This window comes from Lactuca serriola, chromosome 1 (genome assembly GCF_051521515.1).
Source record: "Lactuca serriola cultivar US96UC23 chromosome 1, Lser_US96UC23_V15, whole genome shotgun sequence".
NCBI lineage: Eukaryota > Viridiplantae > Streptophyta > Magnoliopsida > Asterales > Asteraceae > Lactuca > Lactuca serriola.
The window spans coordinates 192,688,865-192,760,953 of NC_136408.1; the positions used below are offsets into that span (position 1 = coordinate 192,688,865).

General features: G+C 41.4%; 1 protein-coding gene and 1 long non-coding RNA gene across 2 annotated transcripts; both read right to left on the minus strand.

The window, feature by feature from the left end:
* Positions 1 to 24,401: 24,401 nt before the first annotated feature.
* Positions 24,402 to 25,414, minus strand: LOC145072317 (uncharacterized). Its single transcript, XR_013690974.1, has 3 exons — positions 25,193 to 25,414; positions 25,034 to 25,109; positions 24,402 to 24,937 (listed from the first exon to the last, which is right to left on the minus strand). It is a non-coding gene; the product is annotated as an uncharacterized LOC145072317 (long non-coding RNA).
* A 13,375-nt stretch (positions 25,415 to 38,789) lies between these two features.
* On the minus strand, positions 38,790 to 48,362 carry LOC145102250 (GDSL esterase/lipase At5g45670-like). The gene is made up of 5 exons (XM_079039634.1): positions 48,063 to 48,362; positions 47,828 to 47,952; positions 47,292 to 47,543; positions 46,987 to 47,212; positions 38,790 to 39,207 (listed from the first exon to the last, which is right to left on the minus strand). The coding sequence occupies exons 1-5, from the start codon at positions 48,298 to 48,300 to the stop codon at positions 38,981 to 38,983; spliced, it is 1,068 nt and encodes a 355-aa protein (XP_078895760.1). The 5' UTR covers positions 48,301 to 48,362; the 3' UTR covers positions 38,790 to 38,980.
* Between the last annotated feature and the right edge of the window lie 23,727 nt (positions 48,363 to 72,089).

Below are 72,089 nucleotides of genomic sequence, written 5' to 3' on the forward strand. Positions count from 1 at the left end.
AGGTTTAGAGGAAACATTTCGCCTTTACGCTCCGATTTGAGAATAACTCTTTTCATCTTCTTCTCAATTATTTCAGAACCCTCATCTTCAAATGAGACTTTGAGACCGGTACCTCCAACAAGCTGAGATACACTGATGAGGTTGTGTTGTAGTCCTTCCACGTATGCAACCTTCCTTATCGTGAAATCACCGTTTGTAATCATTCCATAGCCTTTTATGGTGCCGAAGGAGTTGTTCCCGAATGTGACGTTTCTACCATTTGAAAGAGACCTGTATTCCCTTAGCTCTTCCTTCCTTCCTGTCATGTGACGCGAGCAGCCACTATCAATGTACCATTCTTCGTCAAACTGCTCGTCACTGATAACCTACAAAAATTAAGCAGATTTAGGAACCCAAAGTTTCTTGGGTCCTCGTGAGCCTTTCACAGGAACAGGAATAGTAAGAGAGATGTCAACAAGGGATGTTCTTTTTATTAGTGTTGTTTCATCTTTCCTTTTGATGGTGAAAACTTTAATTTTATTGGGATTTGTTACTTTTGGTTTGGACTCTGGTTTAACTGATGAAACCTTTGATTTTCCTTTCGGTTCAGTTGATGATTGAGGTTTTTGAGAGTGAACAGAATGGGATTTAGAACGAGGTGGAGAGGAATTAGAAGCATTTGAAGAATTAGAGGACCTAGATTGAGATGACTTCTTGGCTGGAGATTCTAGGTGACCCTTTTGCTTTTGATCATTAATGGGACCGACCCTAGAATTTTGATCTCTTTTGTTCTCAGAACCGAACCTCTGCTTTTGGTTGAAGTCATTCTTTGAACCGAACCTTTGCTTTCGGTTGATGTTTTTCTCTGAACCGAACTTCTGCTTTCGGTTGAAGTCATTCTCTGAACCGAACCTCTGCTTTCGGTTGTTATTGCTCTCTTGTGATTCTACAGGATTTTTCTCTGACTTTAAGTTCCTATCTTGATGTGAGAAATAGGCATTCTGAGATTGCCAAAACTGTTTTCTTTCAGAGAGATTCTTCTTGTATCTCTGATTTCTTTGTTGTTTTTGATTTCTCATCTGCTTCGGTTGATGATGGATGTTAGCTTTCGGTTTTTGTTTTTCTTTAGCTGGTTCACTCTGAACTGATGAAGTTTCACTTGGGGATGTGACTTCTTTTGTAGGAATTTCTTTTTCCTGAGGAACATCTTTCGTACCACTAGTACTTGGCACATTGAAGCTATCAGGTTTATTCAAAGGTTCTGGCACATATCTGCCTTTGCTTTTCCATGAAGTCCTTTCAGATAGACCTACCGTTTCATCAGCATTATCAATGGGAGCTGACCAGAAGAACTCGTCACAGCCATCAGCATTGTCTTCGTTTACTATTGCTGTGAGTTCAGCAGTCTGATGTTCGGTTACACCTGTGACCTTGTACACTTGATTTGGAGTGGTTCTTACTTTTTGATATACTACTGCTTTCTCAGCAAGAATCGGGGACTTTTGTTGGGACATACGAGCGAACTCCACTGAATTTTCTGAAATAAGATTCATGTGGTTTCCGGGTTCGCTATTGACAAATTCTGAACAGTCAACTGTATCCTCTACAGAAATTTCACTCATATTGTCGTCCTCATTAAGCTCAGATGCATTTTCAACATCAATTTTATTTTCTGAGCTCAAGTTGGCATTTAAAGAGTCATATTTTTGTATGGTTTCGGTTCTTAGTTTCAGTTTATCATTTTCATCCAAAAGGTTTTTAAGCATGTCCTTATGGTCCTTGGACTTAATAAAAGATTCGATTTTGTCCAGTCCATACATATACGTTGGATTAACATCCTCAGATGAAATAACACTCTCATAATTATACGCTTCAGCATCAATTTCATCCTCCTTAAACTCAAGGAAGGGTAAAATCATGCGATGAATCTTTTGTCCTATTTCACAATCCAAATGAAGCTGAGTAATATTAGTGTAAAGACGTTTGGCAATCAAACAAAAAACATTTCGCTGTTTCAAAAGCTTTAAATTGTCTCTTTGCAAATAAATGTTTTCATCTTTTGTTTTGATTAATTCCGACTCCTTCAGTTCGATCCATATCCGCCTTTCCTCACTCTTCGAAGACACCCTGCTTAATTGGTCAGTTAGGTTAGAATTAGTGACTCGAGTTTGAGTTAAACTACTATCTAGATGAGAGATTCTTGAATTAACACTTTTTAATTCTTTTTCATATGAGCATTGTGGGACTTTAAATGAGACAAAAACTGATTGTACCTTCTTGATCAGTTCATCAAGCTCGTTGAACTGCACACTGAGCGGTTTGGCTGTAAAGCACAAGTTCTGTTGCTCCTTCGTGTCATCATTCCCACCATCAATGTTGTATCCCCTCATCTGAGATACGTCGGACACCATCAAGCATCTTCCTCCACTGCTCTCTTCTTTCGCCACATAAGCCTTTCCATGAGAAGGCTTCCTCACTTCATCATCTTCAGAGTCGGTTGACCAGACCTCCACGCCACCAAACTCATCATCAGCTACCGAACCCTGCACAATTAACGCATTCATAAGAGGGTTAGCAGTAGAATTCTTCTTCCTGATTTCATCTAGCTTTTTCTGCAACAAAGCTTCTTCATCCTTTTCCTCATCCTTTTCTGCCATCTTTTTGAGGACGCAATCTTTTGCATAGTGGTTCTTTCCTCCACAATAATAGCAGCTCACTCCCGAATCTCCTTCAGCTTTCGGTTCCTTCCTTGATTCTTCTGCCTTCGGTTCATCTTTGACCTTTTCAGAACTATAACTCCCCTGCCAATTTCGGTTCTTGTTTGTGGGGAATCTCTTCTTGATGAACCTCTTGGGGTTTGACACCATCATAGCATAGTCCTCAGAAGTGAGGTCATAGTCATCCAAGTTGAGGTCTTCGTCCTCCATCACCGCTTTGCTTTTGGACAGGAGGGCCAACGAACCTAGGCTTGAAACCACATTTTTCTCCTGTAACACGATCTTTTCTTGAGATTTTAGGATGCCCACCAGTTTCGCCAAAGAATAGGATTTGAATTGCTCGTGCGCTTTAACTGTGGACACAACTGCTCTCCACTCAGATCTGAGTCCGTTCAAAAACGTAACCTTCTGCTCAATAAGCTTCCTTTCGATGTCGTGTTTGATCATCTTGCTAAGAAGATGATTGAAGCGATCGAACGTTTGAGTCACTGTTTATTCGGCTCCTTGCTTGAATTCACCAAACTCGGACAAGAGTAAGGTTTGAATGGAGTGTTCAAGATCTTCGTCTATAGAGTACAATTCACGTAGCCTGTCCCATATCTCTTTTGCAGTCATGCATGAACTCACCAGCCTAAAAGTATCGGATTGAAGAGCGAATCTGATCAATCTTAACGCTTTGATATTGCACTGAAATTTATCTTTTTCGTCTTGAGCAATATCTTTAACGTCTTTCAAAAGATCATTATACTCCTTTTGAGTTTTAATAATCCTTGAAGTTGCTGAATGAGAAAAGGGTCCATATATGATTGCTTCCCAGATGAGGTATCCATTGTCCTCAGATCCTATAACATAGTCTTCAAAGTGATGTGCCCAGACTTCATAATCATGGGTGTACAGGATGGGAATCTTCGTTGTTGATCCAATGTTGTTCGAAATATTAATGGGATTGGATTGCGACTCGTCCATAATTGATCGAATAACCTGTTCAAAGATCAGACTTGTAATATATCAAATTAGGGCAAAACAATAAATATCGAGATACGTCAATTATGAGATGACGGCTCAATAAATATCAATAAATGTGGAATAACCCTAATCGAAACCTTTTTCACAGAAAAGAAGTGTATCGATTACACAGCATCCTGCTCTGATACCAATTGATGAGTTAAAAACTAACTTGAAGATCGATTAGATCTTTAAAACAGGTAAAATAATAAACGAGTAAACAGCAAGAACACAACAATGGATCAAAGAGTGTCGAATGATTAATCAATAATCCTCAACAGAGCTCGATAAAGAACTTCTGCTGTAGAGGATTTAGGGTTTACAAGAACGATGAAGAAAATCTGTAAAAACTATCGTAATTGCTATCGTCTTCTAGATCGTTATCTAAATCGTTTTTTTTAATATGCATGCAAGCACATTAATTTATACTAAACCCTATCAGCTCATGGTTGGACAGGCCCAAACCGGAGTACAAAACATGGACTATTAACCGAGCCCAATAGACGCAATACTTCAAAAATGCTACGCTACGCTACCCAACAAACTGACCGTCAAAAATCGTTATCCGTTGCCTCGTATCGATGATTTATTTAACCAACTTCAAGGGGCGAACTTCTTTTCAAAAATCAACTTGAGATCCGGATATCACCAACTACGTGTGCTAGGAGAGGATGTTCCGAAGACAACCTTCCGAACTCGTTATGGGCACTACAAATTCGTAGTGATGCCGTTCGGATTAACAAACGCGTCCGTTGTATTCATGGACTTAATGAATAGTGTGTGTCGTCCTTACTTGGATCAGTTCGTCATCGTCTTCATCGATGACATACTTATCTACTCTCGTAGTAAGGAGGAGCATAGCCAACATCTGCGACAAGTCCTAGAAACATTACGTTCGGAGAAGCTCTATGCAAAGTTCTCGAAATGCGAATTTTGGATCCGAGGAGTCGAGTTCTTAGGGCATGTGGTTAGCGAAGAGGGAATACACGTGGACACTTCCAAAATCAAAGCTATTGAGAACTGGTCAGCACCGAAGATACCTACATAAATTCGTCAATTTCTAGGCCTCGCTGGCTACTATCGTAGGTTCATTCAGAACTTCTCCCGCATTGCGAAACCTCTTACAACACTGACCCAAAAGGGCGTGGCCTTTGACTGGGAAGAGAAACAAGAGAGAGCGTTCCAAACGCTCAAGCGAGCCTTGTATACCGCACCAATACTATCCCTCCCTGAAGGGATAAAGGACTTCGTAGTCTATTGCGATGCGTCGAACCGAGGGCTCGGATGTGTTCTGATGCATCGAGGAAAGGTTATCGCCTATACCCCGAGACAGCTGAAGACACATGAGGTCAACTACACCACCCACGATCTTGAGCTAGGAGCAGCTGTGTTTGCTCTGAAGATCTGGAGACACTACCTGTATGGTACAAAAAGCACAATCTTTACAGACCACAAAAGCCTGCAACACATATTCGACCAGAAGGAGCTCAACATGAGACAACGACGGTGGGTCGAGCTACTCAGTGATTACGAATGCAAAATTCGTTATCATCCGGGTAAAGCCAATGTAGTAGCTGACGCCCTAAGTCGGAAAGAATATTCTGGTCGTCGAGTCAAATCATTGACTATGACTATCCATTCACACTTGCCCACATAAATTAAGGCGACTCAGCTCGACGCTTTGAAACCTGAAAATGTGGCGGGTGAATCCCTGAAGGGGATGGATAAGAACTTGGAGGTTAAGGGTGGCAGAGCTTATTATTTCATGGATCAGATCTGGACCCCGAAACTCGGTGGTTTCAGAGACTTGGTCATGAACAAGGCGCACAACACTCGTTATTCCGTGCACCCGGGTTAAGATAAAATGTATCTGGATCTTAAAAAGTTATAATGGTGGCCTAACATGAAAGCAGAGATTTCTACCTTCATGAGTAAATGCCTTACCTGCGCCAAGGTCAATGTCGAATACCAGAAACCCTCCGGTCTTCTACAACAGCCGGAGATACTGGAATGGAAGTGGGAGCAGATCACTATGGATTTCATAACCAAGTTGCTCAAGACAGCGGGTGGACTTGATACCATATGGGTCATCGTCGATAGATTGACCAAGTCGGCACACTTCCTGCCGATCAAAGAAACAGACATGATGGAGAAGCTTACAAGAACTTACATACGAGAGATTGTATGACTGCACGGTATTCCCATATCCATTATCTCGGACAGAGATAGTAGGTTCACTTCAAGGTTCTGGCAGTCACTACGAAGTTCCTTAGGAACTAGGCTGGACATGAGTACCACCTACCATCCACAGACCGACGGACAAAGTGAGAGAACTATCCAAACCTAAGAAGATATGTTGCGAGCCTGTGTGATCGACTTTGGGAAAGCATGGGATAATCATTTACCCCTTGTAGAATTTTCTTACAACAATAGTTATCACACAAGCATAAAGGCAGCTCCATTCGAGGCCCTCTATGGCCGAAAGTGCAGATCCCCTCTGTGCTGGGCTGAGGTGGGTGATGCCCAGTTAGCTAAAGGATGAGTTCCTGACAGCACTCTCAAAGGTCCGGAGATCATACGGGAAATGACAGAGAAGATCGTTCAGATTCGTGAACGATAGAAAGCCTCTAGAGACCGACAGAAAAGCTACGGTGATAAACGAAGGAAACCGTTGAAATTCTAGGTAGGCGACCGCGTTCTATTGAAGGTCTCACCCTGGAAGGGCTTGATACGCTTTGGAAAGCGTGGAAATCTAAATCTAAGGTACATTGGGCCTTTCGAGATTCTTGCCAGAATCGGCCTTGTAGCTTACAAACTTAACTTGTAACGCCCGTAGATCCGGGCTAGTCAATTTAGAGGCAATAAGTGTCGAAAACGACTTTTCGGCAAAAGATTATTTATAATAAATAGTCTTAACCAAGTTTTAGAATATGTTACAAGGTTTCCGTACATATAAAGAACGCCGAAATCCGAGTTATAACAAAGAAGTTATGACCCGTTGAAGTCTCGCGACGGAACCGGCACGATACCGGGAAGCGTAAATAGTGAATTTACGATAGAGAGAGATTTAGCCTTAGCAATCTAAAAGAAATTCGTATAGTATGTTAAAATAAGAACATCGATAAAAAGAACGCCCAAACCTGACTTCGTATGAAGAAGTTATATTTTTTCAAGTTTCGGATTAGCGGTGTACAGCCCGAAATTCGAATATTAGATCGAGTGATTTTTAACCGACACGACCTAAATGAGAATCGAAGATCTCCATAATAGTAGCGTAACGAGAAAAAAAATGGGCGAAAACGGACGTCGGATGAAGAAGTTATGAGGGTTTAACGGACCAATCCTGTCCCGGCCTGTTAATAATATAAAATTTAAAATCGAATCAAAATTAGCCGACGAAGTCTAAACGAAAGTTGTAGAGTACGTTCCCGCCTTCGCGTGGATATAAAGAACGTCGAAAATGGACCTCGTATGCGAAAGTTACGAATTTTTAAAGATTAAACTTGAATTTGCGAAGCTGTTGCTAGATGCGATGACATGGTGCGATCTAGACCGTCCATCGCTGATGAAGAAACGCGCTTCGGATTCGGACACGTCTCCCTTCGCATTACACCCTGCGTACGAAATCCGGTACACCCAGCGTACCTTCGGCCCTATCCTTCCGAGATGAGTGCGAGACAGCTGGCTTCGGCTGGCGTCCATATCCGAGGAGTACGCCCAGCGTACCCTCGATACGCCCAGCGTAATCCGAGCAGCTCCAACACTATAAATACCATGCGAACCCCCTCGGAAATCTCACACCTTTCTCCACACTTTCTCTCACTACTTTCTCTCTCTAAGGGTTTTAACCCTCCCTAAAGTCTAGGTGAACCCCTAGCACCCGAAGGAAGCCCCGAGGCTCCCGGAGTCCCGAGAAAAAGTGTCTTTCGGTTTCGGAAACACTGCTCCGAGCAAAGCCCAGTTTTCTTTAAAATCCGCTGTAAGTGAGCTACGTTTACGCAATTCTTAATAAAGCTTCCAAATAATTATAGTAATGTTATTAGGTCCTTAAAATAATTATTTGGGCTATTATTATGAGTTATATTGAGTGTTATTTAACACTTATATAATAAAAATAATAGCTAGGCTATTAATTTGTCGTGGTTATCGTTAGACTAAACCCTAGTGGTATTGATACTAGGTTTTATCGAAGAAATCGTTTTGAGAGTATCAAAGCGCTGTCCGAGTGCTGAGTCACCACCTTTCAAGTGAGTGCATAGTCCCTTTCATCTTACACATAGATATGAAGTATTTTATATAAACTACGTGCTATGTGTGCATATTATCTGAATACTTGCTGTCTATGCTGGATGAATGTTTTATATATGTTTTAAATTATTTAAACTGTATACGTATTTTATATGAATATGTTGGGTATGACATGGGTAGATGAATGATGAGAGATAAAAGATGATGTGAGTAAACATTGGCAGCTATGGACTTAGTGCCTAACAAACATCGGCAACTATGGACTTAGTGGCTATTGGACAAACACCGGTAGCTACGGATTTAGTACATGTTAGGAGTTGGTAGCTATGGACTTAGTACCTATTAGATAAACACTGGTAGCTATGGATTTAGTACCCGATGAATAGACTATAGCAACTATGGAATTAGTGCTTTACGAACGAACATTGGCAGCTATGGATTTAGTGCCAGTCCTATAACCCTGGAAGTAAGGGACTTCGGAATAAACGAATGTAGGATAAATGACTCTTAGGTTAAATCCTTAAGAGTAAAGAAGATAATGGGGATTGGTAATTGGGTTGATTGTTTGATTGTTTAAACATAATAATTATATTATTGTGGGTTGAAAACCCTATGTACTCACCAGGTTTCCCAACCTGACCCACTCAGTTTATTTATATCACAGGTGTTGATACGAAGTCACGTTACACTGAGAGATTAAAGAGATTTAGATCACCAGTGTAAATAAATGTAAGTTCCGTTTATGCTTATATTTCTGTACTGACGATGACATCCTAAACATTTTAAAATGAATAAAATACGTTTCTTTGAAAATGTTTTGATAACGTATTTATCGTGTTTTTCTGGGAACAAATTCCGCAACATTTTTATGATATGAAGTACTCTGATTTTTATAAAGCATAAAAAAAATCGGTCTTTTCTGGCCATGAAAATTGGGGATGTCACAGTTGGTATCAGAGCATTAGTTTAAGCGAACTAGGAATATGGATTTATTTCTAGACTTAAACTTAGAATGTAAGCGATGATTGTGAGGTGTGAGCACTAGCTTATTTTAGGGATTGTGCCTAAAATGCTTTTATGTGCTAAATGCTTGTGCCTGATATGCTGTTAATTGTTTGGATCTATGGTCTATTGCCGACCGGATGTGGAAACCTTATGTGTTTAGGATTTTAAGCGTTTAACTACGATATTAGAACTAGCATGTAAACATTTCGGAGTGATAAGGATGATTTAAACGTCAATCCTAAGTAAAGGTCTAGATTCACCTTATTCGGTGTATAGATCAAGATGGAAAGGACCCGTAGCGGAAATGTGAATGCAAATGAGAACAGGAACCAACCCCCAGTGGTTCAGCAAATACTTGTTGTAGAAGAAGTTGCACCTGAGCCAATCACCATGGCTGGAGTTCAAGCCATGATTCGGGCTATGCTAGCTGAACAAAGGGAAGAAATGAGGAGGATGTCAAATAGGGACGAACCTACTATGCCCACTGAGCAGCCCAAGCTAATTCCTGAGCAATCGGAGGAAGGGAACTACAGTCGCCAAGTGAGTCAAGTGGGGACTCAAGATGGCTCGGAGAGGAGAAACGCAAGGATGGCGAATGCACAAGAATTTATTGGGTGCGAAACCACCAAGTCTCTCAGGATGCCAAAAGCCTGTTGAGATTATGGATTGGATCTCCGAGATGGAAATGGTGTTTGAGTCCTGCGACTGTAGCGAGAAATAGAAGAGCGTCTTCGCCGTAAGACAACTGAAAACTGGAGTCTTGAGCTGGTGGAAGCTATTGGCAAATATGATGCCATGAGGAGAAGCCTTAAGGATGTCATGGGAAGAGTTCTTGGAACAGTTGAAAATGCAGTACTGCTCGGAGATAGATCTGATAGACCTAAACAACGAGTTTCAGAACCTGAAGAAATGGAAGATGAGTGTTGATGAGTATGCCACCGCATTCACCGAGAGGATGAAGCTATTCCCCTACTTGGTGCCTACTAAACTCTCCAAGATTGATAGGTTTGCTAATGGACTGCCCACTGACTTTGGCCCAATGGTCAAAATGGCAACTACCTTGAAAACAGCTGTTAGGGCAGCTAAGAACGTAGAGGCCCAGATAAGAGAAAAGGGTCTAGAAAAAGATAAGGCTGGAGCGAAGCGGAAGTTTGAAGGATCTTCAAGGTCCAACAAGGAAAGAAAATTCTCAAAGCTTGGAGGAGGAGATGGAGGTGAAACGAGATGGTGTGATAAATGCAAGAAGAAGCATTGTGGGAAGTGCAACGAAGAAGTGACTTGTTACAAGTATGGAAGGACTAGTCACTATTCCAAGGACTGCACACATAATGATAAAGTATGCTACGGATGTGGAGGCAAGGGGCACATGTCCAGAGACTGCCCAAGGAAAAATAAAGCAGCAAGACCAGAAACGCCGCCAGTCCAAGGGCATTTCACATGATCCTTGACGAAGCAGAAAACCATGCGAGGAATCAAGGATGAGGACTTTATACCCGAAGATCAAGATATGCAGTATCCATAGTATCATGTAGCCCATTAGAGGCATAGTCCAGGGTGAACTTGAACACATATGTAATAGTTTCAAGAAATAATAAAATCTTCGTTTTGTTATCTGGTGTGTTAAATTGTTATGTGATTTTTTTGTATGGTGACTTGGAAAACTGCGAGACGATACTTGGGACGAGTATGAGTAGGTGTGAATGGTAGTAGAGGCCTATACTACCGGAAGCACGAGACTCACACTTGGATCAAGGAAAGTCACAAGGTTACCAAGAAGCTAGTAATTAATTTCATTTTATTCAAGTATGTCGTTACCATTGTTTCGGTAATGACTAAGAAGAGTGTTGTTTTCCCGACCCTAGTAGTCATATCGCATTGAGTCCGACTACGATGAGTAGGTTACGTGGTTCAGAGAACCAAGTTTGATGTAGCGTCCGACTTAAACCAGACAATTGAAATCAAAGCGATCAATAGAAGTATCGCGCTCGTTGTTAAAGAAGTTGGTAGCTAGAAATGCTACATGTTAAAATGTGATTATATCACATTAGATCATGAAGGAAGGCATATTCCATTCCGGGATTTGACTCTAAGAGACCTGAGTCTAAGCGTTGTTACATACGATGATAGGTCATTAGAATATGACACAACGATCAATTGTAGTAATCAAATTAACTTATCCTAAGTTTGTTAAGAAGAAGAAGGAGTCTTTGATAAAGAATGAGGTTGTGACACGAAGGTCATGATTGAAAGTATAACGAGCAGGTGCAAGATCGAGCACCGCTTGCAGTCAAGGAGTCCAAGAGTTAGATACCCATTCGAAACAACATAGAAGTTACAGTTATTCCCTAGAATGAAGAGATAACGTATGGAGTCATCATGTGAGCCCTGTTTCGTTGATGATTTTGGGATGTAATCATCCTAAGGGGGAGATAATTGTAACGCCCGTAGATCCGGGCTAGTCAATTTAGAGGCAATAAGTGTCGAAAACGACTTTTTGGCAAAAGATTATTTATAATAAATAATCTTAACCAAGTTGTAGAATATGTTACAAGGTTTCCGTACATATAAAGAACGCCGAAATCCGAGTTATAACGAAGAAGTTATGACCCGTTGAAGTTTCGCGACGGAACCAGCACGATACTGGGAAGCGTAAATAGTGAATTTACGATAGAGCGAGATTTAGCCTTATCAATCTAAACGAAAATCGTAGAGTATGTTAAACTAAGAACATCGATAAAAAGAACGCCCAAATTTGACTTCGTATGAAGAAGTTATGATTTTTCGAAGTTTCGGATTAGCGGTGTACAGCCCGAAATTCGAATATTAGATCGAGTGATTTTTAACCGACACGACCTAAATGAGAATCGAAGATCTCCATAATAGTAGCGTAACGAGAAAAAAAATGGGCGAAAACGGACGTCGGATGAAGAAGTTATGAGGGTTTAACGGACCAATCCTGTCCCGGCCTGTTAATAATATAAAATTTAAAATCGAATCAAAATTAGCCGACGAAGTCTAAACGAAAGTTGTAGAGTACGTTCCCGCCTTCTCATGGATATAAACAACGTCGAAAACGGAGCTCGTATGCGAAAGTTACGAATTTTTAAAGATTAAACTTGAATTTACGAAGCTGTTGCTAGATGCGATGACGTGGCGCGATCTAGACCGTCCATCGCTGATGAAGAAACGCGCTTCAGATTTGGACACGTCTCCCTTCGCATTACGCCCCGCGTACGAAATCCGGTATGCCCAGCGTACCTTCGGCCCTATCCTTCCGAGATGAGTGCGAGACAGGTGGCTTCGGCTGGCGTCCATATCCGAGGAGTACGCCCAGCATAATCCGAGCAGCTCCAACACTATAAATACCATGCAAACCCCCTCGGAAATCTCACACCTTTCTCCACACTTTCTCTCACTACTTTCTCTCTCTAAGGATTTTAACCCTCCCTAAAGTCTAGGTGAACCCCTAGCACCCGAAGGAAGCCCCGAGGCTCCCGGAGTCCCGAGAAAAAGTGTCTTTCGGTTTCGGAAACGCTGCTCCGAGCAAAGCCCGGTTTTCTTTAAAATCCGCTGTAAGTGAGCTACGCTTAAGCAATATTTAATATAGCTTCCAAATAATTATAGTAATGTTATTAGGTCCTTAAAATAATTATTTGGGCTATTATTATGAGTTATATTGAGTGTTATTTAACACTTATATAATAAAAATAATAGCTAGGCTATTAATTTGTCGTGGTTATCGTTAGACTAAACCCTAGTGGTATTGATACTTGGTTTTATCGAAGGAAATCGTTTTGAGAGTATCAAAGCGTTGTCCGAGTGCTGAGTCACCACCTTTCAGGTGAGTGCATAGTCTCTTTCATCTTACACATAGATATGAAGTATTTTATATAAACTACATGCTATGTGTGCATATTATCTGAATACTTGTTGTCTATGCTGGATGAACGTTTTATACATGTTTTAAATTATTTAAACTGTATACGTATTTTATACGAATATGTTGGGTATGACATGGGTAGATGAATGATGTGAGTAAACATTGGCAGCTATGGACTTAGTGCCTAATAAACATCGGCAACTATGGAATTAGTGCCTATTGGACAAACACCGGTAGCTACGGATTTAGTACCTGTTAGGAGTTGGTAGCTATAGACTTAGTACCTATTAGATAAACACTGGTAGCTATGGATTTAGTACCCGATGAATAGACTATAACAGCTATGGAATTAGTGCTTTACGAACGAACATTGGCAGCTATGGATTTAGTGCCAGTCCTATAACCCTGGAAGTAAGGGACTTCGAAATAAACAAATGCAGGATAGATGACTCTTAGGTTAAATCCTTAAGAGTAAATAAGATAATGGGGATGGGTAATTGGGTTGATTTTTTGATTGTTTAAACATAATAATTATATTATTGTGGGTTGAAAACCCTATGTACTCACCAGGTTTCCTAACCTGACCCACTCAGTTTATTTATATCATAGGTGTTGATACGAAGTCACATTACACAGAGAGATTAAAGAGATGTAGATCACTAGTGTAAATAAATGTAAGTTCCGTTTATGCTTATGTTTCTGTACTGATGATGACATCCCAAACATTTTAAAATGAATAAAATACGTTTCTTTGAAAATGTTTTGATAACGTATTTATCGTGTTTTTCTGGGAACAAATTCCGCAACATTTTTATGAAATGAAGTACTCTGATTTTTATAAAGCATAAACAAAATCGGTCTTTTCTGGCCGTGAAAATTGGGGAAGTCACATAACTTACCATGCGAGCTCAGTAACGTACATTCTACTTTCCACGTCTCGAACTTGAAAAAGTGTCTGTCCGACGAGACTCTTGTAATCCCACTCGACAAGATCGAGATCAACGAGAGCCTCAACTTCGTGGAAAAACCTATAGAGATCATGGACCGAGAGGTCAATCAAATGAAACAAAGCCGTATCCCGGTAGTGAAGATCTGCTGGAACGCCAAGTGAGGACCTGAATTCACTTGGGAGCGAGAGGATCAGATGAAACTGAAATACCCTCGTCTTTTTACTTAGTTATTTGTAACTGCTTAATTGCTTAAACTCTAATTTTGGGACGAAATTCTCTCTAACGGGGGGATGATGTGACAATCCGAAAATTTTATCTTATACTCTTATTCAAATCAATGAAGGTTGGACTCGTTTTTGCTATTTTCTAGCACTATTTAGAGTCAATTAGAGTGTTCTAAACCCAGTACAATTAATGTGAGAAACTAGAAATGGGATAACAGGATGCATATCAAGCAAAATCGGGCCAAACACTCCAACACATGGAGTGTGCGGCCGTACACCCATCCCCAGCCGCACACTCTCCCATATATATATATATATATATATATATATATATATATATATATATATATATATATATATATATATATATACTACACTTGTCATTTTTGAACACTTTTTCACTTCTTCAAAGCTAGAACACATTTTCTCTCAAGTACCATCCAAAGTTTCACGCCAAACTTCAATCAAGTGAGTGATTCATCCTTTGTTTAGTTAATATGTGACCTTAACTAGCATTTCCCCTTGCCTTGATCCATGAAAACATCCATTTTTAGTCAAGAACACCAAGAACACGAAGAACACACACTAGTTTTGGACCTTAATCACCCTTTCAAGCATCTATAACATGTATACACTTATCATAAATTGTTATATGCTAAGAACACTTGATGATATGCTAGAAAAACATGATTTTATCATGTTCATAAAGGGTGTGTGGCCGCACACATCATGCTGGCCGCACGTACCCTTTTCAGGTCCAAAAGTGGTAATAAACTTCATATAAGGCTAAAGCATGAAGTAAGAAACCTTCCTAGATGAGTCCTAAATCCTTAAAATACATTTTGGCACATTCCATAGGGAGTGTGCGGCCGCACACACCCCCTGGCCACACCCCCTGGCCGCACACACACAAATGGTGTGTATTTTGACCATACACTCCCTTGTATAGCCGTATACCCCTTATATACAATCATATATGGTTGTAACACTTCAAAATAAGTGTTTACTAGCCTCTAAGGTAGCTTCAATTCAATAATTAGATGTTATAAACACTAATTATATTCATATATGTATCATTATATGTTAAATAGGATTCGTGTGTGTGCTCAAGTCTTCACTTGGCACTTAGCATCCTATACAATCCGTTCATCCAAAGCACTCACTACAGGTGAGTTCATACCCCTTAATTAACCTTTTAAATGCTTTTAAATGCATTTATGGGGTGGGGATACAAGTTGAACAATTATAGTTATTATATCAATCACACGTGATTAATAACTACCAAACAAGTGGTCTTCTTACTTTTCAAACTGTGTTATCAAACTGTTTTACAAACTCTTTTACATATCAAATGCTCTTATCAACTCTTTCACATGCCATTACTGTTTCTTAAACTCTTTTAAACTTATGTTATGTTAAAATGTATATCTATATATATATATATATATATATATATATATATATATATATATTATATAAGTAGGATTGAAAGGACTTAGGACTGATAGTTCACTTTACCTCCTGTTCCTTGTTTGGTTGTGGACTTAGGGTATCAGGGTTATCTTGTCCGAGGGTCGTTTGAATCCTAGTTATATATTATGTATATGTATATAGATATAAAAGGTTATGTAACGACCGAAAAATTCCAACCAATTTAAATTTTTTAAAAACAACCCGATTCCATTAAAGTTATTACAAAAAGGTTTTCAATACAATTTATTTAAAGTATTCCCAGAATCACATCACGACAACAACATGAGGAGCGGTACGATCATGCCTTCGCCTTGCCACGGTCTCCTGAAGAACCTGAAAAACATTAACCACAACTGTAAGCCCGAAAGCTTAGCGAGATATCCCCAAAATACCAACCACATATACCATACACGCATAACATGCCATAACATATCCGATCACAGAACAGCCATGCACTTCGGGCCTACTGTGTGACTGGTCCGCCGCACCGGCCAACAGTCCACCTGGTCCACCCTCCGAGTCTAGCCATATACCTCGAGTCTGCAGTGTGATTGGTCCACCCGCACCGGGCCTTCAATCCACCTGGTCCACTCGCTGAGTCTACAATATGACTGGTCCGCCTGCACCGGGCCTTCAGTCGGCCTGGTCCACTCTCCGAGCCTCTGCACGTCTGGTCCGCCCTCTTGAGGCCTACAGTCTATCCGGACCGCTCGCTGGGCCTTTGGGACAACTGGTCCGCCCTGGGTATCTTGGCCTACAGCACAAAGCAGGACCCGCCTCAAGCCAACTCCAGTCCAAACAACCATGTGCACATAAACATACAAACATATAACAATTCACAGTCAACAAACCGATCAACAGATCACATAACATATCATCATCCTAACCAGGATACCGACTTAACCGGTCACTAGCATAGCATCACCCTACATCTCAGGATATCGATCTCAGCCAGGTCTCTAGCATATACCATCCTAGCTACCAGGATGCAACATATCAAAGCAATAACATACAACAAATACCCGAATCTAAATCCGATAAAGGGCTGGCCTTGGTGCCTTAGACCCTGTTGATATAGTGAGGATAACTCACCTTGAAACTGCCGATTGAACAGATAAGATCCCGTTGCTCCAAACTCCGACACGAACTCCTCCACTGAACAACACCAAAGCACTGAACTCAATAATTACCAAAATACCCCTGGAAGACAACTGGTCAACCCTTGGTCAAAGTCAAAGTCAACCCCTGACTGACTCTACTCGCCGAGTCAACCCAATGACTCGCCGAGTCCCCATGCTCAGAACTTTCCTCAATCCGCGGCTCAACTCGCCGAGGCACCCCGAGACTCGCCGAGTCCAACAACTCTGAGTCCACTCACACACAACTCACCGAGTCATCCCTTGACTCACCGATTTCTCGGCTCAACCAGAAAAGATTGGGACTCTTCGACAAGACTCGCCGAGTCTAAGAACAGACTCATCGAGTCTAAGGCTATCTTCAACTTACTCGCCGAGTTGTTCTTCCAACTCGCCGAGTTCCAGGCCATCTTCATCCAAGTCGCCGAGTTTTTCCTCCAACTCGCCGAGTTCCAGCGTATCTTCAAGCAACTCGCCGAGTCCACCCATGTGACTCGTCGAGTACCACCGGGTCTGAATCCATACCGAGGCTTTCCAATCCATGCAGATGATCCAAACCATAGATCTACACTTCCTAAGGCCATCAATCACGTAAAGTGGCAAACTTTACTTGAATCCAAGGAGATCTAGGCATTTTCACTCTAGGGTTTGGGCTTGGGACAAGATAGCTCCTTCAATCACTCAAAAATAGGGACTTTTATGCATTCTAACCCTTCTCCATTCCAGATCTGAGGTAGCAACCTCAGATCTAACCTCTAAACTCCAATACACCAAAGAATATGATCTCTAACACCTCCAAAATGATGAATCTAGATAATAGCAGCTCAAACAATGAAATAATACCTCAAAAGGAAGCTCCAAGAGAGGATTAATCCGAATCCTTGCAAAGCCCTTTGACGCAAGTCTCTTCTCCTTCAAGATTTCTTCAACAACCACTTCTCCAAGCTCCAATTGCACTTTGATCCTCTCACACATGACAGCTAGGGTTTCTGGACTTAAGAGAGAGTAGAGAGGCTGGGGGAAAGGATATTATGTTCTTTATATAAGGCTCAACCCCGAGAAATAGGGTTTTCTCCACTCAGCGCCTACTCGCCGAGTCCATCCGCTGACTCGCCGAGTCGGCCACTTAACATGCGACCAAAGTCGCGACCCTACTCGCCGAGTCCCCCTTCATGGACTCGCTGAGTTCCCCTTCCCAATTTACTCTTTTAGCCCTTCAACTTTACTCTTGATATTCCGGGATGTTACAATTCTCCCCCACTTAAATTAGGCTTCGTCCTCGAAGCCGGCGACAAACTCAACTCTAGAAATACTCCCGCAACGCGCCACCTGGCATTAACCAGACCAGGTTCCTCAAGGCACAACCATCGAAACTCGAATTCACTTTCTCCTTTATTACAGTGTCCTGACCACCGTCTCAAGTCGGCCACCGGCTTCACCCTCTGATAACCCCACTTAACAACTGAGTACTACTCATGATGCAACACTGCTCCACATCGCAACCATCACTCGACCCATATGAGCTAGAAATAACCATGCACCACCGGATTCCCGATCCGAGTCCAACTCTATCCATTCCGCTGACAGAAAGACACATTCTTCAGAGCAACTCCCATGAGTTCTCCTCTTGCAATCACATACACATGATGAACCAGCTCTAGCACTCTCGGATTAGGGAAAACCCGTCACACTGACGACATCTCCAAACATCCCCCAGGATGAACCACTACTACATACACAATTCCCTGATCAGAATCACACTGAGAGCCCAAGACTCCCTCCCTGCATCGCTTCCGAGCCTCTTGGCTCTACACCCTCGGAATTCCTTCCGTGACCTCAGCAGACATCCAATCTGGATGTGATTCCATTCCACTGCCGCAAACATGCTACTCAATGACCATACTTGGATTAGTCCAAACATAACTCTGCGCTACTACTTTCACTTCCGTGAATTTGCACTCCCTCTCGGAGTTACACTCCTCTCTCTTTCCTTTACCAGGGAAATCCACTTGGCCGCCTTGTCACTATGACAAGTGCCACGGTGCTCGCCCAACGCTACACCACTCCTTTATAACATAACTGCTATCCATGCAACACACATGCTCTGAATCTGTTCGCAGGACTCTCGAGTCCATGCACCATCTCCACTAATCAAGATCAATACCCGGGGCCAGACCTTCCAATGCTAACACACCGCACATACACAATCCATTCCTCGAACCGATCTATCAATACCTGCAGAGCCTTCAGCATGACTGGACCGCCTTACCAGGCCTTCAGCCAATCTGGACCACTCTCAGAACCTTCAGCCAATCTGGACCGCCCTCCAGGGCCTTCAGCCTGGCTGGACCGTTCTCCGAGCCTTCGGCCTGACTGGTACGCCTACCGGCCTTCAGTCTATCCGGACCGCTCAACCAGTATTCCTCATTTCGAGTTATCTCTCCGGGAAATCCTCCCATGTATACTGTTCTATCCCTCTAGGGGTTCCGAACTCTATCTCCATCATACATACTCAATCTCGGCCTGATCCCAGGCCCTCCACAATCAAATGCCCTTGGTTTGTATCCCGCCCCGCATGCCTATCACTTACTCATACCAGCCTACGCTCTTGGCTGACAGAACACTGCTGAATCCCAAACAGCTAAACAACCTCACATGCTCATCGATCTTCCGGAGAATTTTCCAATTCTCCCCCACTTAGGGCACTGACTATCAACCATCAGTCGCTATCACCGACCTCCCACAACAACCCTGCGCCAAACCAACACATACACGCGGACTGATTCCCACTAGCACTAGCAACCTTCACAAAAATCACATTTCCACACTGATCATCCCACTCAAAAGAAACTCAATCTGCAGCTAACCACTCCTCAGAAAGCAGATGCTACCCGACATTCAGACCAACGCCAGATTTCCACTAATAACCCTCATGAATGATAACCAACGAAATTCCCATTACTAACCCATAACCATACCATAACCCTCAAAGAACAACGAATACCACACCGAAAACCACACAATGAAACCAGCAGATAAACAATAATCCACAATACACACAAGATAACCAGACAACAAGAAAGAAACATACCCGCAGCTGCATCCAACACTGCTCTGACCTCCTCTATTGCAAGCTGAAAAGCACGAACCTGAGCCCTTGGGGGCTCCGCTCCACCCTGACCTCCACTCGTGATCCTCAAAGTGGCCGGTGCTGGAGCCTACACCGGTCCTGCAGCGAGCTGTGGACAGTTGACCCTCAAATGTCCAACCTGATGACAATGATAACAAATCCTCAAATCCCGAACCGGCGCTGACTGCCGACAATCCCTCGCATAGTGCCCCTCCTTTCCGCACTTGTGACATGCACCACCGGACCTACAAACTCCGGTGTGGCTCCTCCCACACTTCCCACAAGTGTGGCTACTCAGGTATCCCACTCTAGAATCAACGGTCTTGGACCGTTTCGGCGCCGGCTGCGACTGCACCGGAGCCTGCCTCAGCTCACGCAACTGCAACTCAATCTCTAACTCGCACCGCCTGGCGGCCTCTTGCAACTCCAACAAACTCTCGCACCTCTGTGTAGACACAAACTGTCTGATATCCCTCTTGAGCATGCTCAGATATCGAGACATCCGAGCCTGCTCCGAAGCGAACTCAGGGCAGAAACATCGCCCTCTCAGTGAACATCCTGGTGATCTCAGTCACCGACTCCGAATCCTGCTTCAACTCCAGGAACTCCTGAGCCAATCTCTCCCTCTCAACTCGCAGAACATAACGAGTGCTGAACATCTCTCTGAACTGATCCCATGAAACCGCAGCCCTCTGCGCATCCGAATATGACCCCGTGGTCAATCTCCACCAATCCTTCGCCCCGAGCCTCAACAGGTTCAGAGCACACCTCACCCTCTGATCAGCAGGGCATGAACACGTGAAGAAACACCCCTCCACATCCGATAACCATCTCATAGCAACAATTGGGTCCTGAACTCCATCAAAGGTGGGAGGCTTCGTATTATCGAAGTCCCGATACTGAAAACCCCGACCAGCTCCTACCCCTGCCACTGCTACAGCCGCTGTAGCCGCCGCGGCAGCTGTCTCTGTGAGAGCTGCATAGCGTTCATCAAAATACTCAACCATGGCGGTCTTGATCGACCCAAACAGTTCCGGCAACTCGGCCCGGAACAACGCATCAACCTCATCATGCAGGATCTCACGAATCCTCGCATCCAACTCGCATGTGCTCATCTGACCGATAACCTTGGGCGGTACTGACCCGCCCGGAACTCCCTCTCCTGCTCCCGATCCTGACCCGGATCCACTCCCAGCATGCCTCAGAATCTCCATACTGAAAAACACCACAAGATCTCAGACACTTCCCGCTAACCCGGGAACTAACTCTCTCAACCCCCACCCTAGAGGTCATGGTTTCCCTGATACGCATATGGGTCCTGTGCTTTCAGTAGTACGGGCCCATACTACCTTCCACACCTACCCATATTTGTATGAAGTACTACCACAACGCCCTAGAGAAAACATAAAAAGAAGCGCTCAACCCTCACCACTAGAGGAACACTGGAAATATCCCACAAGGAAACCCTAGGCTACAGGAATCACAAATCAGGCAGCATTATCATGAAATCCTGAAGATCCCTAGCCTAGCACTAGCATGCTGTTCTAACAAAGCTCAAAAACAAATAATCATGTCAGGTATTTTGGGGTTACTTACTGGCTCCGGCTGATCGTACCTCCGCGTCCTCCTTTACTCATTTTGAAAACTATTTTAAATTCTCTTTTGAAAACTCTCCTCGATTTGAGACTGGAGTCACACGAGTGTTCCTCCAATTCACTCAAACCAAGGCTTTGATACCAACTTGTAACGACCGAAAAATTCCAACCAATTTAAATTTTTCAAAAACAACCCGATTCCATTAAAGTTATTACAAAAATGTTTTCAATACAATTTATTTAAAGTATTCCCAGAATCACATCACGACAACAACATGAGGAGCGGTACGATCACGCCTTCGCCTTGCCACGGTCTCCTGAAGAACCTGAAAAACATTAACCACAACTGTAAGCCCGAAAGCTTAGGGGGATATCCCCAAAATACCAACCACATATACCATACACGCATAACATGCCATAACATATCCGATCACAGAACAGCCATGCACTTCGGGTCTACTGTGTGACTGGTCCGCCGCACCGGCCAACAGTCCACCTGGTCCACCCTCCGAGTCTAGCCATATACCTCGAGTGTGCAGTGTGATTGGTCCGCCCACACCGGGCCTTCAATCCACATGGTCCACTCTCCGAATCTAGCCACATACATCGAGTCTGCAGTGTGATTGGTCCGCCCGCACCGGGCCTTCAATCCACCTGGTCCACTCTCTGAGTCTACAGTATGACTGGTCCGCCCGCACCGGGCCTTCAGTCGGCCTGGTCCACTCGCCGAGCCTCGGCACGTATGGTCCGCCCTCTTGGGGCTTACAGTCTATCCGGACCGCTCGCTGGGCCTTCGGGACAACCGGTCCGCCCTGGGTATCTTGGCCTACAACACAAAGTAGGACCCGCCTCAAGCCAACTCCAGTCCAAACAACCATGTGCACATAAACATACAAACATATAACAATTCACAGTCAACAAACCGATCAACAGATCACATAACATATCATCATCCTAACCAGGATACCGACCTAACCGGTCACTAGCATAGCATCACCCTACATCTCAGGATATCGATCTCAACCAGGTCTCTAGCATATACCATCCTAGCTACCAGGATGCAACATATCAAAGCAATAACACACAACAAATACCCGAATCTAAATCCGATAAAGGGTCGGCCTTGGTGCCTTAGACCCTGTTGATATAGTGAGGATAACTCACCTCGAAACTGCCGATTGAACATATAAGATCCCGTTGCTCCAAACTCCGACACGAACTCCTCCACTGAACAACACCAAAGCACTGAACTCAATAATTACCAAAATACCCCTGTAAGACAACTGGTCAACCCTTGGTCAAAGTCAAAGTCAACCCCTGACTGACTCTACTCGCCAAGTCAACCCGATGACTCGCCGAGTCCCCATGCTCAGAACTTTCCCTAATTCGCGGCTCAACTCGCCGAGTTCCAGGCCATCTTCATCCAAGTCGCCGAGTTGTTCCTCCAACTCGCCGAGTTCCAGCCTATCTTCAAGCAACTCGCCGAGTCCACCCATGTGACTCGTCGAGTACCACCGGGTCTGAATCCATACCGAGGCTTTCCAAGCCATGCAGATGATCCAAACCATAGATCTACCCTTCCTAAGGCCATCAATCACGTAAAGTGGCAAACTTTACTTGAATCCAAGGAGATCTAGGCATTTTCACTCTAGGGTTTGGGCTTGGGACAAGATAGCTCCTTCAATCACTCAAAAATAGGGACTTTTATGCATTCTAACCCTTCTCCATTCCAGATCTGAGGTAGCAACCTCAGATCTAACCTCTAAACTCCAATACACCAAAGGATATGATCTCTAACACCTCCAAAATGATGAATCTAGATTATAGCAGCTGAAACAATGAAATAATACCTCAAAAGGAAGCTCCGAGAGAGGATTAATCCGAATCCTTGCAAAGCTCTTTGACCCAAGTCTCTTCTCCTTCAAGATTTCTTCAACAACCACTTCTCCAAGCTCCAATTGCACTTTGATCCTCTCACACATGACAACTAGGGTTTCTGGACTTAAGAGAGAGTAGAGAGGCCGGGGGAAAGGATGTTATGTTCTTTATATAAGGCTCAACCCCGAGAAATAGGGTTTTCTCCACTCAGCGCCTACTCGCCGAGTCCATCCGCTAACTCGCCGAGTCGGCCACTTAACACGCGACCAAAGTCGCGACCCTACTCGCCGAGTCCCCCCCATGGACTCGCCGAGTCCCCCCCATGGACTCGCCGAGTTCCCTTTCCCAATTTACTCTTTTAGCCCTTCAACTTTACTCTTGATATTCCGGGATGTTACAGGTTACTTCATTTAGGACAATACCTTTGGGTAGCAAGGGTATACAAACAAGCTCATATATACAAACAACATTACTAGTAAACTATAATAGGTATATTTTAGAGATATACTAATAGTATTACTAGAACAATGAAACATACAAAGAGTCAGTTCATACATGAGTCAATAACAAACAATAGATACTATGATGAGAAACTCACAAGAGATACTATAACGAGAAACACACGATAGATACTATGATGAGAAACTAACATACATGCTAGACAGAGAAAGAACACACAATACAGCTAGCACATACATTAAATATACATTAATACAGTTATGTGAGCCATTAAACGGGGCATGACACTACCTGCCATGACCGTTTTTGTATCCAAAATCTCCTTAATTGGGGAGTGTATGAGTTTGCGTATAGATCTATATTGGATTGACTATCCTACACCTTGCTGCTCGCTACAGTGGGACTTGCAAGTCTACGGGTGCCAAATGTCATTTCTTACGGCGTCTTACATCGTCGTTTTACTATTGAGTTGGTAGTAGGGTACAGGCCGATCACATGGTACTTTAAATAACAATTGGTTTAAGGTAGTTAGTACAGCAGTAGTTACTTAATACAACACTACAGTACTATAATATTTTTCCCATCACATTCACTTCGTGAACATTCACACGATGCAAGGTAATGTAAAAACTATATTTTTGGTTAATGATAGTCGAATTGGGAAAATACACACTCTTACAAGAGACACACACAGATACTAGATACCTTGGTAGAAGGCTACTTTTAGTAGGAAACATAGGGTTTTCTAGGAGTGTTCAAACAAATACAAACTTTACAAAACTTATACATCACATCTTACAAACATCTTACAAATGCTTTCATACAAACACAGACACTAATATACTTATGATCTCACCAGCTTTAAAGCTGATAAACTCTTTCAAAATAACTTGTATTCTCATGTCACCAGTAGACAGGTACCAGAGCCAGGTTTTTGAGAAGACGGAGCTCGTTCAAGACTCCTCTTTTATTTTGATGTATATTTTTGGTGTCTATATAACTTGACAGAACACACGTGTACGAAATTATATTATTAATGCAATGGATGATGTTGTTGCTTGTTTACTACTTTGCATTGTTGTGATATTGTACATGACGTCCTCCACCCCCGAACGTTTCTGCCGTTCTATGGTTTTGGGGTGTGACAGATGGGAACCGAAAAGGTTGATCTATTGCCGTAGAAAATATATACTCAGCTATTGCGGCCAAAGTTGTCTCTTGATTTGGCCTTGTGGTTGCTATTGTAAGAAAGTCACTCCTAAGTGTAGAAATAAACAAACACATACATGGGTTACCTTTTGATGAACATTATGATTCATGGAACAAAAAAACTCTATTAATATTGAGCAATTACCTTGATCCACCAGCAAAACGATAGTTGGGTTCCTCCATATTTCTCCTTTACAAGCTAACATTCTTTCAACAACCAACTGAAAAAAATATTTGTTAGATATATTAACTATGTAGACTAAGAATTCAATAAGAATAAATCCATTTGTAAAAAAAGTCAAACCTGAGTTGCAATGCTAGCACGATGTTCCAGGGAGTCAAAGTGTAGTCAAGCCCTTCATTCTGTTGCATCTGATGTTGTATTTGATCATAATATCCTAGAACACAATTTCAGATCCATATGAAACATGTAGCTGGTGATCTGTAGCAGATTTCAGTTTTCCTAGAATAGGTGGCTCATATTTTAGAGAAAAAGAACTCCATGTGTATATATTCAATCAATGAATCCCTCTGAAACGACCCAAAAATACGACCCAAAAATTTCATTTTTCGATATAACTAAAAACCATAATCTGAGTGTCATATCATAAAACCATACGTGATATATCTCAACATAACAAAACACTTTGTGGAAAACTGTATCATATCTATGTCATATCAATTCAAAAACTAAATCAACTCCCAGGATAAAAGCTGAAGTTGTGGTGTGTGCGATGCCATCATCCCGAGCTCTTCCCTCTGCTTGCGGAAGTACCTGAAACCAAAACTGAAACTGTAAGCACGAAGCTTAGTGAGCTCCCCCAAACTACCACATACCATACAATACATAAATAAAGCACATATTGGGCCTTGCTCACTGCATCAGACCGAAGTCTGGAACTAGCTGCATCGGACCGAAGTCCGGAACTGACTGGGACCTTGACCCCATCATGGCCGCCACCTCGGCACGGAAGGTGCCCAATCTCTCATCCATCAGCTCCAGAATCCCCTCCTTGATCGAACCGAAGATCACAGGAGTCTGCTCTAAAATGATGCGCGTAATCTCCGAAGAAAGAAACTCTCGGGTCTGCTCATCCATGCGCTCGTCCCCCGAGCCTAAACCTGATCCCTCCCCGGCACCTCCGCTGCCGGCTGCTGGTCTGGAACGCAAAACCACCATTCTGAAACACATCACAACTACATCAGAAAACTGAAATATCTCAAGGGATCATTGATACTACAACTAGCTCCCTGGTCTTGTCTCAACCTTTCTTGATTCGAGTACGGATCCTCTGCTTTCAGTAGTACGGGCCCATACTACCTTCCACATCTATCCGTACTTTCTTCAAGAACTGCCTTGACTTCACCAAATCATTTCTACTACTACAGATCTCTGCTACTCTCATCCTAGGCTTGCCCTAGGGAAACCTCAGACTCAACTCAACTAGTCCTCAGCTGCTGAAGGTCTCCTTATAATGCTAATTAGCCACCACCTGAACACCATCACATGTGACGAGGATCAGATAATCCTTTAAGTAAAAGACCCGTCCCTATAACGGTTGGACTCAAACAAGAGCTGCGCAATAGGCCCAGTTCCAGCTCTCTGGGATTATTCAACCCTGATCACATGTGGTGTGACGTGTTCACCTAATGGCTAACTCCCATCACTCAGAACCCCACAAAGCACGAAGCAAGCAGCATTCGGATAAAGGAAACATACTCAGGCAAAACTATTCTCATAACGAGAAACTGTACTAGCATACAATGCTAAGCTCATACTATCAGGCATAACCTAAACAGGCTATCCTACTGCTGTCTACTCAATACTAGCATGCAATACACATAAAGCTGTAACACATAAAGCAGGCACATAAGGCATCCTCCTAGATCCTTAGTCCTATACTAGCATGCTGTTCTACTGAAACTGAAACTGAACAAATAACTTGTATGGGTAATTTGGGAGTACTTACTTGAGCTCGGCTGATCGCATGCACCACACCCTTATCTCGTTTAAAAATTTCTTTCTTTCTAAGTGCTTTCAAAATTCTTTTAGAAAACATTTTCCTTTTAAAAAATCTTTTTATTTCCCCTTAGTTTGAGTTCAGATACACCCGGAAGTGTATCCGAATCCCTCAAACCAGGGCTCTGATACCAACTTGAAACGACCCAAAAATACGACCCAAAAATTTCATTTTTCGATATAACTAAAAACCATAATCTGAGTGTCATATCATAAAACCATACGTGATATATCTCAACATAACAAAACACTATGCGGAAAACTGTATCATATCTATGTCATATCAATTCAAAAACTAAATCAACTCCCAAGATAAAAGCTGAAGTTGTGGTGTGTGCGATGCCATCATCCCGAGCTCTTCCCTCTGCTTGTGGAAGTACCTGAAACCAAAACTGAAACTGTAAGCACGAAGCTTAGTGAGCTCCCCCAAACTACCACATACCATACAATACATAAATAAAACACATACTGGGCCTTGCTCACTGCATCAGACCGAAGTCTGGAACTAGCTGCATCGGACCGAAGTCCGGAACTGACTGGGACCTTGTCCCCTGCATCGGACCAGAGTCCGGAACTAACTGCATCGGACCGAAGTCCGGAACTGACTGCATCGGACCGAAGTCCGGAACTGACTGCATCGGACCGAAGTCCGGAACTGACTGATCATGGCATAGCATAAAACATACAAGTATTATAATCACATATACTGCATACTGCATCGGAACAGAGTCCGGAACACATAACACAAACATGCTTGTACCACAAAGACATCAAGCACTCTAACTACTGCATCAGACCAAAGTTCGGAACTACTGATAATTAAACGTGCCGGCATTGTGGCCGTAGACCCGTTCCTACTGAAGGGAAACTCACCTCGTGAACTGGCTGCTGAGTGTATGGCTCTGGAAGCTAACTGCTGCTGCTCTGGTATCTCCCCGGCTACAAGTCCATAAACACACTCAATCAAATACTAAACACTGTACTGGGTAAAATGACTCTTTTACCCTTGGTCAAAGTCAACTCTCGGTCAAGGTCAACTCTCGGTCAAAGTCAACTCTCGGTTGACCTGACTCGCCGAGTTGGACCGCCAACTCGCCGAGTCCCTATTCTCACTCCTCGACCCTACTCGCTGCTACTCGTCGAGTATGACATCAACTCGGCCAGTACCCTCTCGATCCAAGAACTCAGACAATCTTCATCCGACTCGCCGAGTCATATGAACAACTCGACGAGTTGTTCTTGAGCTTAAGAAGATTGCCTTGGACTCGCCGAGTTGTATGAACAACTCGCCGAGTCCCTCCATTACTGAGTCTACCCTCAAACTCGCTGAGTCCACTCCACTACTCACTGGTCCCACTCGACACCGCTCAAAAGGAAGAAATCGGGGACTCGCGACTCGACTCGCCGAGTCGTTCTTCCGACTCGCCGAGTCACCGCCATGCAACTATTCTACACTCGATTCTGCTCGAATCCAAAACATACAAATGATAGATCTGAGTCCAATAAGCTGATTTACCACGTAAAGTTTCCAACTTTACGTGTACAAACACATGAACAAGGGAATAAAGGCTAAAAAGGCACTTAAAAGGGTAGATCTAGGGTTATGATGCAAAATAGCTCCATAAAGGCAATAGATCTGGGCTCTACAACTCCTAAATGAACAGATCTAAAGATATCTTGACATAAAAGGGCTTCCATATCAACATAAGGCTTGAGAAAAGCATCAACTAGATCTAGAGGGGGTTTTAAAGCATAAAAGGGAAGGAAATCCGAAGAATACCTCAAAGAACTCTTGTTTTCCCTTGAATCTCTGCTCTACAATCCTTCTCCTTGCTCCTTTCTTCTTCTCCTTCTTCAAGCCTTCACAATTGCACACAAAATCACTTAGAATCACTCAAGAACGAATTAGGGTTTTCTCACAGCTTCTGAGGGTGAAGGAGGCGAGAATGGAGGCCATAAGGTGGCTTAAATAGTGGGCAACCCGGGGATTTAGGGTTTCTCCCAGACGGGCAGACTCGCCGACTCCAGAATATGGACTCGCCGAGTCGCCAGCTAACACGTGCTCGAAATCCCGTCCCTACTCGGCGAGTCAGGCTATGAACTCGCCGAGTCCCTCTTGCAAAACTTCAAAATAAATACCAAGGAATCATCATACCAGAGACGGGTCGTTACAATTCTCCCCCACTTATCTCAGACTTCGTCCTCGAAGTCTGCTACGGCTGAATCTGCAAATACCTCTGGGTAGTGCTCTCTCATCTCCTCCTCAGCCTCCCACGTCCATTCCGATCCCTTCCGGTGCTGCCACTGCACCTTCACTAACTGAATTTCCTTGTTCCTCAAGGTCTTGGTCTTCCGGTCCAGAATCGCGACCGGCCTCTCAATATAATTTAGGCTGCTATCAACCTGAATATCCTCTAGGGGAACGACTGCCGACTCATCTACCAAACACTTCCTCAACTGAGACACATGGAAAGTGTTGTGGATCTGACTAAGCTCCTCAGGAAGATCTAACCGATAAGCAACCCGACCCACCCAGGCCAAAACCCTGAAAGGACCAATAAATCTGAGGCCCAACTTGCCCCTCTTCCAGAATCTGATGACACCCTTCCAAGGTGAGACCTTTAGAAGGACCATATCCCCCACCTGGAACTCCAAGTCCGAACGCCTCCTGTCGGCGTAGCTCTTCTGCCGACTCTGCGCAGTCTGCAGTCTAGTACGGACCTGCTGGATCAACTCGGTCGTCTTGAGCACCACCTCTGTGCTCCCGATGACTCGCTGACCGACCTCGCCCCAACAAATCGGGGTCTTACACCTCCTCCCATAAAGCATCTCAAAGGGAGGTCGATCAATGCTCGCATGATAACTGTTGTTATACGAAAATTCCGCTAACGGAAGATACGTATCCCAACTGCCACCGAAATCTAGAACACATGCCCTAAGCATGTCCTCGAGAGTCTGAATCGTCCTCTCGCTCTGCCCGTCCGTCTGAGGGTGGAAAGTGGTGCTGAAATGGAGACGAGTACCCATCTCGTCGTGGAACCGCTTCCAGAATCTGGATGTGAAACGGACATCTCGGTCTGACACCACCGATACCGGCACTCCATGACGTGCCACAATCTCTCGCATATAGATATCGGCTAACTTCTCCGCCGATATACTCTCCTGGATCGGGATAAAATGGGCACTCTTCGTCAACCGATCCACTACTACCCATATCGAATCCACTCCTCGTGCGGTCCTGGGGAGCTTGGTGACAAAATCCATGGTGATGTCCTCCCATTTCCACACGGGAATGTCTAACGGCTGCATCTTGCCGTGAGGTCTCTGGTGCTCCGCCTTGACCTTCCGGCAGGTCAGGCATCTCTCAACGTACCAGGCGACGTCCCGCTTCGTGCAGGGCCACCAATAATCAGGTCGAAGATCTCGATACATCTTCGTCGCCCCTGGGTGGATAGAAAACCGAGACTTATGAGCCTCATCCATCAACACTTGCCGTACTCCACCCCAGTACGGTACCCACACCCTCCCGTGAAGCGTCAGCAATCCCCAACTATCATAATCAAACGAGGCTACTCGGCCCACGATCCTCTCACACTTCTGTCTCTCCTCCTTGAGGCCCTCCACCTGTGCCTCCTTGATCTGCTCCAACAACGGAGTGATCACTGTCATCCTCAAACACAGATCTCTGATAGGGGCCGCCTACACTTTGCGGCTTAGGGCGTCGGCCACCACGTTGGCCTTCCCTGGGTGGTAAAGGATCTCACAATCATAATCCTTTAGCACATCCAACCACCTCCTCTGCCTCATGTTCAGACTCGGCTGATCCATAAGGTACCTCAAACTCTTGTGATCCGTGTAAATAGTACAACGGACCCCATAAAGGTAATGCCTCCAAATCTTGAGGGCAAACACAACTGCCCCCAGCTCCAAATCATGGGTAGGATAATTAGCCTCGTGAGGCTTCAACTGTCTCGAGGCATAAGCTATCACATGGACTCGCTGCATCAATACTGCTCCCATACCTGTGATCGAGGCATCACAGTAGACTACGAAGTCCTCTACTCCCTCTGGCAAGGTAAGGATCGGAGCCTCGCACAATCTCTGTCTGAGGGTCTCGAACGCTGCCTGCTGCTCAGGCCCCCAACGAAATACCACCAACTTCTTGGTCAGTCGGGTGAGTGGCACTACTATCTTGGAGAAGTCCTGAATAAATCTCCGATAATACCCTGCCAACCCTAGGAAGCTCTGAATCTCAGATGGAGACTATGGGACCTCCCACTGCATCACGGCCTCTATCTTGGCCGGATCTACCAAAATACCCTTCTGGTTGACGAGGTGACCAAGAAACTGCACCTCGCGCAACCAGAACTCATATTTGGAGAACTTTGCGAAAAGTCTCTCCCTCCTCAAAGCCTCCAGCACCTCCCGTAGGTGCTCCTCGTGCTGCTCCTGCGTCTTGGAATATACCAAGATATCATCTATGAATACTATCACTGACAGATCCTGCATCGACCTGCACACGCGGTTCATGAGATCCATGAACGCGGCTGGAGCATTGGTGAGCCCAAATGGCATTACCACAAACTCATAATGACCATACCTGGTCCTGAAAGCAGTCTTCTGTACATCCTCATCTCTAATCCACATCTGATGATAACCGGAGCGTAGATCGATCTTGGAGAACCAAGACGCTCCCTGAAGCTGATCAAACAAGTCATCTATCCTCGGAAGTGGGTAACGGTTCTTCACCGTTACCTTATTCAACTCCCGATAATCTATACACATACGATGCGACCCATCCTTCTTCCTCACAAACAGGATCGGCGCTCCCCAAGGCGAACTGCTCGGCCGAATGAAACCCTTGTCTAACAGCTCCTGCAGCTGTGTAGACAACTCCTGCATCTCAGGGGGAGCTAGTCGATACGGTGCCTTGGCTATCGGAGCCGCACCTGGAATTAGGTCGATCCTGAACTCAACCTGTCTCTCAGGAGGTATCCCCGACAAATCCTCGGGAAACACATCCGGGTAGTCTCGCACTATAGGAACATCATCAACTGTCGTCTTGCCCTTCTCCCGGGCATCCAAGACGTAAGCTACAAAACCGGCGCAACCCTGCTGAACATAGCGTCTCGCCCTTGTGGCGGAACAAAAGATCGGTCCACGCTATGACCTATCGCCCTGAATCACTAACTCTCCCCCATTGGGAGTGCGAACCCTCACTAGCTGAAGCTCACAATCAATCACCGCCCTATTGGGGCTTAGCCAATCCATGCCCACAATAACCTTATTCCCTCGCAGGGGAATAGGTACCAGGTCCACTGAAAACTGCTCATCAAACAACTGAAGGGAACACCCTCTATGCACTCTGCCGACCCTCACGGTCCTATCATCTGCTATCTCAACCTCTAATGGACAATCCAGCTCCCCAGGAGCTCTACTAAATCTCTTGCTAAGCGCAAGCGATACGAATAATCGGGTAGCCCCCGAATTGAACAATACCATAGCAGAAATGCCGTTCACAGAGAACGACCCCGTCACCACATCAGGAGTCGCTCGCGCCTCCTCTGCTGTCATCTGAAACGCCCTGCTCTTCGCCACTGGCGTCTCGGCTCGGCCCTGAAGGCCATTTGTAATCCTCAAGGTAGCAAGGGCAGGTGCAGCCACCTTCCCTGCTGCAGCTAAACTCGGACACTGGGACTTTTTATGTCCCCTCTGATTGCACTGAAAGCAAATCAGATCTGATGCTGCAACGGCAGTAGCAGGGGCCGTACAATCCCTACTCAAATGCCCAATCCGACCGCACTTGTAGCAGCCGGAACTCCCTGCCTTGCACGCCCCCTCGTGCAATCTCCCACACTTGCCACATCGACCGTGGCTGTGCTGACTCCTAGATCTGTGATCTGAAACCCTGGGATTTTTGCCCGAACCGCCTGAACCCAAAACCGCCTCCGGTTTCCTCTTCTTCTCCATCTCGAGATCAATCTCCCTCTCCCGAGCCCTAAGCAATCATATCTTCCAGCGTTTTACAGCTGGACCGACTCACAAACTGGCGGATATCGCTCCGCAACATCTCATGATAACGGGCCTTCTTCATTTCCTCATCAGCTACGTACTGAGGAACGAGAAGAGCCCTCTCCCTGAACTTGGCGGTGATCTCCGCCACTGTCTCTATAGTCTGGGTGAGGTCCTGAAACTCCCTAGCTAACTGCTGCACCTCAATGACCGGTGCAAACTCCGCCTTGAACCTAGTAGAGAAATCAGCCCAGGTCATGGCGTCCAATGCTGCATCATCCCCAATGGCATGTCCGACCTCCTCCCACCAATCCCGTGCCCTGTCCTTCAGAAGACAGGACGCCAATCTGACCTTGTCCCCCTCGGGACACCTGCTAGTGCGGAAAGCGTTGGCCACATCCGCCAACCATCTGGTACTCGCTATGGGGTCCCGCGCCCCATGATAGTCCGGAGCTCCACATGCCCTGAACTCCCTGAAAGTAAGGGTGTGCGACCCCATCATGGCCGCCACCTCGGCACGGAAGGTGCCCAATCTCTCATCCATCAGCTCCAGAATCCCCTCCTTGATCGAACCGAAGATCACAGGAGTCTGCTCTAAAATGATGCGCGTAATCTCCGAAGAAAGAAACTCTCGGGTCTGCTCATCCATGCGCTCGTCCCCCGAGCCTGAACCTGATCCCTCCCCGGCACCTCCGCTGCCGGCTGCTGGTCTGGAACGCAAAACCACCATTCTGAAACACATCACAACTACATCAGAAAACTGAAATATCTCAAGGGATCATTGATACTACAACTAGCTCCCTGGTCTTGTCTCAACCTTTCTTGATTCGAGTACGGATCCTCTGCTTTCAGTAGTACGGGCCCATACTACCTTCCACATCTATCCGTACTTTCTTCAAGAACTGCCTTGACTTCACCAAATCATTTCTACTACTACAGATCTCTGCTACTCTCATCCTAGGCTTGCCCTAGGGAAACCTCAGACTCAACTCAACTAGTCCTCAGCTGCTGAAGGTCTCCTTATAATGCTAATTAGCCACCACCTGAACACCATCACATGTGACGAGGATCAGATAATCATTTAAGTAAAAGACCCGTCCCTATAACGGTTGGACTCAAACAAGAGCTGCGCAATAGGCCCAGTTCCAGCTCTCTGGGATTATTCAACCCTGATCACATGTGGTGTGACGTGTTCACCTAATGGCTAACTCCCATCACTCAGAACCCCACAAAGCACGAAGCAAGCAGCATTCGGATAAAGGAAACATACTCAGGCAAAACTATTCTCATAACGAGAAACTGTACTAGCATACAATGCTAAGCTCATACTATCAGGCATAACCTAAACAGGCTATCCTACTGCTGTCTACTCAATACTAGCATGCAATACACATAAAGCTGTAACACATAAAGCAGGCACATAAGGCATCCTCCTAGATCCTTAGTCCTATACTAGCATGCTGTTCTACTGAAACTGAAACTGAACAAATAACTTGTATGGGTAATTTGGGAGTACTTACTTGAGCTCGGCTGATCGCATGCACCACACCCTTATCTCGTTTAAAAATTTCTTTCTTTCTAAGTGCTTTCAAAATTCTTTTAGAAAACATTTTCCTTTTAAAAAATCTTTTTATTTCCCCTTAGTTTGAGTTCAGATACACCCGGAAGTGTATCCGAATCCCTCAAACCAGGGCTCTGATACCAACTTGAAACGACCCAAAAATACGACCCAAAAATTTCATTTTTCGATATAACTAAAAACCATAATCTGAGTGTCATATCATAAAACCATACGTGATATATCTCAACATAACAAAACACTATGCGGAAAACTGTATCATATCTATGTCATATCAATTCAAAAACTAAATCAACTCCCAAGATAAAAGCTGAAGTTGTGGTGTGTGCGATGCCATCATCCCGAGCTCTTCCCTCTGCTTGTGGAAGTACCTGAAACCAAAACTGAAACTGTAAGCACGAAGCTTAGTGAGCTCCCCCAAACTACCACATACCATACAATACATAAATAAAACACATACTGGGCCTTGCTCACTGCATCAGACCGAAGTCTGGAACTAGCTGCATCGGACCGAAGTCCGGAACTGACTGGGACCTTGTCCCCTGCATCGGACCAGAGTCCGGAACTAACTGCATCGGACCGAAGTCCGGAACTGACTGCATCGGACCGAAGTCCGGAACTGACTGCATCGGACCGAAGTCCGGAACTGACTGATCATGGCATAGCATAAAACATACAAGTATTATAATCACATATACTGCATACTGCATCGGAACAGAGTCCGGAACACATAACACAAACATGCTTGTACCACAAAGACATCAAGCACTCTAACTACTGCATCAGACCAAAGTTCGGAACTACTGATAATTAAACGTGCCGGCATTGTGGCCGTAGACCCGTTCCTACTGAAGGGAAACTCACCTCGTGAACTGGCTGCTGAGTGTATGGCTCTGGAAGCTAACTGCTGCTGCTCTGGTATCTCCCCGGCTACAAGTCCATAAACACACTCAATCAAATACTAAACACTGTACTGGGTAAAATGACTCTTTTACCCTTGGTCAAAGTCAACTCTCGGTCAAGGTCAACTCTCGGTCAAAGTCAACTCTCGGTTGACCTGACTCGCCGAGTTGGACCGCCAACTCGCCGAGTCCCTATTCTCACTCCTCGACCCTACTCGCTGCTACTCGTCGAGTATGACATCAACTCGGCCAGTACCCTCTCGATCCAAGAACTCAGACAATCTTCATCCGACTCGCCGAGTCATATGAACAACTCGACGAGTTGTTCTTGAGCTTAAGAAGATTGCCTTGGACTCGCCGAGTTGTATGAACAACTCGCCGAGTCCCTCCATTACTGAGTCTACCCTCAAACTCGCTGAGTCCACTCCACTACTCACTGGTCCCACTCGACACCGCTCAAAAGGAAGAAATCGGGGACTCGCGACTCGACTCGCCGAGTCGTTCTTCCGACTCGCCGAGTCACCGCCATGCAACTATTCTACACTCGATTCTGCTCGAATCCAAAACATACAAATGATAGATCTGAGTCCAATAAGCTGATTTACCACGTAAAGTTTCCAACTTTACGTGTACAAACACATGAACAAGGGAATAAAGGCTAAAAAGGCACTTAAAAGGGTAGATCTGGGGTTATGATGCAAAATAGCTCCATAAAGGCAATAGATCTGGGCTCTACAACTCCTAAATGAACAGATCTAAAGATATCTTGACATAAAAGGGCTTCCATATCAACATAAGGCTTGAGAAAAGCATCAACTAGATCTAGAGGGGGTTTTAAAGCATAAAAGGGAAGGAAATCCGAAGAATACCTCAAAGAACTCTTGTTTTCCCTTGAACCTCTGCTCTACAATCCTTCTCCTTGCTCCTTTCTTCTTCTCCTTCTTCAAGCCTTCACAATTGCACACAAAATCACTTAGAATCACTCAAGAACGAATTAGGGTTTTCTCACAGCTTCTGAGGGTGAAGGAGGCGAGAATGGAGGCCATAAGGTGGCTTAAATAGTGGGCAACCCGGGGATTTAGGGTTTCTCCCAGACGGGCAGACTCGCCGACTCCAGAATATGGACTCGCCGAGTCGCCAGCTAACACGTGCTCGAAATCCCGTCCCTACTCGGCGAGTCAGGCTATGAACTCGCCGAGTCCCTCTTGCAAAACTTCAAAATAAATACCAAGGAATCATCATACCGGAGACGGGTCGTTACACCCTCCTTTTGTCACCTCCTATTTCTGATTGGTTCCATGTCTGGTCGACACTCTACAGACTTTGCATCCTAGTTGGTTTACTCCAACATTCTAACAGTTAGGCTTCGTCAACATTGAAACAATGCTCCTTGACTTTTATTTGATAATTGCAACAGAAAAACCCAGAGTTAGTTATCTGAACAAATTCAGTAACAACACGGACTAAGAACAAAACATAAGACATGAAAATGTTATCACACACCTCTCTATTGCATCTATCATCCTCATCGCTCTCCTTTTTAGATTCCATTTCCCTGTAATCTTCAAGGCCTTTTCTAAGGAAAGAACCAACACTCATAGTCCAAAATTTGTTCAATTTCATTGAAATCTAACTTTAAGAACTAAAAAAAAGTAGTAACCTGAGGATTAAGTGTGGTACGGTCATGCCATTCCCAGAAACAATCAACCAAATTGTCCAAAGTAATCAGAAACGTCAATCAATCTCGTAGTCGTGGGTGATGAAGTTTTAGTTCACGTACTATACTAATATGGAATTGGCAAAGGTCCAGAGGAAAATCGAAAACTACAAAAAAAAACTTTAGTCTTATTAGAATAAACCACAATCAGACAATTACACATTTGTTATGCTAAAAAAAAGGGAGAGATCGAGTAAAATCTAATAGATGCGAACAAAAGTTGTCTAAGGGTACAACACAACAGGTAGTAGGTCCACAAAAATCTGATTAAAAACAAAAAAGAAAAACGAAAAATGAAATTACCTTTTTTTGATGTGGTTGAGTAGTGATGAAGTAGAAAATTGGATAGAACGTCTCCTTCGTTGGTTCAAACTGAGACAGACACAGAAGGAATTGCTTCTTGCAAGACCAATCGAGTGAGTATTGAATGCCGATTGTTGTAGATTTTTTCATCGATGACGGTAGATAAAGAAGAAAAAGGAGTCGGTCAGCGGAGTAGATGGAGGTCAAAGAACGAGATTAAGATTATTTTCTAAGGTTTAAAGAAAGACTTGCTCTTTCTTTCATCTTTGAAGTCGCCGACTAGGAAAAGGTTAGAGAAGCATCTAAGTTGGTGATAAAGAAGAATGGTTATGGAAGAGATAAATGTGTAAAGGGAATCACAGATGTGATTAAAGTAACCCGATGGAGGATCGTGTGTCTCACAGTTTGGAAGCCGGTGTAGAAACGGATGAAGGGTGAAGCGGTGGAGATCGATTGTAGGATGTTATTCTCTGAAGCCGATGAGTTTAGAGAGAGATGGAAGGTTTTCAAAAAGCGGTGGGAAACATCAAGGGAAGTATAGGCGGTGATCCGAGGAGATAGGTGAAGAAGAAGCACACAAATCCGAATATGATTGGATGAGAAAACGATGGGGGAAGATAAGGCGGTAGATTGCTAACACGTGTTGACAAAGAATATACATAATGTCAAAAAATAACCCCTTTTCTTCTTTTTTACAATTTATAATGTTCTAGCCGAAAGTTTATTGTTTCTCCGAAGTTTGTTACATTCTTTTACAATTTTAGCCCAATTTTAAAATACCTTTAGAAAATTTGTCAACAATGTTTTTACTATTTTCTCCATGTTTTTGTAATAACTTATATTATTTTTTTTTTTGTATAATATCGTTATATCTTTTTTACAACTTTGTTTTATGAATTCGTCCAAACATTTCTTATAAAATTTTCCTATTATAACTTTGTTTACTTTATGTTTTTAGAGCTTAATTTAAAAAAAAAAAAACTTTTTTGTACAACTTATATATATATATATATATATATATATATATATATATATATATATATATATATATATATATATATATATATATATATATATATATATGAAATTTCTTTACAAAATTATTTACTTTTTACATAAATAAAATTTTATAACTCTTTTACATCTTTGATTTTATGCATGAAAATTTAAAGTTATTTTTGTTATTATAAATTTTATTGTAATTTATGTTTTGGGAATCTTTCATACATAAAGTTTTATCATCCGATTGTGAAATTAATTAAACCGGTCTAAATTTTATGGGATTTCCGCTACAATGTACATATATGCAAACTCTAGTATCATACAATTTGCATCACATGATTAAGCAGATTATCGAACACTGGCAAATAAATTGAAAAACAATGCATGACATATATTTGATGTAAGATGTTTGCTCACTATAATTTAATTATTGATAGATGCATAAAGCAACATAAATAACATTAACATGATAGATAAACACTAGAAGAGTGTCATTTATTTTTAGCCCCAAGAGTAATACTCAACTTGCGGCTACACGTCAAACCTTCCATTGATCGCTAGACTGCTGATATTGGAAATGATCCTTTAGGGTCAGAGGCATAGAACGATGAGAGGGCTTCGTATGTCCTTGCTCCGTCTACAAGGCTAGCACTCTCGGTAGGATGAAATTCATCCCAAAATATGTAGTTTTCCCTAGCATCACATGGGATTTCGTTGGGGGCGCATAGCCCTTCACCAATTGTGGTTGAGATTTTGCAACAAGGTTTATCTGTAACATTGAAATCTGGATGTAGGCATAAAATCATATCAGAATGATTACTTAACCAGATCACTTAAACTTTTGCACAAATTACATTTATATTTACTAGGGCATTCATGTATCTTAAAACCCAAACATCATCAATTCCAAACTCATTCATATTTATAAAGACAAAATAGCCACTTAATTAATCATAATTTACAACCAATTTTGTATTTATGCCTTGCCCTTATAGGTTTTATATAAAACTATTTGAATAATTTTGATAGTCAACTTCTGACCTGATCGAATTAAAAGATATCCAAAATATGAAAAAACAAATATGCCAACACAATTCTCTTGTTTTGATGTTAAACATAACTTGATAACTTGATTGGACAGTCGATTTTAGCTAACTTCATCTTAATTTTAATATTATTCACTCATGGTTGAAATATTTTCATGTGAATAACTATGGGTGATCGCGGTTCGGTTTGAAACCGTAAAACCGACCAAACCGGTCATCGGTTTGGTTTTACGGTTTATATTTTTCTTCACGGTTTGACTTATGGTTTCAAACTTTTCAAACCGTAGTTAACAGTTTGGCTTATGGTTTTTAAGATTTCAAACCGTATAAAACCGGACCGCACTGTAAAGTCTATATATATATATATATATATATATATATATATATATATATATATATATATATATATATATATATATATATATATATATATATATATATATATATATAGGCGTATGTATATACTATGAAGGTGGGTCGTACGACCCACCTATTTTTTTAAAAGTAGTATAAGTTATGCATGAAAAAAAAAATATGAACTACCTGATAATTTTTCAATGACCTACCTTATAAACTTTGTCAAAAAGAAAATAGATGAAAATATATGAAGCCTATGGTTTATATTTCAATCCATTTAAAATAGTTCAATGCCTCAATACACTTAAAATGTAATAATTAGGCAATAGTCCATCCATTTAAAATTAAACAAAAAAGGAAAAAAAAATAACAGAATAGGCTTGAAATATGAAACGCCATTTGGGTGAGGCGTGATCAACATCTCTGAAGCATCATACAATGTCGCCCTGATGATTGCTCCCACCCGGCCACCAGTTCCGCCCTTTATCGTTCGCCGCCTGACCATCGCTATCGGCCCAACTCCATCCCTCCTCCGGTTCCGCCCTATGTCATTCACCGTCCGACTATCACTACCCGCCCAACACCGCCCCTCCGCCAGGCGCTAGCCCACCACTAGTATTATTTACTCTTCATTTTTCGTTTTCATTTACATAAGGAACCATGTGGTTTTTGGTTCTAGATTCGCCACTGATATATATATATATATATATATATATATATATATATATATATATATATATATATATATATATATAATTTAAATTTTTTATATGTAATTGTATTTTGTTGTATTATATATTAATTTTTATATATAAATAAGAAATTTAAAACTCACAACATTTAATTACCCATATAAATATTAGCTTATTTTGAATCCATAATTAATGTAAGGAATGTGTAGAGTGCATTTGGTCATGTTTAAATCACTCCTTGTTGAGCTTGATAAAAGTGTCATTTGCTTCCACATTCATTAACAAAAATAGTCTTGAACTAATAAGAAACATATCAAATCTTCTACTTTTACGCTACCTGCTTGTAATGAATATGAATCTATACTTGGAAGAATTATTTTATTAACTTCAAAAATGTTAGCAATTATATTTTGTAATATATTTTTCTAATTTTTTAGACTAAATTTTGATCTGATATTATTCGTTAAGGTAGTTGGATGGGTATGGAGATTGGGTATGCATTCTTGTCAATTTAGCATGTTTAGCATATTCACTCACTTGTGCCGCTTTTGTGGGCTAAAAACGACTTCAGATCTGCAACAAATATGAAATGACCCGCCCAAGACTAGAAATAAATTAAGAAATTACTCTTTTAATAGTGTAGTTTTTTTTTTTCTAAATTAGTATAATATGCTCGACTAAAATGGGTCTGAAAAACCCAAACCGTGAAACCAAACGGAACCAAACCGTTAATAACGGTTTGATTTAGTTGGGTTTTAATTTTCAACGGCTTGGTTTCGTTTTGACCTAAAAACCGAAAAAACTGGACCGTGAACACCCTATGAATAACAATCCAAATATATTTATACTAATTAAAGATAAAAGTCATGGTACACACATTTACCAATATATCAAATCTATTGCCTCTGTATATATTTTATACAATTTTATTATAAAGATAAAAGTCATGGTACACACATTTACCAATATATCAAATCTATTGCCTCTGTATATATTTTATACAATTTTATTATGTAACTAGGCCAATATTTGTATGGTGCACATGATAAAACCGTATACTTAATATTAGCAAATACATATTAAAAATAATTTGCAATCAGCTCCCTTGCCACTTCAACTCATCACAATATGGGTTCTTCTCAACAACATAGATGGCCCAATTCCAGTATGGGCCAAAACCAAGCGTTTTTTTGCTTATTCTCAGCAGCCCAATAATTTGCAATATTTCCAATTTCCACATCAATTGCAGCCCACCACTCTTCCTCAAGCATTTAACACCATGAGTCTTCAAGACCCAGGGAATGCCAATTGATACATGGATACTAGGGCTATCGCACACCTTCATGCCGACTCAGATACTCTAAAGTCTTTTAGCAATAAATGCACAAATTCTAATTTATCGGTTTTAGTTGGGGACAGATCTCATATTCCGGTGTCAAAAATTGGTCATTCCACTCTAGATCTCAATCCATTTCGCCCGTTAGTTTTAAAAAATATTCTTATTACTCTTCAAATTATAAAAATTCTCATTTATGTGCGTACTTTTACTCGTGATAATAAATATTCTATTGAATTTGATGAATTTGGTTTTTCTGTGAAGGACTTCCTCACCAAACAAATCCTCCTTCGATATGATAGCACGGGTGATCTTTATCCTGTCATCAAACCAATCACTCAAGCTTTTCTCACTGTTGGCTCATCTTTATGGCATCAACGTCTTGGTCATCCCAGTCAACAAACTCTCAAGTTACTAGTTTCTAGAAAGTCTATTTTTTGTAATAAACAAGATCGTAATTTATTATGTCATGCATGTCAACTTGGCAAACATGTACGTTTATCTTTTGCGTTATCTAAAACTGATGCTTTATTTGCTTTTCATGTCATTCATTCTGATGTATGGACATCTCCAATTCAAAGTCCCAGTGGAATTAGTTACTATGTCATTTTTCTTTATCAATTTACTCATTTTGTTTGGGTGTATCCTCATAGAAAAAAAATCTGATGTCTTCTCTAATTTCCTTCACTTTCGTGCATATATTAAAAATCAATTCCAAACGGACATTCAAACTTTCCAATGCGAGAATGGCAAAGAATATGATAACTCTCAATTTCACAAATTGTGTGACACTCATGACATTCACATGCGTTTTTCCTGTCCATACACCTCTCAAAAAAACGAAAAATCTGAACGTATGCTCCGCACAATAAACAACATGATGCGCACTCTCTTGTTTCAAGCTTATCTCCCACCCACTTATTGGGTCGAGGCGCTTCACATGGCCACCCATCTCTTAAATATATTACCTTCCACCACTCTAAATAATGACACACCTTTTCACAAACTCTTCAACAAACATCCCACATACTCCCATCTTCGTGTTTTCAGATGTCTTTGCTATCCCCATCTAAATAACATGCATAAATTTCAAAATCGATCTGTACCCTGCATATTTTTAGGCTACCCATCAAATCACAAAGGTTTTCGTTGTCTTGATCTCCACACCAAACAAATAATCATTTTCCATCATGTCGTTTTCGATGAAACCATCTTCCTATTTGGGTCTATGACCCCAAATCACTCTCCCGACTATGGGTTTCTTAACATTGATGCTCCCTGAAATTGCTTTAATGACCCGAATCACCCTTCCACCCCTCTCGGGCCATCCACCACCATCTCGCCGTCTCACGATGACTCTATCGCTGCTCCTGAATCGTCGGCAACCGACACTTCTTCCTCAACCCCATCCATTGATCCAACTAGCTCTATCGGCTAGCTGACTCCTCTCTCTCAACCTCCTACCTTCACTCCTTCCGTCTCCACTCGCACTCATGCCATGGAAACCCGAGCTCGACATAGAATCCACAAACCTATTGACCGTCTCAACCTTCATATTGACACCAACATCACTTCCTCTCTTCCTCCCACGCATTCTCAAGCCTTTCGAGATCCTAACTGGTTAAGTGCTATGAAAGATGAATATAATCCACTTATTTTTAACGAAACTTGGGTACTTGCTCCATGGCCTACTAATGTTAATGTGGTTAATTGTATTTGGTTGTTCAAAAAGAAACTTAATGCAGATGGATCACTTGCTCGCTATAAGGCCCGATTAGTTGCAAACGGACGAAGTCAGCGACCCGACATTGACTGTGATGAGACCTTTAGTCCAGTTGTCAAACCGATAACTATCCGGACTGTTCTTAGTATTAACATTTCTCACCACTGGTCAGTTCATTAATTGGATGTGAAGAATGCTTTTCTTCATGGTCATATTCAAGAGACAGTCTACATGCACCAGCAACCCCGTTTTTGAGACACCACGACACCCGACCATGTTTGCCTTCTCAAGAAGTCTTTATACGACCTCAAACAGGCACCTCGGGCTTGGTATCACCAATTTGCTTAGTTCATTACTACCTTTGGCTTTACTAATAACAAGTCAGATACATCACTTTTCATCTATAGACAGGATGACCATACAACATACTTACTTCTATATGTTGATGATATTGTGTTGACTTCTTCCTCTCTAGATCTTCTTCAACAAGTTATTTCCACATTGCAGTCTGAATTCTCCATGACCGACTTGGGCCCTTTGAACTACTTTCTCGGAATTACAGTATCTAGAGATCGTCAAGGCATGTTTCTCTCTCAACAAAAGTATGCGGCCGAAATTCTTGACCGTGCAAAGATGTCTAATTGCAAGTCGGACCGCACTCCTACTGACACGTCTACCAAATTAGACGGCTCGGGATCACCTGTTTCTGATCCGACTCTGTATCGCAGTCTAGCTGGTGCCCTTCAGTATTTGACATTTACCCGACCTGACATTACGTATGTTGTCCAACAGGTTTGCCTCTTCATGCATGACCCCAAAGAGCCTCACTTTGCTGCTCTCAAGCGAGTTCTTCGATATATTCGCGACACTCTTGATCACAGTCTTCAACTATATGCATCCCATTCTCGGGGGTTGATCGCATATTCTGAAGCTGACTGGGCTGGCTGCCCTTCCACTCGTCGCTCCACTTCTGGGTATTGTGTTTTTGTTGGCTCCAACCTTCTATCTTGGTCTTCCAAACAACAGGGTACGATTTCTAGATCCAGTGTCGAAGTTGAGTATCACGACATGGCTAATGTTGTTGTTGAGACGAATTGGCTCCACAATCTCTTGTGTGAGCTCCTTTATCCGCCTCTCACTACCACCCTTGTTTATTATGACAATGTTAGTACCGTCTACTTGTCCAACAACCATGTTCAACAACAACGCACCAAGCACATCGTGATTGACATACACTTTGTTCGTGACAAAGTGGCTCTGGGACAGATTCGGGTACTTCATGTTCCCTCTTCCTTTCAGTATGCAAATATCTTCACCAAAGAGCTTCCATCTCCTCTTTTTCTTGACTTGAGAACCAGTCTGAACGTTCGTTCAAGACACCCCGTTCAGACTGCGGGGACTGTTAACCGTCTATTGATTATCAGGTTATACTGTGTTGTATTTGTTTTATTACTTTAGCCCATTTTAGTTATAGCCCAATATATTGTACCATTGTTATGTTATATGTTGAATGAAAAGGCTCATGCCACGTTTTGAGGGAAATATTGGTTTGTAACAATTATGAACCATGTTACAAGGTAAATATTTATCACATTCAAATACATTTGTTCGATCTTAAATTGATCGTTTAACGAGGTTTTTTTTTTTTTTTTTTTTTTTTTTTTTTTTTTTTTTTTAATTTTAATGTTAGAAAATAAACACAAATATCTCACATCTTTTTTTCTTTAGTCATTTATCTTTAAGTTGTATTCAGTAGACAATTGAATCCTTATTTGTGTTCAATTACGCAATTAGAGTGATAGGGTTAGATTGTTTTTTGGTAAAGAAATTATTAATTTTTCTAAGTTGTCAACAACCCCAAAAAATGTTATAAAGAAAAAAGGTAAGGATCTCTAAGATTTTGATTTAATCTGACATACATAGTTTACCATGTCATATTTTAATTTTGCACTTTTGACTTATGTTTAAAATGTTGTTACAAATTTTGTTACCAATATTGTCCAAACTTTTCTTTTATAAATTAACCCCAAAATTATTTATTTGTTTTACGAATTCATCTTTTTATTACAACCTTTTTTCTTTTTTTGACCTTTTTCAACTTTTTAACATTCTTTTCTACGAATTTCTATATATAACAATTTTTTTACGTCTTTTTTCTTTAAATGCAACGTTTTATATAATATTTTCAGAACTTTATTTACAAGTTTTTTAAATCTTATTGCAAAAATATAATAAATTTGATTAATTTGTAGGGACATATAAAAAGAAAGTTGTATAAAACATTATTTATAAAAAACTATTCATATTTATATATTTTTTTTACAACGTTTAAAATAGTTGTATATACATTTTTATAACATTTTAAATGCTGTAAAAATATAAATATATAAAAAAAATTATTCATACAACTATTTTTACAGATCAAAACAACTTTTTATATTGTCTACAACATCTATAATACTTTTATTTTGAAATAACCGTATAAATATGTAAAAAAAATGTAAAACAAGTTTATACTATTTTGTAAAAAGAAGTTTTAAACTTTTTGTAAAAGAGCTTTAGAAAATTGTAATTTAAAAATAAAATTGTAAAAAGTTTATAACAAGTGAAAAAAAGGACTAATAAAAGATTGTAAAAAAGTTAAAAAAGTCTAAATGATTTTGTAAAAAACTAAATTTGCAAAATAATAATAATAATAATAATAATAATAATAATAATAATAATAATAATAATAATAATAATAATAATTTGCGGCTATTTGTAAAAAAAATTTGGACCTTATTAATAACAAATTTAAAGTTTTGATTAAAGTAATAACAAAATTTTAAAAACCGAGTAAAAAGTGTACAATTAAAATACCCATGCTAAACCTCACATTGTATGTGGAAAACAAAATCCTAATATGTGTTACCTTTTTATACATTTTTTTGGGTTTGTTGTTAATTTGAAAAAATTTATAATTGTTTCTTTCCCAAAAGGCAAAAACTATTTAAACCCTAAGAATATATTTCCACCTTGCCTCCACGGTGGGTTGCTATATATTATTGAGTACCGATTGATGGTAGCTAAGAAAAAATGAAGATGTAAACATATATATGAACAAAGTTTACTATATTAGATTCCATATAACATATTGAATACCACTTTATCGGGTTGACATCTACACATAATCAATTAGCATTTAGCAATATATTTATTACAAAAGGAATTTAATTGTTGTATAAATACTAATATACTCGGATTTCACGATTGATAATAGTAGATTTTATAAAACATTGAATTTATATATCTGTATGTTACTGTTTTGACATTTGTACAATTTACCTATGGTTTTGAGTTCTTTTAAAGAACACAAAATATATATAGTTTCATTTGGAAAAAGAAAAGAAGAAATTTGCAAGCAACTTACCACTAGAATATCCAAGAGGAGGGTCAATGAAGATGAACTTTGAACCAGAGAGTTTGCTCTCGAGGTCATCAAGAGCAGTAACAAGCTTGGTGTTGAATTGTATAATAGCTCCATTTACAGCATCCACACATATATTTGTGTTGAACCTCTTCATCATTGCTGGTGTACAACCTATGTATCCGGCTCCATGTATCCCAAACTTTCTTGCTCCATATTGATACAGTGTCTGGATTCAAATTAAAAAAACATTAGCTTATATACAAAAAAAAAATAAAAATCCTAGAAGGAAGATTTTAGGTACTGACGGATAACTGTTTGGAATATTGTTTGACAAGGATTTCGGCATATTGTTCTGGCGTGTATAAGGTGCTTGTTTGATAGTATTCCGGATAAAAGTAATTGTTAATGTAGTCATTATTGCCCATTGCAACGGTGTATATGCATTTGTTGAGGTGTTGTCGAACTCTGGCTGAACTCCCATTACCGATCAAGTCGACTAGTTGCAAAATTGTGATAGCATGATTTGTTAGTTGCTGATTCATGCATATCCTACCACCCTGTCATCGAATTATAGTTACCATTTGGGTAATTAAACAAGCCAATATACAAGAGTCATCATCAGTTTTCATTCACGTTTATTCTAGGTAACGCTTAAATCGTGTTAGCATCACATCTCTTTGATTTAAAGAAGCAATTAAGCTACACAATTTGGTGGATTTTCATAATTAATTTAGTACTTGCATGTAGACGTAAGTTTCAAATCTTGAAACAGATATATGCTTGCATGCATTTTTGAAGGAAGGCATGCATAATGTAAAATTATAGTATAATGAAAATCTACCATATGTTCAGCGGTTTCATCAAGAATTCCAGCAGAACCTGATGCATAATTTACCCCTTGAACTATTTCGTCACTTCTTGCGGTTGCAAAAGGTGGAATGAAGTTTTCAAACCCTAGTAGTTGAGCTGGGAATAACAGAATAAAATAGAATTAAGTTGAAGTTTTAACATTTAACATTACATATTCTTGATTTCCTAGAACCATGAATATTTTAGAAAATATTATAGAAAGAGACCTACAACGTCCACAATATTTCGACCATTTGAAAATCTCCCGGTAGGACCATCGGGAAAGTCAATTCCATATGGTGCATAATTGGCTTTTGCCGTCGTAACCAGGTGGTTGTTATTGCCATTATCCATTAATGAGTCACCAAATATGAAGTAACAAGGTACCTGAGGAACGCTATGTGCAAAACACAATAGTGTTGCTGACAATATCATCAAAATCAAAGCTTTAACAAAAGAGGTCATTTTCCTCTTTTTCGGGTTATTCAAAAAAGAAATTAATTGATGGTTTCTTTTGAATGCCAAATAAATGGACGTGGATGAAGTACTTATAGACAATATCTGTTTGGTCTATATATGAGTGTGTCCTTATCAACAAGTTAATAGGTAGAGCCCCCACCCATATAATATATTAATATATAGCATTCGCATGTGATATTTCTTTGTTTTGTAGCAGGCTTACTGTTTCTCTAATTCATCCTTTTTGAGATCATTGCTTCTTAAGAACCATAGATATTGTATCCAAAAGTTTTCTCACATTCAGACATGATATCCATTTAACCAAACATGTTTAATGTGTCAAATACTATATTGATTTAAACATCATTCATGTGCCATTCATGTTTCTTGGGATACTTACCATGATAAATATTATTTTATGGTGTCGAGGGCCGTCATGACTCCGTTGGTAGGCTGGCCACCATAATTTGGCGAAAATTAACTACTTTAGCTTAGCTTATCTTAATTAAACTTATAATGGTGGCTCACCTTATGTAAAATAATGGTCCCTCGTCTCAGAAAAGGTCAGCAAAGTGATACGAATACCATTATTAGCTTTAATATCAAAGATGAAAAATACTTATAATCTTTTTCTGATTTGTTTGTCTTTAAAATTTTAAATTTTTTGATATTTTGATATGGGTTAGTACCATAAAAAGCAATTAGTTTTACGGTCTAATTCTAAAGCCATTATTTTTCAATGAATTTTTAATTTTGTACTTTTAGTAGGATAGAAGCTCATCATCTTGCCTACATATAGACCTGACAAAACATGATACGACACGAAAACCCGACATAAAATTAGCGGGTTAGGGTCAGAAATATTGACACGTTTATGTAAATGGGTTGACATGACATGACCCGATAATTAAACGGTAAGGGTTAGGATCAAAACTTTCAACTCGAATATGACCCGTTTAATTATATAATTTATTATAAGTTTCATATTTTTATAAATATATTATATATTATAGACTTGTAGTGAACCAAACACAAGAATTAAAAATAATATTCAAATTTTCAAAGTTACTTAATTAATTTTACTCATCCTCACCACTTATCCTCTTTGCTTCCCAACTTCAACTCTTTTCATTTTGCCTACTAAACTTACTAATTTTTTTTTTCATTCCATCTCCTAACTCCAATGTTTCACTTTTTCATTTTTGCATCTATAACTCCTACTTTCCAACTTTTAAAATGTTTCAAGCAGACATGACACACCATATTTACAAGGTCTAGACCTTAACCCGAAACCCGACACGAAAATAAACGGGTTGACACGACATGACACGATAATTAAATGAGTCGGGTTAGGGTCAAACCCTTTCAACCCGTTTAATGTCTTGACACGATACGAACCCGACACAACACGACACGTTTGCCAGGTCTACCTACATAGCAGTTTTCTGATGTAAAAGGGTTACTGGAATGCAAATTTGATATGGCAGGGAACTATGTCTAACTAACATGACATCACATATAAAAGAACACATGCAACAACGTTGGGGAGGAGATTCGAACTTATGATCTTTATTTTTTATGACAAACATCTAGAATACTAATATTAGGACGAGAAAATAACACAAATGCCTTGCAAACTTTTTAGGGTTTACCCATTGAGTCGTTAAAGTTTTTGCCGAACTTTATGGATCCCTAAACTAGGGTATGACCTGCTCTTTTAGTCCCTGTCAACCTATAATAACCGGTTAAGTGCCCTTTTAGAAGAGGAAAATTTGACGCTAAGTTTCGAACTCACGACACCCATGAACACAATTCAAGCGACATACCACTAGACTGAAACGCTTTTTACGAATTTATTACCTGTTTCATTGTATATAATGTATAAAACACTGATATTCTTAATATTATTATTATTATATATATTCATCATCATTATATATATATATATATATATATATATATATATATATATATATATATATATATATATATATATATATATATATTTATTGAATATGTATAAAATATACGTACATTTTTAAACTAAATCTATAACTCTTTTAAACATATAAATACATTTTTAAAAATATATTTATTTTTATTTATTTTTTATATACATTTGAAAACTTATGTATGTCTTTAAAATCGTACTTATATAAAAAATATATGTATTTGTATATAATAGGCTAAATAATTCTTTTTTCATATTAGAACATAATATATACATATAAATATCAAAACACCTGTTTATATGGTTTACATTGTATAAAAGATATAATTATATGTATTTGTACATACTATTAAATATTAATACATATTTACTTCATATTAACATGTATACGATATGTATTTATGTTATGGTGTTTACTTAGTTTTGTTCATTTTTAATGTATAAAATTCGTTTTTGAATTTATAAAATTTGTTTTTAATGTATATATATGTCTTCAAATATATATATATATATATATATATATATATATATATATATATATATATATATATATATATATATATATATATATATATATATATGCTTTTTTATACAAATATAGAATCATATTTATGAATATACTCCTCATTTCCTTGTATTATACGTATAAAAACACGTATTTATATATATATAAAAAACTTATTAATGAAAAATGTATTTATGTATATTAAAAGTAAAAATTATGTTTTAAAAGATAAAAAGTGCTTTTGTATCTTTTTAAACAAAAATTATTTTTCAAAAAACGTTTTTTGTCTTTAAAAACATAATTTACTTTTAAAAAACTATGTATATCTTTAAAATTGTTTTTATATCTTTAAAAGGCTTTATAGTATATAAATAAGGTTGTAAAGATATACAAACATACATATACGTATTTATTTATTTTAAAAACATATTTCTATATATAAAAAACATATTTATGTGTTTTTATACAATTTAAAAGCATATTTATATAATTTTAATGGTATAAATAAGATTTGAAGATATAAATATAACATTTTTTAATATATAAATATGTTTTAAAAATATTTATATATTCATAGCATTTAGTTATGTAATTAAAACAACAGGAATAATAATAATGCAAATAATAATGATAATATATTAATGAAAATAATAAAAATAATCAAAGTGATAATAATTCTAATATCAGTGTGATATATTATATTCGAACCACATATGTATTTAATCAAAATTCGTTGTAGCTTAGCACTGAGGCGTTTGGCTTTGGTTTAAGAGGTCCAGTGTTAGAATCCTCTGGCTTTCATTCGTCTTCTCATTGTTTTTGCTTTTTAAATAAGCGAAACACAATGCCAGCCAAAAAAAAGCCCATTCAACGCTGACGTGACGTACTACATGTACAGGCAGCCGATTAGAAACCGGGTAACCCCAAAAAAAGTGAAAACACAAATATGTAATATAACGAACCTAAAAATCTACAAAGGTTAAAACAATCATTTTTTAAAAATATAAGGGCTTTTATGACATTATCCCTTTTGTAAACTCTACAAAGATTAAAACCAATCATTTCTTAAAAACATAAAAGCTTTTATGACATTATATTTTTGTAAATGTGTTATACATTTTTTCTCTATCCCTCACACGTTCTTTCTCTCTCACACATTCTTTTTCTCTTTCTCTCTCTCATCCCTCATCCTGAAGATACATTTGGACCACCATCATGACTATTGGATGGCCACCAAAATCATCATAACGATGTCAGAACCACGATAACGACCCCCGAAGCACCGTAAGGCTGGAGGGAGTGGAGCCGCACTCCCTCCCACTCTCTCCCATTACCGCAGTTTTCTTAAAACACCAAAGGAGTGGAAAGAAGAGAGAGATAGAGAGATAGAGGAGGAGAGAGAGGAAGGGAGCGCTCCCTCTCATTACCGTGTTCCCTAACCGCGCTTCCAAAACCGCATGGAGGGGGCGGTGTTTTAATGCCACATCAGCTGCGGTTTCAGCCAAACCGCATCCCACACCCTCCAGCCTAACATCGTCGGAACCACCAGATGGCTACCTTTTCAATCTATCTGGATATGCTTGGTCGCCACTCCCTCCGCCTCCCACCGTTAGAAACCACCTTTTCACCTCTCATTTTTCTGAACCGTCACCAGATCTTGTTTCACCGGCCACAAAATCTTGATTTCCGATTTTGTTTCACTAGTCACAAGATCTGAACGTATCTGAAGCAAAATGCTATCAAATTTGTTTCCCAATCTGGTTTCAGCGATCATCGCCACTGCCACCATCAAATTACAATCGTCGGTGAGATTTCCTCTATATTTTGCCCACCCCTCCTTACAAATATTTCTCCCAATCTACAGTTTGTAGTTACTTGTGAAGGTACGGTGGTTCAAGTCTACCGACAAAAGTAGTTTTTACTAAGATTAAGCTTGATAAGGATATGAAGTCGTTGCTTGATCGAAAAGAAAAAGATCGTGTTTCTGATAAATCTAAGGGGAAGTTTACTACTGATGATGTTGCTACAGGTGCATCTCTCCAAAAAACCGATCAGGTTATGTTTTCTTATTTATTAGCTTAAGAAATTCCCCTCTTTTGTTATGTTATTTTGATATGAGAACCATTTATGCGAGTTACTATTATAAAATTTGAAAATTAATCAGTTTGTTGCTCTAGCTTTTTGGATTTTATGAACTTGCTCATGTTTTACGGTTACTTGTTGATTAGATTCATGGGGTATTTGAATCAGAAATTAGTTACCTATTAGTAGTGATTAGCGAACAGATTGTTGTTCATTCCATGTTGCAAACTCATGTTCTTGATAGTTTTTTATTAGAACATGCTGATATAATATGGTTTTCCAATAGTGATAGGTTTTAAAATTTTAACGTTTAGTCAAATTTTAATAAGTTTGCAAAAAGTTATACGAGTTTCAAGAATTGACTAATTGACCTTATTTCATATTTCTAACTTACACTTCAATTTTCTTAATTGTTTTTATACTTTATTAAATTTTGGTAGTATTTCTGTTAAAACAATTGCAAAAACAAAGTAAATTTTGTAAAAAAATAAAATGATTTTTTCAATGAGACCTAAGTCAACTTATGTTCATATTATTCATTGTTTTCCAATGATTTATATTGAATATTAAATTTTAATTTTAATGAGAGTTAAGAAAACATTTTTTTTTCAAATTCATGTGGAGTATTTGGTGTCCCATACCAACTATCTGATGAAAGTCCTTTTAGAAATTTTCATAGTCGAGGTGGATATGATAAACCTAGCTACAACATGATATTGGTTGCACTCCATCTGTTTGATTAAATGTCTGTAAAAATTATACTTACTGTGTTTTAGGGTTTTCCATGTGAAAAACATGACAACAAAGTTTAATCACATTAATCATATGTGATTAAATAAATGAAAAAAAAAATAATTAAAATGAGAACACGTGAGCAAAAAAGATAATCACACATGATTATATGTATATAATCACATATACATATAATCATATATGATTAGATACATATAATCACATATAATCATATGTGATTTTATAAACGCGAACAACTATTGAATCAAGAGCAAAAAAACAAATCTTTTTTTATATAAATCATATGTGATTATATACGTGAAACCAACTTTTGAATCGAAACGAAAAAGTGAATATTTTCCAAAAAAAATCATATATGATTAAATACATATATATATATATATATATATATATATATATATATATATATATATATCACATGTGATTATATGTATCTAATCACATATAATTTATGTGGACAAGTTTTCACATGTTATTAAGTACATGAGGAAAACTTTTGAATCAATAACGTGAAAATAAATCTTGTTTATATAAATCATATGTGATTAAATATATATAATCATATGTGATTAAAAACATGAGACCAACTATTGAATTGAAAAAGTGAAAATGAATATTGTCAATATAAATCATACATGATTAAATACATATAATCACATGCGATTTTATGTATCTAATCACATATTATTTATGTGGACACTATTCATTTTTGCGTTCTTGCTTTAATAGTTGTTCTTTGTCGACATTAATCATATGTGATTAAATACATATAATTAAATGTGATTATATGTATCTAATCATATATGATTTATATGGAAAATATTCATTTTCGTGTTCTCGATTTAATAATTATTCTCGTATATGTAATCGTATACTATTATATGTATCTAATAACATATGATTTATATGGACAAGATGGACTCGTTTTTGCCTATATATATGATTTATATGATTAATATCGACACAATTCGATTTTGTCTATATAAACCATATCTAATCACATATGATTTATATAGGAGAAAAACTATTGAATCGAAAACTCAAAAATGAATTTTGACCATATAAATCATATGTCATTAGATATTGAATCACATATGATTTATGTGGACTAGATGCATTATCGTGTTCTTGATTCAATAATTGTTTTTTGTCAACTTTAATCATATGTAATTAAATATATCTAATCACATGTGATTGTTTGTATCTAAACACATATGGTTTATATGGACAAAATCGAATTGTGTCGATATAAATCATATGTGATTGGATACACATAATCACATGTGATTTTACACATGAGAACAAGTTTTAAATTAAGAACACGAAAACAAATATTTTCCAAATAAATCATATGTGATTAAATGCGTATAATCACTTGTGATTAAATACATGAGACAAACTATTGAACTAAAAACGGGAAAAGACATATCATCCTGATAAATCATATGTGATTACATATGATTATATGTATCCAATCACATATCATTATTTAGGCAAGATTTATTTTTGCTCTTTCAATTCAACAATTCTTATCTTCTATTTAATCGCATGTGATTATATGTATATAATCACATACGATTTATATAGACACGATTTGGTGATGGTGTTTGGTGGTGGGGGTAATGGTGGTGGTGATGGGTGGTAGTAGGTGGTGGGTAAGGTGGTGATGGTGGTTGAGGTGGGGGAGGGTGGTGGGTGGTGGTGACGGGTGATAGTGGTCATGGGTGATAGTTGGTTTGTATTGGTTATGGGTGGTGGTGGGTAGGTGGGCCGTGGTTGTTTTTATGGGTTGGTGATGGCAGGTGGTGGTGGCGGGTGGTGATGTTTGGTGGTGGTGGTGGGTGGTGGGGTGACATGTGGGGTGGTGGGTAGTGGTTGTAGTGGGTGATGGTGGTGGTGGTGAGTAATGGTGATGGGTGGGTGGTGGTGATGTATGGCAGTTTTGGTGGGTGATAAGTGGGGTGGTGGTGATGGGTGATGGAGAAGGTGGTGGTGGCGGTCAATGGTGGTGGTCTTGGTAGGTAGTGGGAAGGGGTGGTTGTGGCGGGCGGTGGAGGTGAGTGGTGGTGATGGATAGTGGTTGGTGGTAGTAGCAGGTGGTGGGTAGTGGTCATAATGGTGGGTCGTGGTCAGAATGGTGGTTGGTGGGTGGGTGTAGTGGTGGTGGTGGAGATGGGTGGTGGTTGTGGTGGGTTGTGGGGGTGGTGATGATGGTGTGGGTGGTGGTTTTAGTGGCTGGTGGTGATGATGGTTGTTGGTGGTCGGTGGTCATGGGTGGTGGTTGTGGTTAGCGGTGACAGGTGGTGATAATGGTGGTGGTCGTCGTTGGCGGTGATAGGTGGTGATGATGGTGGTGGTTTTCGTGGGTGGTGGCGGTGGTGATAGGTGGTAGCTATAGGTAGCGGTGACGGGTGGTGGTGATATTATTGGGTGGTAAGTGATGTTGCGGTGACGGGTGGTGGTGTTGGGTGGTGAGTGATGTTGGTTAGTGAGCTTTTTAATTTTTTTTTATTTATATTAATATTATTTGATGATTTTAATTTAAAAAATTGTGTGATCTAAATCTGTTCTCAAATATTTTCGCAACAAGAAATATTCTCGATTGAACACTCCTCTGTGTGTGTATAATAATAATAATAATAATAATAATAATAATAATAATAATGTCCGTGTTTCTAGCTAAGCGTTAATGTTATGTTGTAATAGTTAGGGTCAGTAATTGTAGCCATTTTAACGTAACAAAGAAGAATTATTTGAGTATTATGTGATTTATTTAAATTTATGTGCATTATACTTTCTTATAACGATACAATAAAATAATAATAAAAATATGCTTCAAAAATAGAATGAACATTTGACCCAATATCCTTGAATAAAATTGAAGTGGTCGTGACAAGGATTCTGGAGATATAAAGAACGCTGAAATCCGACTTAAAACAAAAAAGTTATGACTCGTTAAAGTTTTACGGATAAACCTACACAACTCTGCATATCGTAAAAAGTAAATTTTTGAGAAATTAGTTTTTAGTCTTAGTAATCTAAATGAAAGTCATAATAGCCATTAAACTGAGAGCGTGCATATAGAGAACGTCAAAATTTGACTACATTTGAGGAAGTTATGATTTTTCTAAGATTTAGCTTAACAATGTACAACTCGGAAATCGAATTTTAGATTGGTCGATTTTTAGCCAACATAATCTAAACGAGAAATGAATATATCGTTAATAGGAGTGATGATCTGATGAGAGATTATGGATTATAGGCCAGTAGAAATAAATAAATGTTATAAGGCCTATGTTGTTTATGTTTATGTTTTTGATATGTATTGACATTGACATCCCGAGGTTTTAACATAATGAAAATACATTTCTTCGGAAATGCTTTGATAAATTCTTTATCATATTTTTGGGAACAAATTCCGCAACATTTTCTTCAAAAAAGTATTTTGATTTTTAGATAAAGTGTAAACAAAATCGATCTTTTATGGCCGTGAAATTAGGGATGTCACAGTTGGTATCAGAGCATTAGTTTAAGCGAACTAGGAATTTGTAGGATTTCTAGACTTAAACTTAGAATGCTAAGCAATGATTGTGTGATGAATGTCTTCTATATTTTAGACACGAGCACTACCTTATTTTAGGAAAGCCGCCTAAAATTCTTTTATGTGCTAAATGATTGATGTTATAGCTATAAAAATGCCTTATATGCTATTTTATGATCAGATCTATGTTCTGTTGCCAATCGGATTTGGAAACTTTATGTGTTCAGATTTCTAAACGTCTAGTTATGATATTAGAATTGGCATGTAACTTTTTGGAGTGACAAGGAGGATTTGAATGTCTATCGAAAATAAAGACCTAAATTCGACTACTTTGGTGTATAGATCGACATGGAAAGAACCCGAAGCGGATTTGGAAACGCCAATGGCAATCAACAGCCTTAGCCACAAGTGATTGAGCGTGCATTGGAAGTAGCAGCTACACACGAACCAATCACGATGGCAGAAGTACAAGGAATGATCCAAATGATGTTGGATCTTCAAATGGAAGAAACAAGGCGTCTACTTCAACAGAATTAGGATGAACCTACGATGCTTGTTGAACAGCCTGAACTAAATGACAGACAGTCAAAAGAATGGAACTAAAGTAGAACCGTTGGTCAAGCTGAACCGCCAGTGGTTAGAAGGAATAACCAAGATGAAGGAATCGAAAGGAACGGAAGCAAGTACAAAGACTTTACGACTTGCAAGCCATCAACTTTCACTGGGAAAGAAGATCCAATCGGAGTTATGGACTAGATCTCGGAGATGGAGTTAGCTTTCATAACATGTGGTTGCATGGGCAAGCCACTTATGTTGTGTGTCAGTTTAGGGGTGGCGTTGTTCGCTGGTGGAACACTTTGGGAAAGACCATAAGCCCCAACGAGCCACTACAGCTGACATTGGTAGAATTCTTGGTACATTTTAAACGTAAGTTCTGCTTAGCCTAAAACCTGTTGGAGCTAGAGAACCGATTCCTGACGTTGAAGAAGGGCAACATGTTCATTGATGAGTACACCAATGCCTTCACACACATGATGCATTTTGCTTTGCGCATCGTCCCTGACGAGCTAACAAAAATCGATAAGTATGCAAAGGGACTACCATAGGAGTACACTGTTCCAGTACGCCAGGCACCTACTCTTGAGGCGACTATCTGGGATGCTAAGTCTATTGAGGAGATGATCAAGGGAAGGGCCACCAACAAGGTTGAAGTTGGCGAGAAGAGGAAGTTTGAAGGATCTTCAAGGTCCAACAAGAAAAGTAAGTTGTCAAAGTCTGGTTCTAAGAAATTTAGAGGAGGAGGAGGAGGTGAATGAAAATGGTGCGAGAAGTGCAACAAGAAAAACTTTGGAAAGTGTGGCAAGGAGGTGACTTGCTAAAAGTGTGGAAAGAATGGGCATTATGCCAATGAGTGTACATCCAACAAGAGGCTATGTTATGGATGTAACAAAGAATGACACATTTCGAAGGACTGACCAAAGAAGAAAGAGGCAGCAAGGCCTAATGTTCTGTGAAGGCCAAAGGCAAGAGCATTCTAGATAACCCTGGAAGCAACAAGGATGCAACAGATGTCGCTTCAGGTACCTTTCTTGTAAATGGATTGCCTGCTAATTTACTGTTTCATTCTGGAGCTAATGACTACTTTATATCGCACAAATTTGGTGGAAGATTAGCATTTCCTGTAGATAAACTTGATAATGCTCTAGTTGAAGAAGTTGCTAGTGGCAAATTCATACCTGTTAGCGATTGCATTAAGAACATCGTCGTTGACATGAACGTAAATGAATTCCATGAAGAGTTGTTACCCATTGAGTTGTATGGTTTCAACATTGTGCTAGGAATGGATTGGCTTATTGCGAACGATGCCAAATACAATGCAGGAAGAAGATGGTGAGAGTAAACTCAACTGGAAAAGAGTCGTTTATGGTGTATGGGGACAAACGCAGAGTAAATTCTTGAATCATTTCCCTGATGAAAGCCATAAATTTTTTGTCAAAAGGATGCACATAGTACTTGGCATTTGTGATCAATTCAAAGAAGGAAAAGAAAGAGATACAAAGAATACCAGTGGTGTGTGATAGGGATGAGATTTAGAACCGGAAAACCGAACCAGAACCAGAATCAGATCGGGACTGGAACCGTTAGAACTGGAATTTGTAAAACCGGTCCGAGTCCCGGGTTTAAAGAATGGATATATCTGGGTTTTGGGTAATCCGAGTTTCAGGTCCTTCGGGTCTGGGTAAACTGGGTTTAATAATCGGAACCGGTTTTAGGGGTCGGAACCGTTTTCTGTGAAAATTTTAAAACATGCATAAAAACCGGGTTTAATAACCGGAACCGGTTTTAGGGGTCAGATTGCCATGAGGTTTTTTCTTGAGTGTAGTTAATAGTTTGTGTAACAACGTAAATTTCAAAACAAAATTTTCTTTTTGACACAACCTTTTTCATATAAAAAGTTTTAAAAAATATCTGGTAATAGTTATCAAAACATATCGTATCCCAAGATCAAAAAAATCAATCCTCTCTCTAGTGTGTACGCATCACGCCGGCGTCTTCCCACAGTCCTCGCTAGTACCTGAAACACATAACACAACAACTGTAAGCATAAAAGCTTAGTGAGTTTCCCCAAAATACCCTTACACACATATGCCTTTCCAGGGCATACTTCACACGACCTTCCGGTCCATGTGTTTCAGGGGACTTCCGTCCCATTCCCAGTAGACCTTTCGGTCCTACTCGTGTTGACCTTCCGGTCCATGACTCCCTAACCTTCCGGTCCATGTCATATTGCCTTCCGGCCCATATCATACATATCATACATATCATATACATAACGCATACAAAACATACAACTCATAGCATACAAGACCTTCCGGTCACACATAGGTACCCTTCCAGGTACAGTATAGTGAGAAGACTCACCTCTGATATCTTGGTAAGTCTCTGCCTCGGTAGAAATGTGACCTAACCTCCGCCTAATCACATAAAGCAAATATTCCCATAAATACAACTGCACTCAACCCTAAAAGTCCACAAGGTCAACGGTCAACTTTGACCCGACTCGGTGAGTGCATTAGGGCGACTCGGCGAGTCTACACGTGTCAACTGACTCTCTGTAACACCGTAAATTTCAAAACAAATTTTTGTTTAAGATAATCATTTTATTCTTAAATATACTTGTTTAAAAATCTCATTCATTATCAAATTACAAAACGGAACTCCATTTTCACTTATATGGAAAACCAGGATCCTCCAAATCATGACTCCTTCTCTGGTGTGTACAATCAAGCCGGTGCCGTCCCGTGATACTGAAAGAAACCTGAAACAACATAACACAAACACTGTAAGCACGAAGCTTAGTGAGTTCCCCAAAATACCACACATATAACACATATAAGCCACTCGAGGCTATAACTCTATGGGTCCGTGCACCCAACTCTGTGAACCCTTAGGTTCTAACTCTAGGAACCCTTCGGTTCCAACTCTGCAAACAGGCACAACATAAATCACATAGAAATAATGCAGTACAACACATATCATACATAGCATACAGGTACTCTATCATATAACTCTGGTTACCTACTCAAGGTAAAGTATAGTGAGAAGACTCACCTCGCATGTCTCGATATCTCACAACCCTGGGAATCCCTCGTGCCCGATTCTCCGAGCTCTAATCCTCCTATAACATCATATGTCCCTAGTTAACACTTTATATCTCTAATGTTGACTATCCTTAAGAAGTCAACACAGGTCCACTCTGGTCAACGGTCAACGGTCAACTTTGACCGGACTCGGCGAGCGCTAGGGCGACTCGGCGAGTCTAGACGTTCTCACCAATTCTCTAAGATTCCCTTTCTACACGTCGAGTATCCCCCCTGACTCGACGAGTTCCTCCTGGAAGAATCGCGGGGCCACCCCGACTCAACTCGCCGAGTCTGAAGAACAACTCGGCGAGTCCCAGTTCGACTCAGACCACCTGTTAACCCTCTCTAACTCGCCCTGACTCACCGATCCAACCCATAACCCGGACAGGACCATTCTAAGGCAATCTTCAAGCTACTCGCCGAGTCTGTTCATCGGACTCGGCGAGTCCATGCCATGCAACCGCTCAAACTGCTTTCTAAGGTCAGATCTGCTCCGGCAATTCATAGGTCTGGCCTTCCTAGACTGGTTCATCACGTAAAGTCCTTATTTCGGTGCTCATAATACACCCCATGACTCATAATTGACGTTTTGACCTAAGGCATAAGGATTCCAATCCAAAACCTCCATTGATTCCCGAAAAGCTCAGGCATGGGACACTCTGGACTTCCAAGGGTCCCAATATAGGGTTCCAATCGCATGGGGGACTAAGGAAACACTCAATCTAGCCACAAAAGGGTTCAATAAACCCTAAATCCATATACACATCAACATAAAAGGGAAAAACTCGAAAATATTACCTGAATAACGTTGCTCTGTGTCCCCAACTCTTAGAATATAGCTTCTCCTGCTGTTCCCTTAACCGAGCCTCCTCTTCCTTGCAAAATAACACTTCCGAGATCAATAATGGTCTTCTACCTTGCTCCAGATGCTCACAATCGAATTAGGGTTTCACTCAAAGGGATGGGGTGAACAATGACGGCCATAAGGCCCCTTATAGATGTCCCAAACCTGGAAAGTTAGGGTTTCGCTAAACAGCGCGGACTCGCCGAGTCCATATCCGGACTCGCCGAGTCCAGTCGCGAACCCGCGACCAGATCCGTGATCCTACTCGGCGAGTCTGAGCTCCAACTCGCCGAGTCCCCTCTTAAAACACCCAAAATCATAAATATAACACTACCTGGAATTCCGGGCTGTTACAACTCTCCCCCACTAGGACTAGACTTCGCCCTCGAAGTCTCACTCTGAAAATAGCTCCGGATGCTGCTCCCGCATCTCACGCTCCGGCTCCCAGGTCATTTCCGATCCCTTCCGGTGCTGCCACTGAACTAACACCAGAGGTATCTCCTTATTCCTCAGAACCTTGGTCTTCCGATCTCTGATGGCCACTAGTCTCTCGGCATAATTCAGGCTCGTATCCACCTGAATGTCTTCTAATGGGACCACTGTCGACTCATCGGCTATACACTTTCTCAATTGCGACACATGAAAAGTGTTGTGGATCTGTCTCAATTCCGTTGGCAACTCCAAACAGTAGGCCACCCGGCCTACCCTCACAATCACATGAAAAGGCCCAATATACCGGGGCCCCATCTTGCCCCTCTTCCTGAATCGAATCACTCCTTTACAAGGAAAGACCTTCAGGAATACGATGTCGCCGACCTGAAACTCAAGCTCGGACCGACGTCTGTCTGCATAACTTTTCTGTCGGCTCTGGGCGGTCAATAACCTCTGTCTAACCTGCTGAATCTGCTCTGTCGTCTGAATCAAGCTAGGAGTCCCAGACTCCCTTCCTGCATCCCTCCTGAGACTCCTGGCTCTACACCCGCGGAATCCCTACCGCGTCCTCAGCAGACATCCCAACATGATGTCATTCCATACCACTGTCACAAATACAGTGTTCAATCACCGTACTCCAAATCATCCATTCTCACCACTACGTTCACTTCCGTGAACCACACTTTCCCTAGCAAATGATGGTCCGACACCTCCTCCCATGCAACAGCTCAAATGGTGGCATACCAATGCACTAATGATGGCTGTTGATATAGGATAACTCAACCAAGGATAAATACGTGCCGCAGCTTCCTCCGAAATCTAATACACATGCCCGAAGCATGTCTTCGAGCGTCTGAATCGTTCACTCTCTCTAAAGTGTCCTCAGACATCATCATGTTAAGCTCTAGCTCATTTCTCATATCCCTCTTCGAGACTGAGCACCAGATCAGCTTTTGGCTCCATAGCTGAGCCCCCAAAGGTCACCCATATCATGATCCAAATATCCCACTAACTTCCTCCCCGTGACCACTATCCCGGCCCAGTGACACGCAAGCCACGAAATCCTCTTTTCCTCATGCGAGAAAATACAATCCAACCGAGGATCGTCTCAACTCTGACCTCTGGTTTCTGCTGCGCATATTCCTTGCGTATCTCACCACATTTTCCGACAGAGACGGAGACCCCAGTCATGCCCCCGGTTCAACATTCATGCTCCAAAAATCAATACTAGTGCTACTCAAGCTCGAAACTCTTCCACATAATACACTGTTCGGAAAACATTCCATCATCACATGCTCTTGCCATCTAGTGAGTACTACGGCTCCCCGCAGTATCACAACACCCTCTGACTAGTGAGTACTACGGCTCCCCGCAGTATCACAACTCCCTCTGACTAGTGAGTACTACCGCTCCCCGCAGTATCGCAACACCCTCTAACTAGCGAGTACTACGGCTCCCCGCAGTATCACAACTCCCTCTGACTAGTGAGTACTACGGCTCCCCGCAGTATCACAACACCCTCTGACTAGTGAGTACTAAGGCTCCCCACAGTATCACAACTCCCTCTGACTAGTGAGTACTACGGCTCCCCGCAGTATCACAACACCCTCTGACTAGTGAGTACTACGGCTCCCCGCAGTATCGCAACACCCTCTGACTCCACTAGCTCGTGCTCCGCAGATTATCATAGGCGGCTACCCATACTCGACTCGAATATTCATCACAGACTCTGGAGGCAATCGACATAACAATGCCCACCCTTGCAAAGATCCACTCTCCTAAATAATCTCCCTGGATGTCCATACTCGAAGGGCTCCCACTAGATCCATAGATACGTGATATACCACAAGTCGTCTCAATTCAAGATTCATGAGTAACTCCGAAATAAAGATATCGTACCCGGATACCTCGGAATACCCCAACAGAACATCACAAGATCCTACCACAACCACTGATCTCCTGCCCCAAGCATCATATAGACACAATAATACATTTCCTCTGAACCCTATAATTAGATCTACATTTTCCCACATTGCAACTTCGGTGGATCTAATTTCTCGATTGGAATACGAGAAAACGCTGACGCTACGAAATATGCTGATAATTCTCCGAAACCCTTTTTCCTGCCACTCAAAATCCAAACAAGGATACGCATACCGACCCCGGGAGTTGGCTGACCAATCGTTCTCTATCTACTTGCCCCAACATTGACCAATACCAGATTCCTGACCAATAAACATCTACCGTGGGGACATTCATCCTTCTCAAACAAGTACTTCCCGCATTAACTCACTCTGACCCTTTCCTCGATCACCGACATCTCTGGTCTCATGATTTCTTACCGCAGATCTCTATACTCCACTTATAACTGCTCTTGACAAATTTCTGCTTTCTTACATACGGCACCCGGTTCTCCCCCACTTAGGGTTCGAACCATCACCAAATAACACACAACCAACCCATAACTATTTTCACCCACAAAATCGCACCTGCCCCCGGAAAGTGCTACACAACGCCCGATAATCCCCCTTGAGGAAATCAATCAACCTCATATACTCTGAACCTCTGATGAACTCCTCAAGAACTTCTCGTCACGACTGCCTCTAGTCGTTCCAAATCTCGTACCAATCTAGTACCAAACAACTCAACTGCTCAATAACATCCCTGGCTCATAGACCGAACCACAACTCATCGTACCCCTCGCCTCAACTCATCAACCAATGCTCCAACACCGGGATCATCCCAAGAACAGGGACCCACTCCCATGTTCAACACCCAACATAGATAGAAAAACTTTCTGCACTGCTAGACTCAACTGAACTCCCCACTGATACCACTACAATCCATCCTACTATACTCGAATAGGTGTAGTGTGGTCCTCGACTATCTCAGTCCCAACTGACTATCTGCTCATGATAAATCACTGCTTCGCGGCACACATGCTACCTGATACTCTGGTGGGTAATCATCGTCAATGACGACCTGCAGGGTTTACCCCCAAACCCAAAACTAAAACATCATGCTTCTCATTTTTTGCACACGAACATAATCAGTACCTCCCATATCATAGAAGGTGACATCTCCTTTATCGACTGATCGCTCAACCCAGATCAAAATTTTCCCTTCTCGCTGACTCCTTACTAAAATACTCTGAGGGGCTCTCGATCTCCCTCTCAAGGGACGCCTCTTCGAACTTAATCATGACCGGATAACCGGAGAACCACTAGCCTCATTCACTACAAACCATGGTACTCATTCCATGACCTCTCTTCTCAATATGCTCCGGTGTATGGTACCCTAACCATAACATCACTCCCCAATCCGCTCCGATGTATGGTACCCGGACCATAACATCACTCCTCAATCCACTCCGATGTATGGTACTCGAACCATAACATCACTCCTCAATCCGCTCCGATGTATGGTACTCGAACCATAGCATCACTCCTCAACCCGCTCCGATGTATGGTACTCGAACCATAACATCACTTCTCAGTCCGCTCCGATGTATGGTACTCGAACCATAACATCACTCCTCAATCCGCTCCGACGTATGGTACTCGAACCATAACATTACTTCTCAGTCCGCTCCGATGTATGGTACTCGAACCATAACATCACTCCTCAATCCGCTCCGATGTATGGTACTCGAACCATAACATCACTCCTCAATCCGCTCCGATGTATGGTACTCGAACCATAACATCACTCCTCAATCCGCTCCGATGTATGGTACTCGAACCATAACATCACTTCTCAGTCCGCTCTGATGTATGGTACTCGAACCATAACATCACTCCTCAATCCGCTCCGACGTATGGTACTCGAACCATAACATCACTCCTCAATCCACTCCTTAGGACCTTCAGAATACTCCCTGTATCAAGTATGGGTCCTCTGCTTTCAGTACTACGGGCCCATACTACCTGCCACATCTACCCATACTTTCCACATGGACCATCCCAAAGCTCCTAAGTAGCTGCTCGACCTGCTCTTTCACCAATCCCATCATGCGTGCTCGCTCCCCAGCGAAATCCTCTACTCTACCAGCGCACTCATCTAGCTAGGTTTACTCCCTAGGCTCTTCCGTTGTCCTCCCACTTCTTTGCTATCAGCTGCTGAAGAGCTCCTAATGATGCCAGCCATCTACCTCCTGAATATCGTCATACTCACTTGGTAGGTGACTCCCATCATCGAGAGTTCCACAAAGCACAAAGCAAGCAGCATTCGAGCATCGAAGAATACATAGGACTCCCTCTCTGTGATAACTCCACCTTCTTGGCTCATCCTCGGAAGTACCACTAAACTCTGTAACTCTACCCCTCATGGGTTCTAACTGGATACTCTCACTCATCACATACTCAAAAGCATAACACATATAACAACAATTCCTAGGCTAAGGCATCACAAATCAGGCCACTCTAGTCCTAAGATATGAAATACCTAGCCTGTCCCTAGCATGCAATAATATCTCATAAAGTGCATCATAAATATCTCATAACACAAAAGTAAGGGTATTTTGGGAAATCACCGTTCGGGCTCTGGCTGATTGTACACACTGCTCTTTCTTGCTTTCTCTTTGAACTCTTATTCACTTTTAGAAAACTATTTATTTGAAAACTTTTCTTACTTCCTCAGCTTGAGTCCAGATTTACCCGAAGGCGCATCCGAATCCCTCAAACCAAGGCTCTGATACCAACTTGTAACACCGTAAATTTCAAAACACATTTTCGTTTAAGATAATCATTTTATTCTTAAATATACTTGTTTAAAAATCTCATTCATTATCAAATTACAAAACGGAACTCCATTTTCACTTATATGGAAAACCAAGATCCTCCAAATCATGACTCCTTCTCTGGTGTGTACATTCAAGCCGGTGCCGTCCCGTGATACTGAAAGAAACCTGAAACAACATAACACAAACACTGTAAGCACGAAGCTTAGTGAGTTCCCCAAAATACCACACATATAACACATATAAGCCACTCGAGGCTATAACTCTATGGGTCCGTGCACCCAACTCTGTGAACCCTCAGGTTCTAACTCTAGGAACCCTTCGGTTCCAACTCTGCAAACAGGCACAACATAAATCACATAGAAATAATGCAGTACAACACATATCATACATAGCATACAGGTACTCTATCATATAACTCTGGTTACCTACTCAAGGTAAAGTATAGTGAGAAGAATCACCTCGCGTGTCTCGATATCTCACAACCCTGGGAATCCCTCGTGCCCGATTCTCCGAGCTCTAATCCTCCTATAACATCATATGTCCCTAGTTAACACTTTATATCTCTAATGTTGACTATCCTTAAGAAGTCAACACAGGTCCACTCTGGTCAACGGTCAACGGTCAACTTTGACCGGACTCGGCGAGCGCTAGGGCGACTCGGCGAGTCTAGACGTTCTCACCAATTCTCTAAGATTCCCTTTCTACACGTCGAGTATCCCCCCTGACTCGACGAGTTCCTCCTGGAAGAATCGCGGGGCCACCCCGACTCAACTCGCCGAGTGAGAAGAATCACCTCGCGTGTCTCGATATCTCACAACCCTGGGAATCCCTCGTGCCCGATTCTCCGAGCTCTAATCCTCCTATAACATCATATGTCCCTAGTTAACACTTTATATCTCTAATGTTGACTATCCTTAAGAAGTCAACACAGGTCCACTCTGGTCAACGGTCAACGGTCAACTTTGACCGGACTCGGCGAGCGCTAGGGCGACTCGGCGAGTCTAGACGTTCTCACCAATTCTCTAAGATTCCCTTTCTACACGTCGAGTATCCCCCCTGACTCGACGAGTTCCTCCTGGAAGAATCGCGGGGCCACCCCGACTCAACTCGCCGAGTCTGAAGAACAACTCGGCGAGTCCCAGTTCGACTCAGACCACCTGTTAACCCTCTCTAACTCGCCCTGACTCACCGATCCAACCCATAACCCGGACAGGACCATTCTAAGGCAATCTTCAAGCTACTCGCCGAGTCTGTTCATCGGACTCGGCGAGTCCATGCCATGCAACCGCTCAAACTGCTTTCTAAGGTCAGATCTGCTCCGGCAATTCATAGGTCTGGCCTTCCTAGACTGGTTCATCACGTAAAGTCCTTATTTCGGTGCTCATAATACACCCCATGACTCATAATTGACGTTTTGACCTAAGGCATAAGGATTCCAATCCAAAACCTCCATTGATTCCCGAAAAGCTCAGGCATGGGACACTCTGGACTTCCAAGGGTCCCAATATAGGGTTCCAATCGCATGGGGGACTAAGGAAACACTCAATCTAGCCACAAAAGGGTTCAATAAACCCTAAATCCATATACACATCAACATAGAAGGGAACAACTTGAAAATATTACCTGAATAACGTTGCTCTGTGTCCCCAACTCTTAGAATATAGCTTCTCCTGCTGTTCCCTTAACCGAGCCTCCTCTTCCTTGCAAAATAACACTTCCGAGATCAATAATGGTCTTCTACCTTGCTCCAGATGCTCACAATCGAATTAGGGTTTCACTCAAAGGGCTGGGGTGAACAATGACGGCCATAAGGCCCCTTATATATGTCCCAAACCTGGAAAGTTAGGGTTTCGCTAAACAGCGCGGACTCGCCGAGTCCATATCCGGACACGTCGAGTCCAGTCGCGAACCCGCGACCAGATCCGCGATCCTACTCGGCGAGTCTGAGCTCCAACTCGCCGAGTCCCCTCTTAAAACACCCAAAATCATAAATATAACACTACCTGGAATTTTGGGCTGTTACACTCTCTCTCGAACCCTCTCTTGGCACGTCGAGTGTTTCCCCAACTCGACAAGTTCCACCTGGCAAGAATCGCAGGGCCACCCCGACTCAACTCACCGAGTCCCAAGAACAACTCGGCGAGTTGCAACTCGAACTCAGACACCTGACTCACCCTTACTCACCAAGTCATTCCCCCAACTCGGCAAGTCCACTCACTAAGTGATTTACGGGCAAGCTTCAAACTACTCGCCGAGTCCCAAGAACAACTCGGCGAGTTCATGCCATGCACAAACTAAAGATGACTTCTGAGGTTAGATCTGCTCCATCAAATCATAGATCTAGCCTCTCCAAGCATGATAATCACTTAAAGTTTGGATCTTGACGCACCAACAACCTCTATTTGCTCTTATATGATGTTTTAGTCCCATTTATCACAACCCATGGTCAAAACCCCCAAAGATCTTCATAAAGATTGAAGAGTAAAGCCCTCTGGACCTCAATGGATCCAGATCTAACGCCTCAACGCACCTAGGGACGTATTGGCCTCAAAACTAGTCAATAAAGGGTCCAAGAAACCCTAACTCCCCATCATCATCATAACAACAGAAAAGGAGCCGAGATATTACCTCTAAAGTGATGCTTTGAGCTCCAAAATCGCAGGATGTCCACTTCCCTTGCTTCCTCTTGGCTAAAACCTCCTTTTCCTTGTTAAACAAGCTTCAAATGTTAACAACGGCCTTCTCTCTCTTCCTAAAACGCTCAAGTGCTCTAGGGTTTCTCTCAAGGGACTGATAGATGCAAATGACGGCCCTAAGGGCCTTTAAATAGGTCCCAAACCCATGAAATTAGGGTTTCATTAAACAGCATGGACTCACTGAGTCCACCCCTTGGACTCACCGAGTCCAGACGCGGATCCGCGACCATACTCGGCGAGTTTATACTCCAACTCGCCGAGTCCCCTCTCAAAACCCAAAAATAAATGAATAAGAAAATAATACCTGGGAACCCGGATGTTACAATTCTCCCCCACTAGAATCAGACTTCGCCCTCGAAGTCTCACTCCAAAAACAACTCTGGATGTTGCTCCCGCATCTCACGCTCCGGCTCCTAAGTCAACTCTGACCCTTTCCGATGCTGCCACTGGACCTGCACTAGAGGTACTTCCTTGTTTCTCAAAACCTTGATCTTCCGATCCCTGATCGCTACTGGTCTCTCAGCATAATTCAGGCTCGCATCCACCTGAATATCTTCTTATGGTACTACTGCCGACTCGTCGGCTATACACTTCCGCAGCTGCGACACGTGGAAAGTGTCATGAATCTGACCCAACTCTGCTGGCAACTCCAAACGATAGGCTACCCTGCCTACCCTCGCGATCACCCTGAAAAGACCGATATATCGGGGCCCCAACTTGCCCCTTTTCCTAAATCGAATCACTCCTTTCCAAGGAGAGACCTTCAGGAGCACGAAGTCTCCGACCTGAAACTCGAGCTCGGACCGGCGTTTGTCCGCATAACTCTTCTGCCGACTCTGAGCGGTCAACAACCTCTGTCTGACCTGCTGGATCTGCTATGTCGTCTGAAGCACAATCTCGGTGTTGCCCATCACACGCTGCCCTACTTCTCCCTAACAAATGGGGGTTCGACACCTCTTCCCATACAATAGCTCAAAAGGCGGCATGCCAATGCTCGAATGATGACTGTTGTTATAAGAAAACTCCGCCAAGGGCAAATACGTGTCCCAGCTCCCTCTAAAATCCAATACACATGCCCGAAGCATATCCTCGAGCGTCTTAATCGTCCGCTCACTCTGCCTGTCCGTCTGTGGGTGGTATGCGGTACTGAAATGCAGCCTCGTACCCAACTCCTCGTGAAACTTCTTCCAAAATCTGGAAGTAAATCGCACATCTCGGTCTGTAACAATCGAAATCGGAACTCCATGCCGCGATACCACCTCCTTCACATACAATTCTGCCAGCCTCTCAGCAGAAGAGCTCTCATTGATAGCAAGAAAGTGAGCGCTCTTCGTCAACCTGTCCACAATCACCCAAATTGCATCGACACCCCTCGCGGCCCTTGGCAATTTGGTGATGAAATCCATGGTAATCTGTTTCCATTTCTACTCGGGAATCTCTAATGGTTGCAGTTTAGCATGTGGAACCTGGTGCTCGGCCTTAACCCTGCGGCAAGTCAAGCATCTCTCTACAAACCAAGCGACCTCCCTCTTCATACCGGGCCACCAATAATCCTTCTTCAGGTCCAAATACATCTTAGTGGCCCCGGGATGGATCGAGAATTTCGATCGATGAGCCTCTTCCAAGAAGATGGTACGCGTTCCGCCCACGGACGGTACCCATATCCGACCCTGAAAGGTCAAAAGCCCCCGACTATCGGCAATAAATTCCGATATCAGCCCGAAAACTTGCTCTCTCCTCTGGTTTTCTGACCTCACAGCCTCATCCTGGGCCCCACGGATAGCATCCAACACCGGGGTCATCACTGTCAATCTGAAGCAAATATCTCGAATTGGGGCACCCTCCGCCCTACGGCTCAATGCATCGGCTACCACATTGGGCTTGCCCGGGTGGTACAGGATCTCACAATCATAATCCTTGACCACGTCCAACCACCTTCTCTGACGCATATTCAGGTTGGGCTGATCCATCAAATACTTCAATCTCTTGTGGTCCGTGTATATCGTACACCGAACCCCGTACAGATAATGTCGCCAGATCTTAAGAGCGAACACTACCGCTCCCAGCTCCAAGTCATGAGTGGGATATCTCGAATCGTGAAGCTTAAGCTGCCTAGATGCATACGCTATCACATGCCCCCTCTGCATAAGCACTGCTCCCAATCCGGATATCGATGCATCACAATATACCACAAAATCCTCCATCCCTTCCGGAAGAGCTAATACTGGTGCCTCGCATAACTTCTAGCGAAGTATCTCAAATGAAGTCTGCTGCTCCGGACCCCATGAAAATGCAACACCCTTCCGGGTCATCTTGGTGAGTGGCACATCGATCTTGGAGAAACCCTTAATAAATCTCCGATAATAGCCGGCCAAACCCAAAATGCTCCTGATCTCGGTGGGTGACCTTGGCACCTCCCACCTCATGACTGCCTCAATCTTGGCTGGATCGACCAATATCCCATTCTGGTTGATGAGGTGTCCTAAGAATTGAACCTCCCGCAACCAGAACTCACACTTGGAGAATTTGGCATACAGCCTCTCTGATCTCAGGACTCCAAGGATCTCTCTCAAATGCTCCTCATGCTGCTCTCTGGATCTCGAATA

Bases quoted from the DNA above. Each gene is read 5' to 3' on its own strand.
- LOC145102250 (XM_079039634.1), bottom strand. From the start codon at position 48,300: ATGACCTCTTTTGTTAAAGCTTTGATTTTGATGATATTGTCAGCAACA. The intron at 47,953-48,062 runs GTCTCTTTCTAT...TGTTATTCCCAG, and splicing joins AAATATTGTGGACGTTGTAG to CTCAACTACTAGGGTTTGAA. The intron at 47,544-47,827 runs GTAGATTTTCAT...ATTCGATGACAG, and splicing joins ATGAAACCGCTGAACATATG to GGTGGTAGGATATGCATGAA.